General features: G+C 38.0%; 2 protein-coding genes and 2 long non-coding RNA genes across 4 annotated transcripts; 3 read left to right on the top strand and 1 right to left on the bottom strand.

Annotated features, from left to right (window-relative positions):
- The first annotated feature begins 19,828 nt into the window (after positions 1-19,828).
- On the top strand, positions 19,829-22,096 carry LOC145121651 (uncharacterized). The gene has a single exon (XM_079057366.1). The coding sequence runs from the start codon at positions 19,829-19,831 to the stop codon at positions 22,094-22,096; it is 2,268 nt and encodes a 755-aa protein (XP_078913492.1).
- Positions 22,097-40,766: 18,670 nt separating this feature from the next.
- LOC145122811 (uncharacterized) lies at positions 40,767-42,338 on the bottom strand. The gene is made up of 3 exons (XR_013714747.1): positions 42,058-42,338; positions 41,859-41,952; positions 40,767-41,761 (listed from the first exon to the last, which is right to left on the bottom strand). It is a non-coding gene; the product is annotated as an uncharacterized LOC145122811 (long non-coding RNA).
- Positions 42,339-44,803: 2,465 nt separating this feature from the next.
- LOC145120619 (uncharacterized) lies at positions 44,804-46,676 on the top strand. The gene is made up of 2 exons (XR_013714265.1): positions 44,804-45,912; positions 46,161-46,676. It is a non-coding gene; the product is annotated as an uncharacterized LOC145120619 (long non-coding RNA).
- A 20,418-nt stretch (positions 46,677-67,094) lies between these two features.
- Positions 67,095-68,774, top strand: LOC145121650 (uncharacterized). Its single transcript, XM_079057365.1, has one exon. It carries the CDS (start codon positions 67,095-67,097, stop codon positions 68,772-68,774), a length of 1,680 nt encoding a protein of 559 aa, XP_078913491.1.
- The last annotated feature ends 3,315 nt before the right edge of the window (positions 68,775-72,089 follow it).

Raw genomic sequence — 72,089 nt, 5'->3', positions numbered from 1 at the left:
ATTGCGTGTTTTGCCACGAAGTTATCATGGACCCTCGAAGAGAAGTAGAAGAAATGGTTTTCGAGATTGGGGGTTGCGAGCTGTCTTTTGAGAAGAAAGACATCTGTCTTCGCAATGACTTCCACTATTGTGACTATTTTCTTGCCCCCGTTTCCGGCGTCGCCTTCTATTATCGTGTATTTCCTATAGTTCCGAGGAATGTCTCCATGAAATTAGACAATGTTGTTGATTTGTTTAAACGTTCGCTTAATGAGTTATCGGACGAGGATGCGGTATCTATATGTCTTCTATATTTGTTAAAGAAGGTTTTAAATGGGCGGCCACTCGTTAGCATGTGACAAAGGAGTATTTCGCTTTGTTATCCAACCTTGATGAATTCAACATGTATCATGTGGTTGATTGATAATTAACTTATCATTACTAATATTTTTTACAAATTTAATTGTGATATTTTTTTATGTTATAGATATCCATAGCGGAAGATAATTTGGGATCAATTGTACCCTCAACTATTAACTGTATTCAACAAGGTTGAGAACCTTATACATCTAGTCGAAGAAAACCCTAAAAAACCTCAAAAAATGGCGTACACTCTAAACAGATTTTTATACACTTTTAAGGTAAAATACATGATTACAAATTTAATATTTTTCAGTTGGATCGTATTCTAATTCACGATTCCTTCACATATGGATTTTTTAGAGTTTTCCTATGAGCAATTTGTTTGCTATCCGGCAAACGAATGTGATCTCTTGGGCTTTTGGATGGTCGAAAATGAATAAGATGTATGTGGACCAATGCAAACCCATTTCTAATCATCAACATCATATGATTACTTATATAATTTATAATTTTATTCTATATTTATAATTTATTCTTATTTATACTTTTATAATTTTGTTAACAGAATAATAGACTTATACAAAATTTGGAGTCGACAGAAGATTAGAATCGTGCGGAATGGTGGACTTTTAGCTCAGCGTGGATTGATCGCCCTAATTTAGTGTAACGCAGGCAAATTTGGGCAAAAAATTTAAGATATAATAAGTAATAATTATACATCATATGCTTTACGAGCGATAAATAGATGTTTTTAATAGCAAGTTATTTTGGATAAATTGTCTTGATGAGAGTGGTAGTAGGCATGATGACGATTCTATGGGTATATAAAACACTTAAATCTGACTTTATACGAATAAGTTAGTATCCCTTGGAGTTTCGCGTTCAACCATATGCTACAATGTGCGTCGTAAATAGTGAATGATAGATTGCTTGTTAGCCTAAGTAATCTAAACGAAATTCGTATTAATCATAAAAGGGAGAGCATACGTATAGAGACTGTGTAAATGTGACTATATATGAGGAAGTTATGAATTTTCAAATTTTTAGTACAGCAGTGTGCGTTACAGAAATCGAAATATGAACGGTTGATTGTAAGCCAAAATAATATAAACAATAGTTGAAGATCTCATAAACATGATTCCAATCGATATAAAGACAGCCAACAACGAAATTAGTATGAAAGACTTATGATTTTTATACACACTTTAACAGTCTAAACCTATAAAAATATAACTTTAAAAATAAATTTAGAATTATCTGAAGGAGACTAAATAAAAGTTATAGTACTTGTCGATAGCTACACGTGGATATAAAAAACATCGAAAATAGAGTTCGTATGAGAAAGATACGGTTTTTAGAAAAATAATTAAAAATTCGAGAGTGTACATGCATGGATATAAAAAACACGTGGATATAAAAAAAACAAAAGAATTAAGACGCAACACATATATTAGTAAAAAAAATTGACTGTTCTGGAATGCTTGTCCAAAATCCTACTCTGGTTGTAACATCCCAAAATTCAAGACCAATAATTTCGTTTTAATTAAGTTATTATATTAAACCAACAGTATAAAACATTCATATTAATATCTCATGTCAAACCAAAGTGTCAATAATCAAAACATATTATCATAAAACCATATCAGAGTGTAATCCCAAAGATCTCATGTGCGGAAAACATGGTGTGATGCGCTGCGATCAAGCCGACTCCTTTCCTTTGAAAACGAGTACCTGAAACCAAAACTATAAACCGTAAGCACGAAGCTTAGTGAGTTCCCCCATCATACCACATACCACATAATGCCTATCCCTCGGTAGCTTTCAACCGGTATCTGTCTGACATAACTGGGAGCTGGGCTCCCCTTCGGTATCTTTCAACCGGTAACCGGGAACTAACCTCCCCTTCGGTATCTTTCAACCGGTAACCGGGAGCTAACCTCCCTTTCGGTATCTTTCAACCGGTAACCGGGAGCTAACCTCCCCTTCGGTAACTTTCAACCGGTATTCGGGAACTAACCTCCCCCTTCGGTATCTTTCAACCGGTAAACGGGACTATTTCACCCCTACCACTATCACATAATAACATATCATAAGCGTACTGATCACATTATAACATATCATGCATGAGTTCTGTCGACCCCTTCGGTATCTTTCAACCGGTAACTGCCTTCGGTATCTTTCAATCTGTAACCGGGGATTATTTTACCCCTACCACTATCACATAATAACATATCATAATCATACTGCTAGGCATGCATGGGTACTATCTACCCCTTCGGTATCTTTCAACCGGTAACTAGGGGCTATATCACCCTTACCACTACTAACACATATGTCATAGTATCCTAGCACATAAAGCATATTAGATAACAACACACCAGATAATTATTACAAAGACAATCATCTAACAAACAACTCCTACTAGTGGGCCGGCATTGTGGCCGTAGACCCACTCCTACTGGAAGGTAACTCACCTCACACTGCTGAAGTCCCGTAGACTCAACCCCACATTGCTGAAGTCCTATAGACTCAACCCCACACTGCTGAAGTCCCGCAGACTCAACCCCAGCTGCTGGATGACAGATTCCCGAACTGTCAACACCAAAATAACACCCAATTAATAATTGGGTTCCAATACATAACCATAAGTCCATGCTTGGGGGTAAAAGGCTACTCTACCCTGAACTTGGCTTGATTCAAGCCCGAGGCTCAATCCAAAGGCCCAAAAGTCCAACTATGGCTCAAAGCCCAACATATGGCCCAATTTTCCAAATTTGGCCCAAGTCTTTACATCGTCCTATTCTAAGGCCCAACATTATATAGTCATTAAGGCCCAAACTATGGCCCATCTATGGCCCAATTTTCCAAATTGGGCCCAATCCCTTACATGGGCCTTACCCTAGGCCCATTAAATTATTTTAGCCCATTTGCTTGTTCTTGGATGGCCCATTATTATCCCAATCATCAAAGCCCAATAGAAAGGCCCAACTTAAGGCACAATTGAAATTAGGGTTTCACATAAAATGATGATTAGGGTTAAGTGTCCCTACTTAACCCATTAAGGACTTAATCCATTAAGTCCCACATGGCCATAGGTTAATTGCAAATGGTTATTAATTAATATTTTAATTTAATAAACGATTCTAATGCGGGTCCCGATTGATCCAAAGCCCATATACCAAAATTAGGGTTTTCTATACCCTAATTAGGGTTTCCAACCCATTCATAGCCCAATAGGCCCAAAACCAAGTCCTTAAGCCCATTAGGGTTTCCTAGGCCCATTAGGGTTTCAAGAACCCCAAACGAATCAAACTCACAAGGGAAGCACACCGCCACCCGACACGGTGGCCGGGGGCGGCAGCCACCACCCTACGGTGGTGGTTTGATATTTCTATTATTATTTTGGCACCATTACAATGTACAACTCGATAATACACACACATACACACGCTAATAATAACACACACGCACACACACAACCACCCTTGTGGTGGCCGGTGGTGGTAAGTGGTGGCAGCCAAGCTATAACCGGCGGCAACCACCATGGTTGGCTGCCATGGTGGTCCTCTTGCTTTCCGGCGACACAACATCCCTAAACACACACACACAAAAGGCATTAAGCCGAGTACATTCATTTGTGAAGCCTACAGCCAACCGAGGCTGCCACACGTCGGAGGACTTGACAGAGTGAACCATGCTTTCCCAAAGTCGATCACACAGCCACCATGGCAGAGTGAGACATTCATTTGTGAAGCCTACAGCCGGAAACGGTAGTGCTAGCGGCAACAACAACGTTTGCGGTGGTGCTGACGAAGACAGCCACCATGGCCGGCCGCCATGGTGGTTCTTCACAACCCCTACACAACAGGACCTTCCCCCCTAAAGCGAAACCACCACGCGAGCCAAAAACAGTACCGTCATTCATCGGTGGCGACATAAACCACAACCCACGCGGCAGCCTCAAGACGGCAGGCAGCTGCTGGAGAGCACTAGCGTCACAGCGAGGTCACATGGCGGCGACGTCTTCAACAAAACATGATGGAACAGATACAACAGGTGCTTCGGTTCTCTTCGGTGTTATCCGACTCCATCGACGGCAACCATGGTGGCGTAGCAGCGGTGCCGAAAATAATGGGAGTGAGGGTGGCGGCTGGGAGGATCCGGAGGCATAAGGTGGCGGCGGGTGTTATTGCATAGGGTTAGGGTTTGGACTGGGGGGTGACGTGTTATATACCCCGAACCCCCGTGAACTTATTTCCATAATAACATATTCAGTCCCTCATTCCCTCTTCTACTTCAAAATAAATCCATAAATTACCCTTTTAACCCCAGCCATCTAAAATCTCTTCAAATGCAGTCCACATTTTACCAAGTAGCCCCTCCCTATACAATTATTTTCAAACGAAGTCCAGAATTTACTCCTTAGCCCCTACTTCCATAAATCTTTTCATAATAAGTCCCAATACATATCAAACAGCCCCTTAGACCCAAAATCTCTTCAAATGAAGTCCCAGAAGTTACCATTTAGTCCCTGCTTTCAATAATACTTACCAAAACCAATCCGGAACATACACTTTTAACCCTCAACTTCTAAATTATGCCAATTAACTCCTCGAAATCAACACCCTGCTTATATAATTATTGATTTTAGGGCTAGTATACATTCGTCAATTTATTTATTTATTTATTAAATAAACAGGGTGTTACACTGGTATCTCGACGTTCGCTCCCGAATGAACTATTCTAGACAAAGTGATTATTTTACAAAAAAAATGGGTTATTTTTTCAAGGACTTCATTTATATGGGTTAGATTACTTAATTTCTCTTCTTTTTTTTTTAAAAAAAATAATATTCCAAATATGACCTTAATTAAATCTATTTTTTTTCTTTTAGATATATGCATGTAAGTGTCCATTTATGACATTTTACATTTATAATTTAGTTACAAGCTACTTTTTAGCGGACACTATTATTTATAAGATAGTTTATCAGCTATCAGCTAGTTTTTTTTAGCAAAAAACTAATCTCCCATACAAGGCCTCAATCATATGCTTAACAATTAAGGCTTCAATTTTAGCAAAGCATTTCTGGTGTATAAATACATAGGTTAAACCTTGCAGATTTGGTTTCTTATAATTCCTAGGGAGATGATTTGTACATAATAATTTTTCTCTATACACAACAATTGGTGCTTTAAAATGTTGTACTGTACAACTCTATAATGCATAAATTGTTGTATATGACAAAAAACTGTTGTTTACGAATCACTTTCCTATAAAAACATTCAAGTTACGTTTGGATTTGTAGTATTGTTGTGGCACTTGAAATTATTTAAGGTACCGATGAAAGATGCTTAGTTTCTATTTATTAGGTTAATTTAAACGACTAGCATAATATGACATATTAGCATATGTTATATACATAATATCCATTCAATTATCAAAACCGCTCGACATTCACTGAAAGGAGATATATTACATACAATTAAGCATGTTTTTAACCATTTTTCCCAAATTTAAATGTTCGGATTTTTTTGCTCTACTGATTTTTTGACGATTGGTAAGTCATATTTTACTTTACTTTGTGAAATTCCTAATTTTCCTAACAACCCGTTTCATAATTTTTTGTATATTCTTCTAAATACGCAACATACAAATTTGTTGGGTAATTCAACAAAACAAGTTAAAAACTTCAGAAAAATGATATACAAACTTTGTTAAAACAAGCGAAATAAAACTTCAAAAAAATTGCAACAAAAAATTGTAAAATCGAAACAAAATATTTAACATCATGCATATAATCTGGCTTACATCTACGTGTAAACGAGAGAGAGAGAGAGAGAGAGAGAGAGGATTTTGTTAACTTCTAACAAGAATTACAATCACTAACATTGGTTGCACCTCACTTGAGCTCTCAAAAGAAAAGAATATGGTTGGCTTACAAACTACTCCAAATGATGTGCTATTAACCTCACAATAATTGCTCTCTTGAAATTTTTACGCAATGAATAATGACTAGGATGTTTTGCTACTTATAGGCAAGCATTGGAAACCCTAATTATGATGGTCCAGACCCATACATAATTATCCCATGAAAGGGATGACGTAATTTTCAACCAATCACGAGATGCCATGCATGTGTTTCTAGAACCTTCAATGTTGATAGATATGCATGACCACTTGTCATTAACTTAGGAGTGCCACCAAGCAGGACATTGACCACCCATAGGGGCATACTTGGCTACCAGGGCTCCATCATGCTCTAAAGGGGTGTACCCTACTTCATTATGGAACATCATGACGACTAGCATGTATCTTGATGCCTTTAGTGCATCTTCCTCATGCCTGAATACTTTGCTCACCTGGAGCACACTTTAAACTCATAGAGTAACTTTGGAGGCTAAAAGCACATTTTGATCACTATTAGCACATCTTCTTGTCAAGAGCACATTTGGATGCCAGGAGCATATTTAGATCACCAAGAATAGCTTTCCTCATCAAGAGCACGTTTGGAAGCCAATAACACCTTTTCATCACCAAGAGCACCTTTGCTCACCAAGAAGACCTTTTAATCACCAAGAGAAAATTGGCACACCAAGAGCACCTTTGGACTGAAAGAATACTTTTACTCACGAAGAGCACGTTCACTTAAGTCTTTACGCTCCAATAGTGCCGGTATGGGGTTTAAACATTGGTCTATGTATTATACAAATTTAACATATATGTTTATCATTTATTTGTGTTAGATCATTTTTTGAAACGACAACTCTAATCTATTCCTAAACTACTCATAAATCCACATATGATCTAGAAGAGACATGAACACTCAACCTAAAGGAGCGAAGACAAACATCTGATATCGTTGGGCTAGAAGTCATTTGATTTTCGTATTCTATCATTTATATATGATACTATCTAACCACTTTAAATTTGGTCGGTATTCCAAGCACTCTATGTGCGAGTTAGCCACACAGTGGATCTGTTCGTCATCATTATAGTTAGTCCCATAATGAATAGCCCTCAAGTATCTAGACGATGATTCAATACAAGAATAACCCCCTTTCCCAACAACTGTTTTTGTCCCTATACTGACAACATGTCGTCGGAATAGCCTATACTAATCACACGTTATCGGTAAAATGTCGTCGGTACTTATGTACCGCTAAAATTGGAAAAAGTCGACGGGATAGATACCCCTTAAAAGATGACAAGTCATCTGTAAAGGGTCCGTGGGGACTGATTTTCGAAAAAAAAGATTTATTATTTACCTTTAGTGACGACATTGTTGGATTAGGTGTCTAAGCCCATAACTATAATTGGTATGTACTTGACCCGATAGTAGCATGGTCCATTTTGGGTTGCATTCACCAGAACAATTTGATTGGATGGATATTTGAGAAAGAGGTTATTTGTGATTTATTAGTATATTATGAGTATAATATATTAATTGAGAAATTATATTATTTAATTAGTATTGATGAAGAATTAATTTGGAATTAATTTAGTTATCAAAAGAGACTCATTTAATTAACAGGGACTGATTATGTAAATCAACGATACATATGGTTTGGGCTAATGATCCATGATTGATTTGTGATGGACTAAGCTTATGACATAGTCCATGACGTGTTATTCCAAATCAATTGTTGGATCATAAGCCTAAGTGTAAGAATTAGGGTTTACAAGCGACTCTTGGAATTCTACACTATATATGTAACCTCTAAGCCCCTAAAATCGGACCAAGAGTATTCTAAGAGGATATAACCGATTTTTGGTGCTCCAAGCTCTCTCTCATTGTCATCCAATTGTTGGTGGTGTTTTGTGAAACATTTGAGGCATCACACTTGAGGTGCTAAGCTCTTGAAAGGCCAACTTCTACAAGTTATAACAAGAGGTAATCATCTAACTAGTTTTTATGATTCAAATATCAAATTTGTATGCTAGTTAGGCTTCATGCTTTGGAAAAAGAATATTGCATGTATAACTAGAGAAAATTTAGATCCAAATCATTAGGGTTGTATCTGCACCATAAGGATGTTATCGTGCTCAAAACCCTTCAGTGGTATCAGAGCCTTGGGTGTTTTCTATTATATTGATGCATTGGTTAAACTTTCAAAGCTGAAAAAGTCTCATTTATGGCCTCTGACTGATGGACTCGACGAGTCCTATTATTTGACTCGAGGAGTTCACTCACAGACTGGCAACTCGACGAGTCCAGTTCATGCACTCGACGAGTAGGATCTTCTTCTTGCAGATCTTCGAGAAACATTAATCGGTTCACTAACAATGTTGTATAAACAAGGTTCACTAACATTCGAGTAGGATCTTCTGCTTGCAGATCTTCATGACGAGTAGCAACAATTATTCAAATCTAATTCTAACCCACTAACGAGTAGGATCTTCTGCTTGCAGATTTTCGAGAAACATTAATCGGCCGCCTAAACTCTTATAAATTCTCAATCTTAGTTACTTTAGGAAAAATGTGAGAATGGTGCTATTCCACGAAATTGCACTTTGCACTTTGCCAAGTCGTTAGTGGAGCGCATGTGGTTAACCGTTACATTAACTAGGACTAACAAGGGTGGAAAAGGGTAGCTTGATGTTTGTCATAGATCAATGGAGCGTGTGTGGTTAACCGACACATTGATTAGGTGAGAAATGACATCGAGAGTAGCAAGCACATTTGCATGGTTATTCACACCTTGTTTGTGATCCTCGTTATCCCAGTCATAAACTTGAAGGGCATAATCGTGATTTAAACATGCCATTGAAAAGTTTAATGAATCTCAAAAAAATCTAGGAATTTCAATTCATTTAAAACTTAATACTCTTTTTCGTTTTTCATGGTGGAAATTGGTAAATTGTGATTTACCTACCTTCAAATATTTTGCAATTGGATTACGACATCCCACTTCCAAATTGTGAAATATTGTGTTGGGTCCTAGCCTTAATATTTCATTTGGGTGTTATGTTAAGGATTATTATCTAATCTAAACTTTATCCTTCTTTTCAGATGTCTTCCAACACCGCTTCTGGCTCAAACCCTTCTAGCTCTTTCACCCTCATGAACTTGTGTGGGAGGGTCATTTTCGATGGATCGAATTTCAATGATTGGATTCGGAACATTCGGATGGTCACTCGTTACGAGGACAAAGAATATGCCCTCAATAAAGAGCTTAAGGAGGTGGATGAAGCAACTGCTACTCCTGAAGAGGTTGCTGAATATAGGGCTCATGAGAAGGACACGACAAAGGTGGCATGCGTCATGCTTGCCACTATGACAACTGAACTTCAAAAGTCCTATGAGGAATACTATCCTTTCGAGATGCACCAAGACTTGATGGAAAGGTACCATCAAAGTGCTCGACAATAAAGGTATAAAATCATCTCCTCCATGATAACAAAAAAAATGAAGGATGGAGAGTCGATCACGACCCACTTGCAAAAGATGCAAAGGTTTGTGGACCGCTTGCTGAAGTGAATGTCAATTTTGATGAAGAGTTGGCTATCGACATTATCCTACACTCTTTACCTTCTTGTTATGATCAGTTCCGTATGACTTATCTTATGAACAAGGATGAAGTCACCCTTAGCAAGCTTCAAGGCCTTCTCAGAGCTGCTGAAAGTAGTTTGAAAGGAAAATCAGTTGTATCTACTCCTACTGTTGTTGCCCCTATTCTGGAAATTGGACATGGGAAAGGGAAGAAGAGGAAGGCTCCTTATAAGAGCCACAAGGGAAATTCCCATAATGGATCCTATTCTAGTGGGACCAAAGGTGGTTTTGCTGCTCCCTCTTCCAGTCCAAAAGAAGTAGAGTGCTTCTACTGTCATGAAAAGGGGCATTGGAAGCGAAGCTGCCCAAATACTTGCAGGACATCAAGGATGGGAAGATAAAGCCCACCCATGCAGGTATTTACACTATTATGTCTAATAACTCATCACATGCTAACTCTTAGGTCCTTGATACAGGATGTGGTTTTCACATTTGTTCTGATTTGCAGGGACTAAAAAGAAGTAGGGGTGTGGAGCACGGGAAGATGAACTTGATCATGGGGAATAGGAAAGTGTCGCCTGTCACCAAGATTGGAGTTTTTTTTATTGCTTAGTAGTGGGTTAGAATTAGATTTGAATAATTGTTGCTACTCGTCAGATATGGCGATAAACATTATTTCTTTTCATGGTTTGTATAAACAAGGTTTTAGATTTTCATTTAATAATGAAATTGGTTCTATAAATGCTTTTTATAATGGTATCTTTTATTTTGAAGCATTGCCTTGTAATGGTATATATGAAACTGTGATGGTTGTAGACAACTTAGGAAATAATGTATTGCATATTGATTCGTCCAATGGTTTGGACAAGGCATGCTTGTGGAATTGTCGTCTTGGACATGTCAACAAGAAGCGCATAGCCCAACTCCAAAAGGATGGAGTGTTGGAGTCATTTGACTTAAAGTCAGATGACACATGCGAATCTTGTTTGCTTGGAAAGATAACCAAGTCACCTTTCACTGGTACTTGTGAAAGAAGTAAGGGTTTGTTGGATCTCATACACACCGATGTATGTGGGCCCTTCAGATCCACCACAAGGGATGCTAACCGCTTCTATGTGACTTTTACCGATGATTATAGCATATGTGGGTATATCTACTTAATCAAGCATAAGTCAAAAACTTTTAAATAGTTCAAAGAGTTTAAACAAGATGAGGGAGAATTGTAACGCCTGGTTCCTGGTATGCATTTTAACTTAATTATTTATTCATTTTGGAAGGGCTACTCGACGAGTTGGTGGCCCTAACTCGTCGAGTAGAAGGCAGTGTATGCGCGTGTTTTAAGTGAACTACTCGACGAGTTGGGAGTCTCGACTCAACGAGTAGGACAGCCTGGATGAAACCCTAATCTTTAGGGCTTGCACCCTATTTAAGCATCATATCTGGCCTCCACCTCAGCCACTATCACCTCCAAACCCTGATATCGAAACCGTAATCAACCTTGAGTGATCTTGAGCTATTTTCTTGCCATTTTTGTGATTTAAAGCTAGAAGAAGGAAGAAAGGACTTGGAGTTGCAGAAGGAAGGTTGAAGATCCAGAGCTTAGGACTCATTTCTGTCTTGATAGAGGTATAAAGCTTATACCTTGGCTTCTATTCACTTAGATCTTCTTTTGAGCATGCATATTGTCACTTTTGGGCTATTTCCAAGGTCATTTCTGAGATTTGAACTCTTGGTGATGTATGGACTTCAGATCTGGGCACTCTTGAGCTTTAGAAGCTCAAAGTTGCCACCTTTACTTCAGCCATGGCCCTATTCCATGACTTAGACCTCCATTTTAGCTTGTGGTGGGTGTTTTAGCTTTATAACACCATGCATGCACGTAAAGTTAGCAACTTTATGTGTAATGCTAGTCTAAGGAGTCCAAATCTTTGAGTTGGAAGCATTGGATTTGATTAGAATTGGTTGTATGGTTTTGGCTTATGGGGGACTCGACGATTTGTTCTTGTGACTCGGTGAGTCGGGTCGTGGACCCCTAACCCCTTTTCTGGTTTTGAGTGAACCCGTTGAGTCTAGGAGATGACTCAGCGAGTTGAGCATGATTAGGACTCAGAAATTGAAGAACTCGACGAGTCCAAGGAGGGACTCGACGAGTTTAAGTCGTTTTGTCCCGATTCTGTACAAGGTAGAATTCGACGAGTCTGTGAAGGGACTCGACGAGTTGACTAAGTTATCACAAGACTGGATAGCATAGAACTCGACGAGTTAGGAGATAACTCGACGAGTTGGGGTTGACTCGGGGTTGACCTTGACTTTGACTTTGACTAGGATGTTGACTTTGACCAAGGGTGAAATGGGTATTTTACCCTGAGAAGGTTTATCAGATTTTGACTAAGTATTATTGGGGCATTGATAGTCGGGGAGTCGTTTGAGTAGCTATCGGATATTCCTCACCGCGAGATTTTGCAGACAGCTTTGCAAGGTGAGTTTCTCTCCAGTAGGAACGGGTCTAAGGCCATAATGCCGGTCCGTTTAGATGTTCGTAGTTCCGGGCTACGGTCCGATACCGGGGCGGTCCCAAGAAGGGTGTATGTATGCTTGATGTCTTTGTGATTCATGCATGTTATGTGTTATGTGTTCCGGGCTTAGGTCCGATGTCGGGGTAAGCCCGATGCATGTTAGCTTGTATGTTATGTGTTATGTGTTCCGGGCTTTGGTCCGATGTCGGGGTAAGCCCGATGTATGTTATATGCTTATGTTATGTGATTATGATCTATGTTATGTTGTGTATATGCCGGGGTAAGCCCGATGTCGGGGCAATCCTGATGCCGGGGTGAGACCGATGCCAGACGTGGTTTGATGTCGGGGTGAGCCCGATGCTGGGCAGGAGTCTGATGTCGGGTTCGTCCCGATGCAGCTGGGCGGTGTCCCTAAGTTTATGTTACATGTTATATGTTATATGTATGGTATGTGGTAGTTTAGGGGAGCTTACTAAGCTTCGTTCTTACAGTTTTCAGTTTGGTTTCAGGTACTTCAGCTAGCATGGTACACACCACAGTTTTCTAGCCTAAGAGATTTAATCTGATATTTGATATCAGATTTTGATATGTTGACATATATTACAATATTATGAGATACATGGTTTATGATTTTATATGATGATGATAATATTTATGGTTTTATTACCGATTTAAAAACGAAATTTTTGGACGGTATTTTTGGGATGTTTCACCTGGCTTGGAAAGTGTTTCGCTATGAAGGACCTCGGGGAAGCTACTTACATTCTAGGGATAAAGATATTGAGAAACAGGAGTAAAATTCTAATAGGACTTAGTCAAAGTACCTACTTGGACAAGGTGTTGAAACGTTTTAGCATGGAGAATTCCAATAAAGGTGAATTGTCCATCCTGAGCAATACCAAACTGAGTAAGACTCAGAGTCCGAGTACCGATGCCGAGATAGAAGAGATGATCCGAGTACCATATGCTTCCGTAGTTGGCTCGATCATGTATGCTATGACATGTACTCGCCCTGATGTGGCCTTTGCTTTGAGCATGGTCAGCAGATATCAGGGGAATCCTGGTAGAGCTCACTGGACTGCAGTAAAGAACATTCTTAAGTACCTACGGAGGACTAAGGACTGGGTGCTTACCCTCAGTGGGAGTGATGACTTGAGAGTGATAAGGTATAGTGACGCCAGTTTTCAGACCGACAGAGATAATTTCCGCTCTCATTCGGGCTGGGTATTTACCCTAAATGGAGGAGCAGTAACTTGGAAAAGTTCCAAACAGGAGACTGTAGCTGATTCAACGTGCGAATCAGAGTACATAGCAGCAAGTACAGCGTCGAAGGAGTCGATATGGCTAAAGAATTTCATCGGAGACCTTGGAGTTGTACCAGCTATAAAGAAGCCTATGGAGATTTTCTGTGATAACGAGAGTGAGGTCGCCTTAACCAAGGAACCAAGGGATCATGGCAGATCCATGCACATCGACATAAAATATCACTTCATAAGACATTAGATAGAAGGACATCTCATAGTAAAGATGGTCTCATCAGAGGAGAACCCAGCAGATCCCCTTACGAAGGGACTGAGTAGGGTTAAGCACTTACAGCATGCTAGGAGTATTAGGATGAAGGACAATATTAGTTTTAGTGATTAGATAGCTATTTAGAAACTTGTAATAGATAAAATGTAATTGACATTTGATGATTAAATAAAAGGAGTTTTATTTATGAGTAAAGTTACTATCTTGTGTCAATTGTTTACTATTGTTTCATTTTGCATGTTTTGGCTTCCAGAATAATAAGATTATTCAAACCATCCACAGTCGATCATACTTTGGAAGTAGGTATTGAGACAAGACTGTCATGAATTGGCTTGTAGATTGTATAAAGTGTTTAGACATAGCAAACGTTTGCTACAACATTCATGAGTGCTCCTAAAATAAGATTTGAGTATTGGATTAAACCCACGCTCACATGAATCACTTCATGGAATTTATCACGAGTGATTGTGAGACGATAATATCGTATAGTCTTCAAAACAAGATATATGAGTTGTTGATTACGAGTTGGTTGTGCATTGATAATACGAAAACGCATCAGTAACTTGATGTTATAAAACGTACGATTGTGTATAATTTAACAAGTAATTAGTACAAGCATATAAGTCGAAGTTTATATGTTCCGTTTATCCTAAGAGGATTAAAAGAGATATCTTGGGCCCCTCGATGATTTTGTTTTGACATATGTGTCGGGCCCGTTCAGGACTCAATTGATGTGTTCAATTAAGTTCTATGTCAAACAAATCAGAAATCAGGAAACAAACTGCTGGACAATAAATATGACTATGTTCCATGTATTTGTCCACACGATATCTTGAAGAACAGAGGATTATATGATCCCTTATCTAAAGGACGCGTTAGAATTCGACAACGGCTTTTGAGAGCTACGATTGCTAATCGGATTTTGAAGTTGCATTGACAGTTATAGTTATTAGACTTATCCAAGTAGGAGACTGTTGGATTAGGTGTCTAAGCCCATAACTATAATTGGTATGTACTTAACCCGATAGTAGCATGGTCCATTTTAGGTTGCACTCACCAGAACAATTTGATAGGATGGATATTTAAGAAAGTGGTTATTTGTGATTTATTAATATATTATGACTATAATATATTAATTGAGAAATCATATTATTTAATTAGTATTGATCAAGAATTAATTTGGAATTAATTTAGTGATCAAAAGAGACTGATTAAATTAACGGGGACTGATTATGTAAATCAATGATACATATGGTTTAGGCTAATGATCCATGATTGATTTGTGATGGACTAAGCTTATGAGATAGTCCATGAAGTGTTAGTCCAAATCAATTGTTGGATCATAAGCCTAAGTGTAAGAATTAGGGTTTACAAGTGACTCTTGAAATTCTACACTATATATGTAACCTCTAAGCCCCTAAAATCGGACCAAGAGTATTCTAAGAGGATATAGCCGATTTTTGGTGCTCCAAGCTCTCTCTTATTGTCATCCAATTGTTGGTGGTGTTTTGTGAAACATTTGAGGCATCACACTTGAGGTGCTAAGCTCTTGAAAGGCCAACTTCTACAAGCTACAACAAGAGGTAATCATCTAACTAGTTTTTATGATTCAAATATCAAATTTGTATGCTAGTTAGGCTTCATGCTTTGGAAAAAGAATATTGCATGTATAACTAGAGAAAACTTAGATCCAAAGCATTAAGGTTTTATGTGCACCATAGGGATGTCATAGTGCTCAAAACCCTTCAAACATATCGTCGGGACATGTGTAATCTTTAGCAACGACATGTCGTCGGGTACAGGTACCACATATACCGACAACTTATCGGTGGGAAAAGTAAATAACAATTTCTCCATCCATGAGCTATAATAAGGACATTTAGTCCGTATAGGTCAAACTCATTTTTTCAGTTATAACCTATACCAACGACATGTTATCGGTATAGCCATTGTATGTTCTTGCTTTTTAACAAATCCATATAATTTGAAACATAAACATACATTCAATAACTATTACCAGCATTCAACACACATTGTTAAAATTCAAGTCTAGTACATACCAAAAAGAGATACAACCAAAATTATAACAAATATTCAACAAACATTGTTCAAAACGATTAAACAAAATATTAACATTAATCATCATCACCTTCCTCGGTCTCCTCGTTTTGTACGGGTTTAGAAGTATTTATTGCAAACATATTGGAATTGAAATGAAATTAGGGAATTGTTGGTGGTTGGTAGTTTGGATAGAGGTCGCTAATGAGTTAATATAACCTTGTTGCATTTCTTGCAAGTATTAGCTAAATTGTTTGGGATGATGGAAAATATTGAGCATTCTTCATATTTTGAGGTTGGTATTGGTATGATGTGGGAGGGGTTGCATTTGGGAATCAAGCCTCGCTTCTATGTTTTCTTCCAAATCCACGTGTATATCCGTGTCTCTCCCCGAGGGCACGTGTGAGACAATGAACCTCAATTACGGGTTCCTCATCAACCTCTTCTTGCATTTTGCTTAACTCGTATTGGATCCTTTCCTAAAATAAAGAAAACAATAAACATACATTGAATGTAATAAACAACTAACTTATATATATATATATATATATATATATATATATATATACACACGTTCAAATGTCAATTGACATCTATTGTGCGGACCTATGGACAGTGTCATTCTGTGAGAATAACAAAGAAAATATGTTGTTTGATAATGAGAATACGTTCAATCTTACATAACTATTGTCATTATCATGCATTCTCACTAATTAAATCGTCTATAAGGTTATTATAGACTTTTTTTTTATTATTCTCATTCTGTCAGAATGTTGTCAGAATGTTAGTGAGTCGTATTCTGTAAGAATGAAAATGAGTGAAAAACGATGTGTCAGAACAAAAATGATTAAGAATTAGTGAGAATGCATGAAAATGACAATAGTTGTGTGAGGTTGAACGTATTCACATTACTGAACAACCTATTTTCTTAGTAATTCTCATAGAATAACAATATACACACGTCCGCACAATAGTTGTTCATCCACATTATAACCTAGCCATATATATATATATATATATATATATATATATATATATATATATATATATATATATATATATATATATATATATATATATATATATATATATAATAATAATAACATATTTAAGCATCTCATTAATTTTGTTTATTACAATTATACAATATATCTAAACACAAAAATAAAACAAATTATACCCAAAATCAGTAAAGTAGGATGTAGAAGCATATCATTTGCCTTTTTTCAGAAATATATAGAAAAACAAGAAAGGCCACCTAAATTCAGAAAACCGCAACAACTTCAAGTGAAAGGGGTTGCAACAACTTCGTAGTCGGCGTCTCTCTCTCTCTCTCTCTCTCTCTCTCTCTCTCTCTTGGTAGGCACTAGAAAATATTACCAAAAATAAGAAAAAAACATGAGAAATATCGGAAGAGAAGAAGAGAGAATATGGAACTTGAAGCTTACCTTCAATGTAGGTTGCGACTTCCAAAAGGACGGTGTTGGTTGGTGAAGCAAGATTGTCGATCGAGAGAGAGATGGACGTCCTCCGGTGGTGACTGAACCGGAAAAATGAAAACCATATCAGAAAAAAAAGTGAATTAATTTAGAAAAAAAAAAGAAGACAATAGGAACCAGACATTTTACCTTAAGCACCAAAATGAACTTTGGAAGCCGACAGTGCCCATGTGGTGGTGACGGCCGGTAGTCACCGAAAAAAAACCCAAATAAAAAAAATGAGAACTTATAAACAAATAAGAGAAGAAGGACCAAGAAATGTACCTGGTCGTCGGTGGTGGACTTTGTCACTACAAGAAAAAAAGGAATTAGCCGAGACAAAAATCGCCGGTAAAGGTTAGAAATGTCGTCGGTAAAGACAATAGCGGCGACTTGTTGTCGGTAAAAAGTCGCATGTACTACTGTATCGCTATTGCTCAAACTATCACCGGTAAAGATATTTGTCTCCGTTAATGCTCTTGTCGCCAGTAATACCCGCCATCGCTGCTAATAACCTTGTCACCGCTGTCATCGGAAATAGTGTCGCCAGTAATAACAATTTTCAATTTTTATTAATTTTTTTTAAATCAACAATTTTGAGTGCAAAAAATACGATAAGTAACGAAATTAAAATTCAGAAAAAGAATTACATAACGACATCCGATTAGGTATCAAATAGTGTTATAATTTCATACCAAAATAAACAACCAAAGTGTTATAAATCCAACAAGTACCAAAGTGCCACAAAAAAATTTCAAAACTAAATTTTGCAGTTAATCACAAATACAAATGGAAAGCAACATTAAAATAGAAAGAAAATGAGAAATGAGGAAGGAAAACACGAACCTTGGAGGAGATCGATAGCAAAAGCGCCAAAAATTTTGTGACAGTAAAAATCGCCGGAAAACACGAACCTTGGGGAGTTTCCGGCGGCGTAAAGGCGTCGTCGGTATCTCTTATAGCGACGAAAGTAATTCGTTGTGAGAAATCGTTGTGATCATCCAACGAGTCGTCGTAGAGTAGATGGAAAATTGGGACACAAATTAATGAGAGCTGAAAACAGAAATACGAGTCGTATGCTATCTACATCGACCAATAGCGGCGACAATCAATAGCGAAACCTTTAGCGGCCACACTAACAATTAAACTGTGGCGACTTACATGGAGGGAACTTATGCTGCGTTTTTTTTCAACCTTTAGCGACGATATTGAGTTTGTGCGAAAACGAGACCCTAGCCATTGGATTAGATACTTGATTGAGCGGTTGGGGTTTACAAGAAGGGGATAACATGGATTCGGTCCACAAGGCATTACCGGCGACGCCTTAAGCGGCGATAAAGGCCTTTTGAGTAGACGCTAAAAATCCTTGTCGACGCTAAAAGTCCCTGTCGACGCTAAAGGTGTCGCCGGTAATGCCTTTATTTCTTGTAGTGTGAGGCGGAAACGGAGGTCGTCAATTTCTAACGGAAATCGCCGATTGGGATAAGAGAGCAAAAAACGACGGTGCGGCGAACAGTGTTGCACCAATGAACAAGATGAAGATATAACGCTATAGCCACAACAAGTCGTCTCTATAGCCCAAACAATAACGACATCGTTTCGATTATTTAAACCAAATCAGGAAAAAAAAATTAATCAGCCTATCCAGATGATACGTTGTCGGTATAGATTGATTTTTTAGCGACGACTTATTTCATCGGTATAGGTATCTTCGGATACGGTTATATTCTTGAAGTGTTTCTGCTATCCCTGTTATAAAAGTCTTTTAATCAGGCTTATGACGTATAACATAAGCAAAAAGTCATACTTTTCTAGCCCATGTTGGGGTGTCTAGATGTTACTCATTGTATTTTTCTTGCAGTTTGATTATATTTTAGATAGGAAACAACTGCTATGAAACAAAGAATTTGGCAAAAATATGAATGTTGAGTCTCCAACCCATGACAATTTTGTTCAACTTTCAAGAGTTTCATGGACTACTAGACGGCCGGTTTAATAACTTCATATATTCATTTTTCTTTAAGTAGTGGACGGATGCATCATGAGCCGGCTTCTTTGATATTCACAGGTATTAATTATATCTGATTTCTTTTTATTGATTTAAATGTGACAAGGACCTAATCCTACCAGTAACAAACGAAATCCATCCTTGTCATTGATTAAATACTGTATGTGGACGGCTTAAGAACCACACAACATTATCATTGAACAATATCGTCTCTTCTTTTTTTTTTTACTTCCTTACTTTAAAACCTTGGATATTTCTGGCCACTCCTTGTATACGATTTGTAAACAACTAATTTTTTGTCTTTCTGGAGACAATTCTGCAATGTGCATATTTGAGGCATTTCCTACACCCACCTCTAGTTAACCTCAGATCATCATTTTCTATCCCGAAGAAGAATAGAACTATGGGTCCCGACCTAAGTGGATATCTCCATCTTTTGGAACAACTGAAATCTTACAATAATGTTCCAACTGAGTTGATATATTCCTTGCAGTCTTACACCACTTTAGTATACGGGTCAGATCTGCAAAACAGGTTCAGCGAACCTATGCCATGGATTGGGATATATATCGCCTTAGCATCTCTGTTTTGCGTCATTGCAATGGTGGCTGATTTATTACATGGTTTAAGGAACAGAAAGCTATGGTTTCCTTGCAAATATTTCACATTGAATGCTGCTTCTCTCTCTGTAATAGCTATTGCAATGAAGCTACCTGTGGATTTAAATAATTCAATGCCAGGTGATGTGGACCAGGCTGCAAAGGTTGGAAGCATGGGATTTATGTGCACCATGATGTCTCATTTATTGCCTGCTCTAGCAACCTTGGACAGCAAGGAACTTGTCTCAAACATCATAGCTCTCGGTGTTCTGGTAATCACCTTAGTTGTGAATGTTTGCATTCAAATAGAAACGGGTGTTGTTTCCAGTACTGATGTTCGGTACGTGTTAGGTGATGATTATTATTCAAACTCTGTAGGTTATTACACTAAGCCAATAGCAATCATTTATGTTGCTATGTTACTGATGTTGCTGCTAATGCATGCATGTTCAGCTTTAGCGATTCTAAAGTCCAAACAGATACTAGAAATGAAATACCAAGCAGCTCATGGAACAGCTATGAAGGACCAAGAACCAGGAAGATTAATTGTTGATAAGATAAAGCAGCATGTGAGCAATTACTGGATCATGGCATCAACAGGCAATCCCCAGTTCTTCACAGCTTGCTCTGCTACAAGTTGTGCTTCAGGGGTAATATCTGCTATAAGCACTGTCCTCCATGTTATTGTTATACTTTTCAATGTTGGATCGCTAGGGGACTTTAGGTCAGATTACAAGTGGTCAGCGTTGGTGATTCTAATAACACAGTTTATCGGGTCAGTGGTGGGTACTATGGCTCCACTTTCTAGATGTTTTGCAGCCTTAAGCTTTAAGTTGTCCATAAAATGGATTTGGAACAATATGAACGTCTTTAAAGTGGAGAGCTACTGGACTCAGACGTTATATGATTTGAAAGAGAGTACAATGCCATTCCTATCTTGTAGCCGCAAATTCAAGATTTTTGTGGAAAATACGAAAGTCATCGTCCTCAGCTTTTGTATAGGATTTCAGAAGACAGTAGTGGTAGCATGCAAGATGATAGGCCTCATCCCAATTTTCATAGTTATCTGTATCTTTAATTGTTCTTGCTGTTGGAAGTGGTTGAAGTCAATGTTTGATGCATTCGGTATCGTGTTAATAAAAGAGCCTGAGCAACACGAAACAAATAAAATTCTTAGCCATTATGTTTTGCAACTTCAAGAGGATGCAGAGCTTGCTGAAAGAACGCTGAAAAGGATTTCATACTCTTTCGAACGCATTATAAAGAAGGCAGAGAAACAACAACCCTACAATCTTATGAAACTTCTAGAGGGATATAAAGGTTTTGGAAGAGCTGAAAAGTTTGATAGCCATCATGTTCTATCTTTGCTTCTAGAAGAGTCTCCCAATTGCTGGAGCCTACCGTTGGTAACCCTGACAACCATGGCCATCTCTCTTCCTAACATAACAAAAGACAGAGTTGATTGTCTGCTAAGTGGTATGAGTGAAGCTATGGTATATGTCACAATTGTGGAAGCAAGCCTCAATGCTACTGACGACCATGTGATCTTTCAAAAGGCGGCTCAAACTTTGTGGTTAGAAGTTGAGATCTACCAGAAATGGTTAGGAAACAAGCTGCGGAAACTAGTTCCTCTAGTGAATACAGCCGAACAGATTCTTCTGTGGTTGAGGGGTACAGCTAAGAACATGCTCACTCGGGTGGAAAGTAGGGATACTAAAGGCCAAAATGACAGTTCCAAATTCTGGTCTATTTCTGCGAGTTCAATGTATCGTATCACAGAAATGATCCTTCATTCCAACCATTCTAACATTGATAAGGTTAGCCAAGAGGAACTATTTGAGCAATTATCATCAATGATTGCGGACATATTGGTTGCTTGTCTCACGAACTTACCGCAAGTCATAGCAATGAAATGCCACTCGAGTGAAATCGAGAAAAGGGAGGTAAGCGTCTATGCTGCAGCCCAACTTCTAGGTGAGACTATGCAAATAATCAACACCATTCAAGATAGTGAACTTCCAAGCTTGAATCCAGACAACTTACTGTTTATTGTTGACAAGTTGGGTGCCTAGTTAAAGCATCCCTTTACATAAAAACAATTTTTTTCGTGTAACCAAGTAAGTTGATAAAGACATAATTTATTCTCCTATGTAAGAATATCATCTCATGTTTTATTTGCTTCCTTCTGAGATTTCCATAAATATTTATTCTAACTAGAAGGAATTCGGTTGCACCGTTGGCACTGGTTTGAATAATGTTAGGAAACAAAAAGTTGGAAATAATTTTTTGATAATGGCATTAAAAGTTATATAAATAGAATTTGTTTACGTCGCAATTATCCATTACATTCCATGATAGAATGAAAAAGAAAAAGAAAAACATTTACTCAGTAAACAATGAAAAATTAACAAAATATGAAGAACAGAATGGTCCATTCCATTCAATCAAAATAAACAATTTCATTCCTTCCTTGATTTCATCATAAAGATGGTGTACTTATGCATGTATCATGGTCTCTTATATACAAAAGGTCACCACTACACTGCACTCATAGCTTTCTTGCAAAGGGAAAAGCATAGAAATAGAGGTCAAGATCATTATTTCACTTTAAAGTAGCACAAAGGAATGGTTGACAGCAAATGGAAAAGATTTCAATTCCATTTATTTGTTGTTTTTTTATTTAGTTTGGAAATCTATAAAAAGAATTTAAGTGAAAATTATGGTAAATGACCAAAACACCCTTTAGTGATTGGACCAAAAAAGAAGATGAAGTTAACAACACAGTAAACAAATCAATATAGAATCTTGCTATGAAAAGCAAAATAGCAAAAAGTTTCGGTTTCGGACTAAATCCAGTAGAAAGCATATACCACAGGGACTATCTTTTTTGTAAATTATTCAATAAACAATGAACTTATATAAAAAGATAAAGAGTACAGGCGTCCTGAAAGCGTAAATGTACAGAGTATACTTTCCACCATTGATTTTACTGCGTTCTTTCATTCTTGAAACTAAAGTTTGACCCATTGTCAATAAAGGGCTTGAAAATCTTAAAGCTACATAATTTGCCAAACATGGAATGCGTCGAACATCAGGAGGTGCATGGAATGATAATCGGATTGCAAATGGTAAAATCTTTATAAACGTGAGGCTCATTTAACACATTAAAATATGATTAGATGATAAATAATAACTTAATTAAAAAAAACTTACTTTTCTTCTAGAAGGCTTGGAAGAACTGTGTCCATGTAGTACCGAACATGTAACACCGTAAATTTTCAAACCAAAAATTTCATTTTAAACACAATAAACTCATATCACAATTTCTCAAAAACCACAATTATCCCAAGTGTCATCAAAATCCACAAAATAAAATCACTATCCCAAAATCATAAAAATACTCTCGCTCCAATGTGTACTATCAAGTCGGCGTCTTCCCGTGATCCTGAGAAATACCTGAAACACATAACACATAACACTATAAGCACGAAGTTTAGTGAGTTTTCCAAAATACCACACATATCTCATTACCCTCCGGTCAATGTGTCTCAGTCGGACCCTCTGGTCCCACAACTCAGCTGGACCCTCCGGTCCCTCAACTCGGCAGCTCAATATAATACACAACATATATATCACAAAGACAATAAGCAGGATATCTCAATACACAGTATATGCACATAAGACCCTTCGGTCACACATAGATTACCACTCAAGGTAAGTATAGTGAGAAGACTCACCTCGTAAGCAAGCAAGTAATAACGTCGTACACGAATCTCGAACTAGCCTCCGCCTAACACATAGGATAAATATCTATAATTAATACTCTATCTACTACTCCAAATAAACTAAAGGTTATTCTTTGTCTCTCTAACTCTTGAAGCGAGTAAAAGACCATTTTATCCCTCAATTGTCTCCATTTCTCATGTTTGACCAAACCCTAAAGTCAACAGAAGTCAAACTCGAGTCAACAGTCAATGTTGACTCAACTCGTCGAGTGCACTTATGCAACTTGTCGAGTCCTCTTGACTCCTCGGATCTCTCATGAAAGTCCAGCTCAGCTCGTCGAGTTGACCTCCAACTCGCCGAGTTATCGCATGCTCAGCTCATCGGGACAAACCCTAACTGACTCGTCGAGTCAATTCATAGACTCGGCGAGTCCCTTCAATCTGATTTCTCATTCAGACATTTTAAAGCAGATCTATCACTCCAAACACTAGATCTAGCATCCCAGGACTCGATTGTTACGTAAAGCTTCGATCTTTACGTTCATGCATGGTACTTTTGCTCCAAAATACCAATACATGTTCTCACAAAGTGTTAAGCATAATAACCCTCATATGGATGAATAAAGTTGAGACCTTTCGACTTTAGGGACCTCACAAGGTCTAGATCTGAGGTCTAAACCTCATGATAATTTAGTATGCTTGAAGTCCCAATTAAAAGGTGGTAGAAACCCTAATCTTCCATAACCATGAGATCTAACCAAATAAATGAGAAAGGTGCATGCTTTTTACCTTCCACTTGAAGCTTTGGACGAATTGGTCCTGGATCCCACAGTTCCTCCTTGTTCCTTGCTGGACAAACTCCTCTTCTCCTCAAAAGATGCACTAAAATTCCTCAAGATTAGCTTTGAGACTCTCTTAGCTCACTACACTCGTTTAGGGTTTCACACAGGGAGGCTGGGCAACTGGTGAGGCGCAAATGAGAACATAAGTTCTCTTAAATAGGCCCTAAACCCGGGGATTTAGGGTTTCATCTCACAGCGCCAACTCGGCGAGTCGGCTCTCTGACTCGTCGAGTTAGTCACTTAACCCCTGTGACCAATCACCACTCTACTCGATGAGTTGAGGCACCAACTCGCCGAGTTACTCAATAAAACCCAAAAATAAATATCTAAATAATATAACTGGGAGTCTGGATGTTACAGAACAGGTGCCCAAACCTTTATTTTGAAGTTGAAAACATTGGTTAAATTCCAGTCAAACCTTTCCATTAGGTATCCAGGTACTGTGTTAACTATTCGTACGTCGTTTTCCAATATTTTAATGAAAGTTTTTCTTCATCATATATGTCACTAAACTTACTGCAATACAACAAAAAACACATAAATACTTTCAAATATATGTATATATAACAATAAGCAATTATAGTAATTAGTAAAAGAGCAGGTTTACAAACCTGGGATCTCTCCAAATGCTATGGAAATGAAAATTTGGAATGACAGGTGTCGCGTTAAGGTAACATGCCACAACAACTGCATTGCAAATCTAGAGACATAGAATTTTGTGGGTGAAAAAACTCATTAAATTTTGTCAAACGCCATAGACTTTCATCGATGCCATTAAGATAATCCTCCATCCGATCGACCCATTGATCACAATACTCGGGAATCAGCATCGGAATCTTCGTTGCAGATCCAAGAAAATTCGCATAATTCATCATCATGTTCACATTGAGGTTAGCCATTTGATTTTATTCAATAAAAAGAGAAATTTCTAGAAGAAAATTGATATGATTAACAAATCAATTGATAGAAACAATAGCATAATCAATTAATCACTTATTGATTAAGTGAAGAATTGTGTTTTCAAATAGCGGAATATTGAATCGGAATGAGCGATTCAAAAAAATGAAAAATGCTACGCAAATTCTTCAATAAAAGAAGTGAATACCGCTCCGATACCAATTAAAGAGTGTATGAAATAATGTTTGAATCAATCGAATATAAGAAAGCAATAAAGAACACGGAGATCTAAATAAGATCTGCTTAGCTCCGGTTACGTCTGGAATAAGTATAAAGGTTTTGCATACAAAGAGTACTCTAAGAGTGTTCGTTAATCTAGACCTAAGCACCTACCATATTTATAGGGTACCTTAAAGACACAAAAAATAAAAGGACTGAACATACAATGCAAAACCAGTAAATGCCTTATAAATAGATATGATACTGAAAGCACTTAACTTTGGCTATTTACAGACGCGAAACCTAAAGACATAGCTTTCAACTACTCAATAAAAATTTCAACTCTACATATACATTCCTTACAACTCGAGGACTCTAGAACTTGTACAACACTCCAAGTTATTGACATATGGACAGGGAAACGCCTAACAGCGACACCTGACTCTCAGAAGTTCCCAACATTGTGTAGTAGTATAGAATCCCTGTAAATTACTATACTATTTAGAGTAATGTAACACAACACAAACCAAAACGAGAATTTTTCGTGATTAAGCAATATACAATATCTGAATTATTTTATAAGTATTAAAATAATCAGTCGTTTTAGAATTATTCTTTTGAACAACATGTTAATGGTTAAAAGTAAGTATCCCCAAGTTAGTAAAATTCGCATATACTCGGATTAGAACATGGTACCTTAAATTTAAGAGGCATATGAAAGATCTAGTATGCTCAAGAATCATATTAAAGCGATATTGCTAATTCACATATGATACTAATAGGTCACACTAACAACAACTTGATACAATTGATTATCTGTTAGAAATTGGTTTTAATAAATATTCAACAATCTCTTATAATTAAATTGGAAATTATTTATTTCTAGGAAATAATAATTTTCATTAGCAAGTAACATTATATATAATTCATATGGTATGAATTAATAAGTCATGCACAACATTTGGACTATATAAATTCTTTTTTCTTTTACCAAAAAGTTAAAGTTTATATTTTATAAACTTGGTTTATAAAATATAAAAGGTTTTTGTTTTCGTTTGCCTTTATAATTTCTAAAATTGGCTAGATAAAAGAGAGTATGGGCTTTTCATTTGTTTAATGAAAAGAACACTCCTCTAAAAAGTCAAACATGAACAATATGATTAAAATAAGGAGTGATTGTCTTTCGATTAATTTATTCAAAAGAAGGGCATGGCTTGAAGCATGGTGAACACATAGGCTTTAGGGGCATGGGTTCTTAAGGTGTTAAGAACTTATGGACCAAAGATTTTCTATATAAAGTGAGGCTTTCATATCTCTTTCACCACTCATGCAAAAGATTGTAAATATGTATGTATGTGTGTTTCTCTCAAGTTTTAGTTGAAGACTTGGAGATCACACTCTTTCTTATGCTCTCTTTATGTTCTTAGTTTGATAAGAGCATAAAGCTTAAGAGTTTAAGGAGTTTTACACAAAAGAACTAGCATTCTACATCAAGTTGGTTCATTGTGGGTGTCTCTAAAGTTCTACATTCTCCATCAACTTCCAAGTCTCCCCTTAAGGATTCAAAGTATACAAAGGTTGTTAACCCTTTGTAACATCCAGATTTTTAGGGACATTATTGTGTATGTTAATCTTGAGATTGAAGGAGCGACTCGACGAGTTGAGGGACCAACTCGCCGAGTCGAGTCGAGTTGCTCGCGTGGATTTAATGAGTGGACTCGACGAGTTAGAGGAGTGACTCGCTGAGTTGGTGTTGGGCAAAGAAACCCTAAGTCTCCGGGTTTGTGACCTATTTAAGGGGCTTCAAGCCCTCATTTCCGCCTCCATTCACCCTTGAGAGCCTGAGAGAAATCTTTAAACCGTTCTAACCTTTGTGAAGAAAGTGTGTGATCATTTTGGGCAATCTTGGTGCATTTCTATGAAGAAGGATGAAGAGCTTCTTGATGGGGAACAAAGGAAGGCAGTGGATCTGTGGTATTGAGTGTTTCAACTACTAAGAGAAGGTACAAAGTCCTCATCTTGTTCATTCCTTGTACTAGATCTCATTTTGGGAGTTTTAGGGCTTTGCTTCCATCCTTTTGAATCTATGAGTTGAATGAGACATGGATTGAGGTTGGAAACCTCAGATCTGGACCTCCTAAGGTCCTTAGAGTCTAGGTGTCCCAGCTTTAGTCGTTCAAATGAGGGTTGATGAGCTAAATCCTTCATGAAAGGCATGTATTAGCATTTTGGAGCAATAACCTCATGTATGAACGTAAAGATCGAAGCTTTACGTGATTATTGAGCCTTAGGATGATAGATCTAGTGTTTGGAGTGATAGATCTGATTGAAATCGTCTGAATGAACATTTGGTCTGAATGACCTCGCCGAGTCAATGAGCCGACTCGACGAGTTGGTTAGGGTTTGTCCCGAAGAACTGAATCATGCGATAGCTCGACGAGTTGGGGGTTAACTCGACGAGCTGAGCTGGACTGTCACGAGACTTCTGAGGAAAATAAGTGGACTCGACGAGTCGTAAGGGTGCACTCGGCGAGTCGGGTCAAACATGGACTGTTGACTCGAGTTTGACTTCTGTTGACTTTTGGGCTTTGGTCAACATAAGTGGTAGAGACCATGGAGGGGTAAAATGGTCTTTTATCCACTTCAAAGAGTTAAAGAGAGGAAGAATAGCCTTCGGTCATTAGAGTTGTGATTAGAGTATCACTTAGAGATATTCATCCCTTGTGTTAGGCGGACGCTAGTTCGAGATTCGGGAGCGATGTCTTTACTTGTTGCTTGTCAGGTGATTCTTCTCACTATACGTTACCTAGAGTGGTATTTATATGTGACTGGAAGGTCTTATGTGCTTACTTGAGTTATGCATCTTGTTTATGTGATATTATGCTATGAGTTATTTAGACCGGGCCGAAAGGTCCAACGATATATGAGGCCGGAAGGCTCAACCAGACCGGACCAGAGGGTCCAACGAGCCTTACCGGACCTAAGGGTCCAACGAGCTGCCAGACCGGAAGGTCATCCTGGGTAGTACCGGAAGGTCTACCAGAGTTGTGGAGCCGGAAGGTCCACTGAGACACATCGGGTCGGAGGGTCCATTATAGTTATAGCATCGAGTGGCTAATATGTGTATATGGTATTTTGGGGAATTCACTAAGCTTCGTGCTTACCGTGTTATGTGTTATGTGTTTCAGGTTTCCTAAGGATCGCGGGACGGCACCGGCTTGGTTGTACACACCAGTGAAAGAGTTACATTTTTGAGGATCCTGGATTTTAACCGAGTAATTATGGAGTTTGAGCTGTAAACTTAATAAATGAGATTCTTGTGAAATACATTATGGGAATTATGTAATTTTAAATCAAAAATTTGTTTTGAAAATTCACTTCGTTACAAGTTGGTATCAGAGCCTTGGTTTGAGGGATTCGGATACACCTTCGGGTATGTCTGGACTCAAACCGAGGATTTGAGAAAAGTTTTCAAAAGAAACGATTTTTCTGGAAACGAGTATATATTACAAGAGAAAGCGGAAAAGAAAAGTGTGTACAATCAGCCAGCTCCCGAACGGTGATTTCCCAAAAATACCCTTACTTTTGTATTATGAGATATGTTATGAGATATTATGCATGTTAGAGATAGGCTAGGTATTTCATATTTTAGGACTAGAGTGGCCTGATTTGTGATGCCTTAGCCTAGGAGTCGCTGTTATTTATGATGTGCTTTCGAGTATATGTTGAGTAAGAGTATCCAGCAAGAATCCTTTTAGAGAGGGATTTGAGTAGAGGAGTAATCTAGGAGAGATACCTAGATGAGCATTCGTGGAGCCTATTGAGAGAGTAGTTAGATACCCGCGAGGGGTAGAGTTGCTGAGTTCGGTGATAGCTTTTGAGTATGAGTAGAGCAAGTGGAGTTATCACTTGTAGTGGTTCTGTGTGATGGTATAGACTATTTGATGCCCAAATGCTGCTTGCTTCGTGCTTTGTGGGACTCCTGATGATGGGAGTCAACTACCAAGTGAATATGACGATATTCGGGAGGTAGGTGATTGGCGTCATAAGGAGTTCTTCAGCAGCTGAAGGCATAGAAGGGTGAGGACCTAGGAAGAGCCTAGGGGTGACCATGGTCCGATGAGTGTGCTGACAGAGTAGAGCATTTCGCTGGGGAGCGAGTACGTGTGTCGGGATTAGTGTTCGAGAAGGTTGAGCAGCTACTTAGGAACTTCGGGATGGTCCGTGTAGAAAGTATGGGTAGATGTGGCAGGTAGTATGGGCCCGTACTACTGAAAGCAGAGGACCCATACTCGATGCAGAGAGTATTCTGGAGGTTCGAAGTAGCAGATCGAGAGGTGATATCATGGTTCGAGTACCATGATTCGTAGCGGATTGAGAAGGGAGAATATGGTTCGAGTACCATGGTTCATAGCATATTGAGAAGAGAGAACATGGTTCGAGCGCCATGATCAGTGGCATATTAAGAGAAGATAACATGGTTCGGGTACCATGGTTTATAGTAGATCGAGAGGTGATGTCATGGTTTGAGTACCATGATTTGTAGCAGCTCGAGAGGTGATGTCATGGTTCGAGTACCATGATTCGTAGCAGATTGAAAGAAGAGGACATGGTTCGAGTACCATGGCACGTGGCGGTTAGTGCTTCTGGTTTTACCGGTTATTCCGTGGTGATTGACTAGACTGAGATCAGATGAGAAAGAGTATGGGGCTAGAGGCCCATGACGAACGAGTTTTAGTGGAGCATCCCTTGAGAAGGAAATCGAGTTAGCTCCGAGGGATTGTTGGTGAGATGCCAGTTGGATTTGCAAGACTTAGGGATGAGTAGGGAAGGTGCGTTATGGGAAAATACGGTCTGGGCTGAGCGACCGGCCGATAGTGGAGATGTCACTTTCTGTGACCTGAGTGGTGCTATTTCAGTGTTCTGTGGGAAGCAGGAGAGATATGGAGTTTCTGGTTTAGAGTTGAAGGTAAACCCTGTGGGGTAGCAAACGTGGTGACCTTTTCACCAAAATATTTTGGCAATATGTTGCCTGTGAGGTATCCTTATACCAAGAGAGAGTCATTAGTGGGACTAAGACGGACGAGAGCAAAGAAGTGCCTTGTTGAGGTGAAGGTACTTGTATTAGTAGTTTCCGGTGGTTAAAAAGGAGTATATCGGGGCAGTGGCCCTCGTGGTCTACAGGGTGTATCGACAATGAGAATGAGGTCGGTGCTTTTATGATCATTTCCGTTTTGGGAGGCGGATCGATGAGCTAGAGTCGAAGTGCGTGATAGGGCACTATTTCCGGATTTGAGATAGATTGGATTCGGAACAGTGGGGTTTCCGATGGTGTGTCAGTCTGAGGCTTCAAGGTGGCTAGATACAGTCATGAGTGGAGGATTCCAAGATTTTGTCAGGAACGGGATATTGGAGATTGTTTGGTTTCCTTTGGGAAGGCCCTGGGATGATTGTGAAATACGTTTAAGAGTCAAATGTGACATGACTGGTGAGACAATCTACTGAGTAGACTATAGATGTGCCAATTAATGATTGTTCGAACCCTGAGTGGGGGAGAACTAGTTCTCCAGTTAGGGGATCAGTGATCCATTCATGTGCGGTCAGAGGAATGGTTATGGGAATCTGCGGTGCGGACGCATGAGTCGAGGATGAGGCGAGGTTCCAGACGGGAAGATGTAAGAGTTTGTGTTTAAGAAAGGATGAGTGGATCCACGGTAGGTGGCTGTGGATTGGGAAAAAATTCATCGTGACCTGTGATTTTCGGAATTAGCATATGTCGAGTTCTAGTGGATTGCGGATGCAATAGCTGTGATTTGCAAGTGAAGGTATAGATTGTGATCTATACCCCTGGAAGGGCAGCAGTTGATTTGTCGATCAATTTTAGGGTCGATATGAGTAGTTCCGTATGGGTAGTGACCAGTAGAGGGGGAGCTTCGGGTTTTCGTCAACATGTTCAGAGCCATTGACTATGCCTCTGTGTTTCAAATTTGGAGATGGAATTCTCTGAGGTTCTAGTGGTGCGAGAGTAAGATCGGTTGAGAGACTCTGAAAGAGCAATGCAGTATCCAAGTACGGTGTCGTGAGTATGAGATCAGTGGTTTGGGCAAAACATCATGAGATTCTGTGTTGGTGTACCGGGGTATCCGGGTATGATGTCCTTATTTCCAGATTATTTTGAGTTCTGAGTTGAGAGCTGGCAAGTGGTGTAGCAAGTATCTATGATTCCGGTGGGAGCACTTCGGCTAATTGTATTCGAGAATGTGGATTGCAGCAGGGAAAGGTGTTTTGTTATGGCGGATGTCGTCAGAAATAGCAATGCATAATTTGGGTAAGTGTGTACACCTATCTATGGTTGGTCCGCAGGGCATGAGTTAATGATCGCAGTGTGGCGTCGACCTGAGGATGAGTTTGTGAAGTGATAAGAGCAAGTGCGATAAGACTACGGGGAGCCGTAGCACTCACTATTCAGTGGGAGGTTGTAGTGATGCTATGGGGAGCCGTAGTACTCACTATTCAGTGAGAGGTTGTGGTGATGCTACGGGGAGCCGTAGTACTTACTATTCAGTGAGAGGGTGTGGTGATGCTACGGGGAGCCATAGTACTCACTATTCAGTGAGAGGTTGTTGTGATGCTGCGGGGAGCTGTGGTACTCACTATTCAGTGAGAGGTCGTTGTGATACTGCGGGGAGCCGTAGTACCCACTAGTCAGCGAGAGAATGTTGTGATGAAGTACTCTCTGATCAGAGCATGACGCAAAAGAGTTTTAGGCTTGGGTAGCCCTGATAATCGAGTTTGTGGGAGCCTGGTGGTCGAACCAGGGGCGAGACTGGGGTCTCCATATTTGTCGGGAGTCGTTATATTCTGAATTGAGTAGTGGTTGTCGCAACCAAAGGGAAGTGGATCAGTGAGGAACGCATGGGTTGCGGGTCATGAGTCATATGTTGAGTGGTTCAATGGGACGAGTGGTTCCAAATCTGGGTCAGATCAAACTCTCGAGTTTGAGTTTGGCTCTGGTAGCGCGTCGGGTAGGCGAGACGAGATTCCAGATCAGAGATGAGTTCCATGTTGAAGGGTATTGGTTGTCATCTGGTGTCTTAGACCTGAGTGGGTCAATTCGTTGGTATGGGAAAACCGCAAAACGCATGGAACTAATGAGTAGTAGACGGCAGAGGTCGAGGGTGAGACGAATTCCGTATTCGCTTGAGGTAAAGCAAACTTTGTGACTTGTGTATCACACTGGGCCGAGATAGTTGTATTTATAAGGAAGTCAGTGAGACGTTTTGGTACATACAATGGGTAACCTTTGGAGGTTCAACTGCTGGGTCGGGGATGACCTGGTACTCAGTCTTGAAAGGGATATTGAGAATGGAGCTGAGGTGTATGTTTGTCAGATGTCGGAGGACGCTTTTGAACAAGCATGATCATCTTTCGTGCCTGAGGTCAGGGTATTGAGGGTTCGTTGTTCAGAAGGGTTGTGATCGCAGTACAGTGGATGGGTCCTCGGTGTGATGTGATCCTTTTATTCCTTGGTATATGATCTTGATTGTTTATCATGTCTGGGACGAGTGATCAGTGGCCAGTTTTGGGCATGGACTTGTTTTTATCGGTCCCCACTAGAGAAGCAGAGGGGCGGTGAGTTATCGGGGATTGTTATTCGAGGAGCGAATAACGTGGTGATATCTTGAGAGGGCGGTCTGGCTGTGTGTCAAGCTACTAGAGTTTCCAGATTCTTGAGAGTCAGAAGGGGTAGCGTAGTGGCAGATGGGTCTGTCCTTTTCCAGGGAGGAGTTCCTGTTTGGATTCAGGTGTCCAGAGAGGAACATAGTTGTGGGGTATGAGATCCTTTCGATGGTACTGTTCGGTTATTCGATTAGATCTATTTGTTGTTGAGGAGCGATTTCGAGGGAGAAATCTAATTCAAGTGGGGGAGAATGGTAACATCCGGATTTTCAGGGACATTATTATGTATGTTAATCTTGAGATTGAAGGAGTGACTCGACGAGTTGAGGGACCAACTCGCCGAGTCGAGTCGAGTTGCTCGCGTGGATTTAATGAGTGGACTCGACGAGTCAGAGAAGGGACTCGCCGAGTTGGTGCTGGGCAGAGAAACCCTAAGTCTCCGGGTTTGTGACCTATTTAAGGGGCTTCAGGCCCTCATTTCCGCCTCCATTCACCCTTGAGAGCCTGAGAGAAACCCTTAAACCGTTCTAACCTTTGTGAAGAGAGTGTGTGATCATTTTGGGCAATCTTGGTGCATTTCTATAAAGAAGGATGAAGAGCTTCTTGATGGGGAACAAAGGAAGGCAGTGGATCTATGGTATTGAGTTTTTTAGCTACTAAGAGAAGGTACAAAGTCCTCATCTTGTTCATTCCTTGTACTAGATCTCATTTTGGGATTTTTAGGGCTTTGCTTCCATCCTTTTGAATCTATGAGTTGAATGAGACATGGATTGAGGTTGGAAACCTCAGATCTGGACCTCCTAAGGTCCTTAGAGTCTAGGTGTCCCAGCTTTAGTCGTTCAAATGAGGGTTGATGAGCTAAATCCTTCATGAAAGGCATGTATTAGCATTTTGGAGCAATAACCTCATGTATGAACGTAAAGATCGAAGCTTTACGTGATTATTGAGCCTTGGGATGATAGATCTAGTGTTTGGAGTGATAGATCTGATTGAAATCGTCTGAATGAACATTTGGTCTGAATGAACTCGCCGAGTCAATGAGCCGACTCGACGAGTTGGTTAGGGTTTGTCCCGAAGAACTGAATCATGCAATAGCTCGACGAGTTGGGGGTCAACTCGACGAGCTGAGCTGGACTGTCACGAGACTTCTGAGGAAAATAAGTGGACTCGATGAGTCGCAAGGGTGCACTTGGCGAGTCGAGTCAAACATGGACTGTTGACTCGATTTTGACTTCTGTTGACTTTGGGGCTTTGGTCAACATGAGTGGTAGAGACCATGGAGGGGTAAAATGGTCTTTTATCCACTTCAAAGAGTTAAAGAGAGGAAGAATAGCCTTCGGTCATTAGAGTTGTGATTAGAGTATCACTTAGAGATATTCATCCCTTGTGTTAGGCGGAGGTTAGTTCGAGATTCGGGAGCGTGGTCTTTACTTGCTGCTTGTCAGGTGAGTCTTCTCACTATACGTTACCTAGAGTGGTATTTATGTGTGGCCGGAAGGTCTTATGTGCTTACTTGAGTTATGTATCTTGTCTATGTGATATTATGCTATGAGTTATTTTGACCGGGCCGAAAGGTCTAACGATATATGAGGCCGGAAGGCTCAACTAGACCGGATCAGAGGGTCCAACGAGCTAGACTGGACCTAAGGGTCCAACGAGCTGCCAGACCGGAAGGTCATCCTGGGTAGTACCGGAAGGTCTACCAGAGTTGTGGAGCCGGAAGGTCCACTGAGACACATCGGGCCGGAGGGTCCATTAGAGTTATAGCCTCGAGTGGCTAATATGTGCATGTGGTATTTTGGGGAATTCACTAAGCTTCGTGCTTACCGTGTTATATGTTATGTGTTTCAGGTATCCTTAGGATCGCAGGACGGCACCGGCTTGGTTGTACACACCAGTGAAAGAGTTACATTGTTGAGGATCCTGGATTTTAACCGAGTAATTATGGAGTTTGAGCTGTAAACTTAATAAATGAGATTCTTGTGAAATACATTATGGGAATTATGTAATTTTAAATGAAAATTTTGTTTTGAAAATTCATGTCGTTACACCCTTCTTCCTCTTTGATGCTTGTTTTCTTTCCAAACTTTGCAAGAATATCGTTTGTGGGTATAAACTTGGTTTATGTTATTCACTTTATCAAGTCTTCTGTTGCCTAAATCTTATGTTTTTGAAACTAATTTTTGAATAAAAATCCAACAATTGGTATTAGAGTCACCTTGCAAGTTTGGTTATATTTTTTTATTTTTGGAAATCTTAGTTTTTGGAGAATATGGATAACTTTGTTTTATATAAAAACAAGTTCATACATATTTTCTATCACAACTTTATAATTGTTATTTTATGTGACAAAAGTTTTCATACATCTTTTGTCATTTAAAGTTGTCTTAGAAAAACAAAGGTTGTTTAATGTGTACGTTGATATGTATGATGTGCATAAACTAGCCAACGACCATTGTGTTTGTTGTGTTGGTTGTTTATAAAAATGGTTGTAATAAATTATTTATTCATATGGTATGTAATAAATTAAATAGATTACTTTTCTTAGTTTATTTTTGTAAGTAATAGATTAGTTTTTAGAATTAATTTATTTGTACAAAAATGTAACAATAAATGACGTTGGAGCCATTTTTGAAGACCAAAGAGCAATTTCCGTGATTAAGAAATGTGCTCAAAGTTAGTGATAGTTTCTGAGAAGTGTCACTAATGTTGTTTCTTAAGGGATGTTGGAATTTTATCGACAGTTGTTGAAATATTGTTTTCAATAATTTTTTCCAATCCTTTGCAAGCAATCAGTGTTTTCTCAAGTGGGAGCTTCTACAACAACATTACAAGAAGATTTTTGGTCCCTTAAAATCTCCATTTAGGAATGCACTTGACATTTTTTGTATTGGATTATAAAAATGTCATTAGTTGGCTATGTTTATGGACATATAATTTTATGCATGTTGTGTTGTTTATTTTATGCAATTATTATGTGTGGTTGATAAATTAGTTTTTCACATGCTAAAATAATTTTGGACAAAATAAACATCACATGGAGTTTGGTTTTCAAAATTTATAATGTGGACATAAGAAGTAACAAGTTATTGGTTTAAAATAAAATCCGTTTTTTTTTTAACGGCAGTTTGACTGGTTACATGTTAGTGTTAATACTTCAATTCTTGTTAGCACCAAGGATCGAACCGTGGCATCCTCATTCTCCCATACTAAGAGGCTAAGCATGTACATAAAAACGTTAATAACGTCAAATTTTAAAATACTCAAATATAAGTTTTAAAACGATGATTTATATATATGTATACATACATACACACACACACACACACACACACACACACACATATATATATATATATATATATATATATATATATATATATATATAATGAAAGGATGTTTTATAAAAGATATAAAAGGTTCAAATGCACTCAAAATTAATACCGGTTATTAAAATTGAATCACATTAAATTATATAAAAACTAGCTTTTTATATAGAACCTTTAAAAGCGATTTTCTTTTAAAAATTGGTACCATGGTTTATTATCTGCATGTAATAACCATGATATCATATGTTTTTAAAACTAGAATTATAAAACATATAAAAGACCCTTTTAAAAACCCTCAAATCTATACAATCATTTTTAAAGTGCACTCGCACATCTCTTGTATGCACTAGTGGGATAAAGGATACCTAACCGCTTAGTGTTATCTCTTGATGGCCGGTGTGTCTTCACGATTTTTATAACCAAGTTATAGGCCGATTACACAAGTTTTTTAAAATTGGATGATTTGATTAAAAATCTTTTTTGATAAATGATACCTAAGCAAGAGAGTTCGAGACATAAATGTGATCAAACATGTTTAATTAAATTTGTTATTAGCGATCTCATAAATCTAGGAATTATATAGTAAGATATAATTGATAATCAATTATCTATCGGGTTGAATTCAAATGGATGGGACAAATAATACCTAACCATTTTTTTTTCAACTTGGATCCTAGACTTTGATAATTAATGTTTTTGGAAACTAAAAGGGTATTAATTGTTAAAGAGTTTAAATATTGAAAATACTAAATGATTTTTGTTAAAATTTTGTAGTTAAATAACCCATTATCATTACCATGAATTGTCATTTCTCCTTTAATGACTTAATGAAACAATAACATTCACTAGATACAACTTCAATGAATGATTTCATGTCTTAAGGGACAATCTCGCGAGAGATATGAAATTGTATACACTTAAAGGTCCTAGTCCTAAACTATTTTCTTTGAGCAATAAGCCTAAACATCATACCTAGTAAAGGCATCACTATGATGCTAAAGATGTTTCTAACATCAAACTAGGAATAGTTCAAGGCACAAAAGAGTCACCTTGTGTGATCTAAGAGGCTCATGTTTTATGGACTAAACACCTTTAAGCCCAAGAAATCCAATAAGGCCCACATAGATGGATCTTGTTTCTTTTGTGGAGAAACTGGACACTGGAAGAGGATCTGCTCCTCTTATCTAAAAGAAAGTCTGGAAGAGACTAGTATTTCTGGTATCTACTAGATAGAACTCATATTTTTCATATAACACTTAGGTATTTGGCACTTAAATATTAATCTAATATTTACAAATGGCTTACAGATAGCTACAGAAGAGTAACTAGCTTAACACAATCAAGTTGGAACTACACTCGCGGAGTCTAGTTTCTTATGCTTGGAACATAATGTACATGTAATATAAAACAATGTTTGTTTTGGAACAATGTATGTTTTAATTTAGCTTGCCTAAATATATGTCTCACTTAATTTATGAATGACTGACTATTTACTTAAATCGTTTTTCGTAACGATCACCATCATATTCGGAAATGATTAAAATTCATTTTATGAGACTAGATCTGTTAATAAGAATTATAAATTAAATATAAATATTTTATAAATAACAAGTTCTATATGCAAAAAACTTTTCACTTAAACTTGTTTTAAATCAAACTCATCTTTGGCATTGTTATCTTTATTATATAAATGACATTCACATATTCCAACTTCAAGAAAGTGATTCTTGAAGGCAAATAATGTAGTTTATTTGACATATGAAAATCTTATTTATATATAAAAGATTCCTAATGATATTTTCACTAAGTAGTAGAGAAAATAATTATTAAGAAACTATACACTATGCTGTATGACTTCCTTTCTAATGAATGTCTAAGATTTATCATAAGATACCAAATCCACTTTATTAACAACTATCGTAGTTATAAATTATATTTTACATGGTAAAACATAATTGTGAAATCTTTGTTTAAGTTTTCAAATATAAAGTTGAAGTACAAACCGGTAAGAACTATCTAAGGCCTTAATGATATTAAAGGATGAATTAAATCCTACTTGGTATGATTTGCTTTCTAATCAGTATAAATGTCCTCCTTTTATTTCCTTGGGATAACACCTAAAACAATATCATTTGTACCTTAAGTACAAACACCAACTAACCAGTAGATATAACATTTTGTTCATAAGATTTTGTATGGAAGGGCTCCATCCCTATCTTATTAAAATTTTTAATAGATTTAAAGCTTATGTGGGACTAAAGCTTTTGAACCCAAAATAAACTAGATACATATTTGTATAATACTCTAAACATGGCTTAGATTATTATATACAAACCCACCAAGAATAAGTTCTCTTATTCCCTTGATAATTGAGTTAGTAGAAAGCAAGCTTCTAATGACAAAGCTAGTGGGAGGCACATGGAACTTGAAGCAGCTCAAGAAACATAACATGATGTAGTTATAGTTGGCACTAGATTTAACAAGGATTGTTAAACCTAAATAATAGTTATTCACAAACACAAATTTTTCGCATTAGTGATATGAATCATCTATAACTTGAGAAATGTGGAATCTCTCATTGATGAGCTTTTATTGATGGTTTCTAGTAAATCCATCAAATACCAAGATGCTATGTCAAATCTCGAATCTGATTAATAACTTAGAATCATGAACATGAGATGTAATCCATGTATGATAATCAAGTATGGTCTTGATTAAACTTCCTCTCTATAGCAAGGCTAGAAGGACTAAGTGAATCTTCTAGAAAGAATACATTACATGGATAACCATACACATTTAAAGCAAGACTTGTTATAAAAAGATTTTCTCATACTCATGTCATTGACTATGGTCCTTATCATACTCATGACATTGACTATGATCAAACCTTTTTCACAAGTAGCTTTGATTAGATCAACAAGGATATTGTTTACTATGCAAAAGGCTTATGTATTCAAGATGGGATTTGTTCCTCTTATGTGTTGAGAGTTAGACATCTAAGGCGTCTTACCAAAAGTTGAACACCAAATGAGATTGATTGCGATCCGTATATCATGTTCAACATGATGTCTGTGACAAAGGGATAACTGATAAACTTATCTTATACACCAATTGTAGCTTTGAACTTTTTGGGAATTGGGCGTTGATAGAATGTCACAAAGTGGTATTTTGATGGGGGAAGTGAAATGTTGTTAGACGTTCACCACTGTCTATATCAGTCTAATATGAATCTTGCGCAAGTGGCAGATTGAAAGATCTAGTATGCTCAAGAATCATATTAAAGTGATATTGCAACTTAACATATGATACTAATGGGTCACATTAACAACAACTTGATACAATTGATTATCTATTAGAAATTAGTTTTAATAAATATTCAATAAACTCTTATAATTAAATTGGAAATTATTTATTTTTAGGAAATAATAATTTTCATTAGCAAATAACATTATATATAATTCATATGGTATGAATTAATAAGTCATGCACAACATTTTGGACTAGATAAATTCTTTTGTCTTTTACCAAAAAGTTAAAGTTCATATTTTATAAACTTGGTTTATAAAATATAAAAGGTTTTTTTCTTCTTTTGCCTTTATAATTTCGAATATTGGCTAGATAAAAGAGAGTATGAGCTTTTCATTTGTTTAATGAAAAAGAACACTTCTCTAAAAAGACAAGCATCGACAATATGATTAAAATAAAAAGTGATGGTCTTTTGATTAATTTATTCAAAATAAAATGCATGACTTGAAGCATGGGGAACACATAGGCTTTAGGGGCATGGGTTCTTAAAGTGTTAAGAACTTATGGACCAAAGATTTTCTATATAAAGTGATGCTTTCATATCTCTTTCACCACTCATGCAAAAAATCGTAACTGTGTATGTATGTGTGTTTCTCTCTAGTTATAGTTGAATACTTGAAGATTACACTCTTGCTTATGCTATCTTTATGTTCTTATTTTGATAAGAACATAGACTTTAAGTGTCTTAAGAGTTTTATACAAAAGAACTAGCATTCTACATCAAGTTGAGTCATTGTTGGTGTCTCTAAAGTTCTACATTCTCCATCAACTTCCAAGCCTCCCCTTGAGGATTCAAAGTTTACAAAGGTTGTTAAACACTTCTTCCTCTTTGGTGCTTGTTTTCTTTCCAAACTTTGCAAAAAGATCTTGGTGGGTATAAACTTGGTTTATGTTTATTCAAATTTTAAAGTCTTCCGTTGCTAAATCTTATGTTGTTGAAACTAATGTATGTATAAAAACCCAACAACAAAGCCTCTAGCAAGTGGGCTAGTCCCACATTAGTGCGATTGAATTATTTGAGAGGTTCATTTCAATCTGTCGCTCATATTAATAACAGCTCCCTATACAATTTTGTGTTTAAAAATATACATGCACAAAAAGACAAGTCTTTGACCGGACTAAAAAAACTGAGATCAACCCTGTCTAAACAAGATTGGTCCTAAAAAACACTAGACCAACAATAAACCAGTCGGAGACCGTCCATGACTCATCTGAAAAGAAACAACATCGTTCTGAGACCGGTCTCAAAAAAGACTCGACCATTTCGAGACCAACACAAAACCAAAACCTGACCATTTCGAGATCAATACAAAACTGTTCTAAGAGCGGCCCACGACTGGTCTAAATAAAGGCCTCACTAGTACAAAAGTCATTTAATAGTGCAACTAAAATGATTTATTGGTGCATATATTGAACCGCACCAACAAATATAGCATCAAAAAATACACTTATTTAATAGTGTGGTTAGAAAACCGCACCAAAAAAATACTTAGAACCGCCCCAAAAAAAACAAATGGGTTTAAAAAAAGAAGATGACAACCGCACCAATATATGCTAGAACCGCACCTAAAAAACGGCTTTTCTTTTTTATTTCGTTTTCTCCACCTTTATATCTTCCTCTGCAAAAATTTGTGTTCTCTTTTGAGCTTCATATAGCTCATATATCTTTGTAAGGATATCATAATTCTTAGACACTACAAGCTTCCGCTTCTTTGTCCAATCCTTTCATGCTTCCACGGCTGCATAGTGAAACAATGGTTTGCCATGGCTTATCTAGCTTATAAATTTAAAATGCTTCACCAAAAAAACTAAAAGCTTTTTAAAAGTTCAACTTACATGGTTTGTAGTTAACATGCTAGAACCCGCAGGTTTATGATCAACATCAATATTCTTTGTAATTGTTAGCCACTGGCAGCATAACTTCTAAAAACTGAGGCAACAAACACACAAGAAAACGGTATCATGATATTTTCAATGACATTTGAGCAAATCAGGCAACAAATAACACTTATTGATGCAAATTCTATTTCAATACCCAGATGGACGTTAAGCTGTAAATTGCAATTTAATTGTGGCCTTGACATCGATGATGGAGGTGGTGGTAGTCAGAATCGGTGATGATAGGGATGGGGTGATAGGACTCAACGATGGTGGTGACTGCAGAAGGAATTGACGATGTAGGGTTAGTGAGGCCAAATGAAATTAGGTTAAAAAAATTTAGTAGAGGAGAAAAGCATCGCGCGGGGATGAAAATTTGCAAGGAGCATCGCCCGGGAACTAAAGTGTTAGGAGGGAACTCAATAATTAATGGTGCGGTCAAATCTAAACGCATCAATAAATGTTTTTTAATACATTTATATAGAAACCGCACCAACAAATCTATTATCAGCCGCACCAACAAATCTATTATCAGGTGCGGTTTTCTTATTTTTTATGTGATAGATATCTAATAATGCGGTTTCTAGAAGGGACCGCACCAAAAAATAAAAAGGGATCGCACTATTAAATGACTTATGTATTATTGCCGGTAGCCAAAATTTATAAACATATCATTTTTGTGTTGATTAAACAATTTTTAATCAGACATTATTTTTTTTTCCTTTTATTAAACGTAAGTGTATAATTTTAATAAACTTTAATCTATAATTTTTGTGTTAGTCATATATTTGTTAATGTAAAAACTCGAAACCGAAAAAAAACCCAGAACAAGAACCACAAAAGGTACGAGACCAGACCCAAAAAGACCGAGACCCAAAAAAACTAGACCGAAAGGACCGGTACCAAAAAAACTGGACCGTTCTGACACCGAACCTAAAAAGACCGGACCATTTCTACACCGACACAAGACCAGTCCCGGACCGCCAATGTGCATCTTTGTTTAAAAGTCAATGCTCCGTCATGTGCTTAACATCTTTGATACATGTTCATTGCTGGAATTCCATCATGTGGTTAACTTCTTTGATGCATGTTCATTGTTGGAATTCCATCATGTGGTTAACTTCTTTGATGCATATGTTCATTGTTGGACGTTTCATAATGTGGTAAACTTCTTTGATGCATGTTCTCCATCATGTGGTTAACTGCTTTGATGCATGTTCATTGTTGGAATTCCATCATGTGGTTAACTTCTTTGATGCATGTTCATTGTTGAAATTCGTATTAAGGAATGTGCGGGTTCAGTGATTTATCTTCACGTTTTCACTTACGTTTTATAGTTTTTATATATACATGCAGATTAATAAGAATTTGAATGTTTTTGATAAATATTTATATATACATTATTTACATAAAAGAAGTATTCGATAAAATCCAATTTATTTGAAAATTCAAAAGAATCGAGCTCGTTAATATGAATTTTATGCAATAAAATTAAGAATAAATTGATTAAATTTGACCATTTTATAAATAAAAGTTAATATCGACTATTAAGTCTGGTTGATAAAGTATCACCTTAATAGAACTTGTTTTTTGATTGTTATAGTTGCACATGTTTTTTTATATGTTATAGTTGCACATATATTTTGACGCATTTGTTTTCCTTTAAAATATCGAATATGTTTCCTTTTAAACTCCCATTATGTTTTAATTTTATCTTTTTGTTTTCTAATGAAAATGCTATTTAAATATTAATTGATTCTTATACAACAATTTTTTTCCATACATAATAATTTATGCATTATAAAATTGTACAGTAAATAAGTCAAATTTCTCTTTCACCGCATAGTTTGACAACAGAATTTTTTAGTATTTTCCGGTAATAAAGATGGAAGTTTCATTTTTAGAGCAACTAAAACTCACTAGGTCCGAGTTAATGTGGGGTTGGTGTGTTAAGAATATTATAGACATTGTAAATATGTTGTTTGTACCGGACTGAAATACTTAATAAGTTGAAAGAGTAGATGTTAAGAAGGTGGAAAGAAAAAAAAAATATGAAAACTAGGAGTAATAATTTGGGAGTCCAATGGGCAAAATTTACATTAAGTTTAGAGGAGTAAAGTGGTAGTGGGTGTGAATGTATAGTATGATACATATTAATAAAAAAGTGAAAATAAATCTCCACTCACACAAGCTAACTAGTGTTGTAAACGTTACAAAACAATTCAATTCAAAATTTCTTTTAGATTACGTGAATAAAATAAACACGTAATTCATCTGTAATTATCGATTTGAATGTTTGGACCCGAATTTGCGTCATAGTTTCGGTGTAATATCGTTTCAATCCATTTGTTTAAATATGTTGAAATCCCTTTCCAAAAACATATTTATTTACATGTGGGGTTCATGTCAAATTTGATGTTGTATCAAAAATTATATCCCTAAAATAGACAAGTAAAAGTAAAACTAATAAAAAAAGACTTACCTCTGAGCATTTGGCATCAAGTTTCTTCAAGTGCTAATATATTCACATAGCTCTCTCTCTCTCTCAAAGACATTCCTGAGAGGAAAGCGGTGTGGGACAGATGGTGGAGGTGCTATAAACCGGGGAAGATGAAACCGGTTTAAGGTTAATTGACGCAATAATAATAATAATTATTATGAATAATATACAAAATAAGTGGGAAATAATTATTATGAATAATATACAAAATAAGGGGTAAAAAGTAAATCCAACAGAAAAGGATAACACGGGGATCAAAATACCAACAAAATTTGTTTTTGGATCTTATCCACAACAACCATTATAGAATAAGGACCAAATTTGTAATTTAATATTTTCTTTAACTCGTTTATATATATCATTCCAAGGAGACTTTTCCCTCAGATTTAACTCTTTCCGAAGACAATCTTTCTCTTTGCATCTTCTTACACCTGAATTGAAGTTTATCCCACCACCATTTCCTTTCCCTTCGAATACAGCCAGTTAAGGAGTCTTAAAACTTTATACCCCAATATTACAACACAATGTCAATACCTTATATCACCTGTGGATTTCGCTATACCAGTCACATCAGCAAAACAGGTTCAGTGAACATTGCTGTGGACTGGGGTCTATATCGCACTAGCATCTCTGTGCTGCGTCCTTTCAATAGTGGCTGATTATTACATGGTTTTTTGAACAGAAAGCTATGGTTTCTGTGTAAATATTTCTTTCTAATGCTGCTTCTCTCACTGTGATAGGTGTTGCAATAAAGTACCATGGATCTGACTACTCTAATGTCAGGTTATGTATACCACGCTGCAAGCTTGGAAGCCTGACCTTTATGTGCACCATGGTGGTTAATCTATTGCCTTCTCCATCAACCATGGACAATAAAGAACTTGTCTCAAACATCATAGATATAATTATGATAAGTTCTTTGTTGTCCATGTCGTTGATAGAGCAGGCAAAAAATTAGACACCATGTCGCACATAAAGTTTATACTTCCAAGTTTTGTAGCTTGGTCGACATAATTACCTGGCATTGGATTATTCAAATCCACTGGTAGCTTCATTGCGACAGCTATTACAGAAAGAGAAGTAGCATATGTTCAGTGAATATTTACATGGAAACCATAATTTTTTGATCCTGAAACCATGTAGTAAATCTGCCATCATTGCAATGATGCAAAACAGAGATGCTAAGGCAATATATATACATCCCAATCCATGGCATGGGTTCACTGAACCTGTTTTGCAGATCTGACCCGTATACTAACAAGGTTGAACGCCATCTGGTAACTGTTGAAGCTCATATATTACATACGACCATATCAAGCCTTTCTTTTTTTTTTTTCTTTTTTTTTTGTTACTGTTATAGAAAACACGGTTTAAAACAGGAATAGCGGAATCATCTTCTAGATACTAGGTGTCTGTATCAGGGACCGACCTAAACGATGAGAAACGATGAGGAACAGATTTACCATGTGGCCAACTCGCACATGGAGTGCTGGAGCATGGGCCAAATTTAAAGTTGGTTAAGTAACATATTATTTAAATATGGTGCATAAATAAAACATATCAATTTTGTTGTAATTTTTATTTATTTATTCATATAAAATATAATATAATAGTTAATAGTTAATAGTCATTCTTTTAATTTATTAGTTTTTGTATGTAATATATTAATGTTGAACTAATTTATTTTGTGTAAAATATAACTATGTTGAAGATAGTGACCATTTTGAAAAAGCTCTTGGTGCTCTCGGTTTTGGTGGCAGGAGACAACCACCTCATGGTTTTCATGGGGTTTCTAGCACAATATGGAGTCTTGAAGCCTTTACATGTAATGATTGTTTTGGCAATTGGGAGCTTGAATACATCATTTTGAAGATTTGATGATTTGTCCCTTAGGAATGGAGTTCACAATTCTTACTTGGAGACCTAGGTTAACCCAATTTCAAATCGGTCCAAGAAAAATATGGACCAGAAAGGTGGAACGATAAGTACGTGTACAAGCATCTGGAACGAAGAAAACAATGTGAATTAGGGCGTTATTAGGGAACAAAAGCAACTCCTAGTGAATCTCTATTATGATGTCTCGTAAATCTCGACATCAACGCATCTATAACATCGTTTCTCCTTCTCGCATACACAATTGTGAGATCGGTATTCTTGTTTCTCACTTTCCAATTGTTCAAATGATTTCCTTATCGTACTTATCGAGTTGCGGTCTATCGTGATCTACTTCTCACTGAATAATTATCGAAATATTACAATCTTGCTAACTCCTTCTATGTTGTCGTGTTGAACTGCTGATTTCACCACTCTTATGTGTTTAACTGATGATTTTGTCTTTCTATTTGTGTTCAACTCTGATTTCTAGAATTATTAGAAGATACCAGATAAGGTTTGATCAACATCAAATCTTTTTATTTTAATTTCTAATTCTTATTTATGCTTTTTCGTTTCTGATTTTTTTGTTATTTCTTTTTCTTTCTAATTTTTGTTTGTCAATGCTTATAATTTCTCATTCTTTGTTTGTTTTAGAATCCGATTTTTTAAGTCGGATTCTTATATATTTTTCCCTCCCCTTTGTGTGGAATTCTGATTTCTATGATTATACCATATAAGATTTTTTGAATTTCTCATTGCTTTTTCCCTCCCCTTTGTCAAAGATTTCTGAAGTGATTATATATTTTTCCCTCCCCTTTGTCAAAGATTTAAATTTCTCATTGCTTTTTGTTTTGGAATCAGATTTTTTGAAGTCGGATTCTTCAAGTTAGACTGAAACAGTGAAACTTAAATTTCCATGTCTTAGATTTTTCAATGAATTAGTTAATATGTTTGTACATATTTGAATCATTGTTTGTAAAACTTTTCTTAAGGTCATCAATGTCAAATTCAAGGTTAAATGGTTTGGAACTATTATGCATAAAGAAAGATATGTTAAATATAACTGATCTTAATATTGTTATCAATGATTTTGCTTTTAAAAAAACTAGAAGTAATTTTTTTTAAATTAGTTGTTTTTTTGTAAATGATGTGGTTATATTTATGTTTTTGATAATATTATTAATGATTTTAGTAAATTAGTATATTTTCTCTAATATTTATTACATTTGGGATTTTTAGGGGCCCTTTTTTCTTCTCGCCCCGTGCCCAAAATATGTTTGGATCGAACCGTGCTTGAACATAATGTAAATCATCTAAATGGAGTTCGGTTTTTGCAAAATCTTGTATATTGTCAGGAATTTGCATATATTAAGAACGAATCGATTAATCCAAATTTAATATGTTGTGATGTGTTTCCTTGTTTATGTATGTTGTATGTGCTAGAGGTGTCGATAACCTACCGTGGAACAATTATTTAGGATGTATTGTGTAAGATCCTAAATTTTCAACCAAAATTTTAATTTTTATATAAGAGTAATCATTCGAATCTAATTCACAAAAAGTATAGTAAGACAAGTAATGGTTCAATTATGTCAAACCATGATAAAAAAAAACCTAAGTAATAATAAAGATAGTAAAAATCAAATAAGCAGAGAAGACTCCAAAACATATCCATGGATGTGATGCAATCAAACCGTGACCTTCCCTTCGCTTCCTGGACATCTTGAAAACATTTAAATTTAAAAGAGTAAACACAAAGCTTAGTGAGTTCCCCAAGTATTACATAAGCATGTGAATGATATGATCCGACTATAGTCTTATACTCACTTCCGTTGCTACAGTCCAACCACAGTCTTTCTTGCTATGATTCAATCATAGTCTTTCATGCAACTCATATGGTCCAGCCGTAGGATTTCATACAAGTGATATGGTCCACGATAGTATTTCATACGATTTCTATAGTCCAACCATAGTATTTCATACAAAAGTAACACGAACCACCTATAGTCCAACATAGATCCAACCTTAGTCTATAGGTCAAACCCACTAATTTTGACAAAAAGTTAAACTGCCAAAAATGGCAAGGTCAAAGTTTATGGTAGGCACACCATTATTTAGACTAGGCACTCCGCTCTCATTACACGACAAAACAGCCGTGAAACCCTAATAAGCGTGTCATGCACCATAATAGGTATGTCATACCTAGTTGCTTAATAGCCCGTTTCTATTAAGTCCTTAATCCCTTAAGTTAGAGGCTCCAATTCTCATATCTGGACCTCCTTAGATACTTGATGGATAATGTTTCCAACTTTATCCATCTCCATGCCTAAAACTTTTCAAAACTCCAAACCTAACTCTAAAATGGACTAAGTCTCATGTATAACACCAAGGAGATTCATGCAATTCCATTTTTCCATCATTAAACAAGTCCCAAAGTCATAATATCGAAATATGATATTATGGACTTTTCCAAACTCCAAGAACATCATAAAAATGGACCAAAGGGACTAAAACTGCATACAAACAAGATCTTAAGGAAACAAACACCAAGGTTGGCACTTCATTCTCACAATGGTCCGAAAACAATATAAGAATGTTGGATATATATATATATATATATATATATATATATATATATATATATATATATATAAGTTGGACCCAAGCTCCTGTAACGACGTAAATTTTCAAACAATTTTTCATTTTTTAAACAACATGATTATCATTTAAACATTCTCAAATCTCATGTTCAACAATTGTCATCAAATAAAACATATCCCAAGATCACAAATAAAATCCTCGGTCTGTGTGTACAGATCATGCTGGCGCCTTCCCGCGATCGTCACTAGTACCTGAAACACATAACACATAACACTGTAAGCATAAATGCTTAGTGAGTTCCCCAAAATACCACATATAACACATATTAGCCACTCGAGGCTATAACTCTGTGGGCCCACTGGCCCTAACTCTGTGGACCTTCTGGTCCTAACTCTGTGGACCTTCCGGTCCTAACTCTGTAAACTCTGGAATACACACAGCATAAATCACATAGAAATAATGCAGTGCAACACATCACATACATATCATACAAGATACGCTGTCACATAACTCTACTTACCACTCAAGGTAAAGTATAGTGAGAAGACTCACCTGACAAGCAGCAAGTAAATAACCTCGCACCCGAAACTCGAACTAGCCTCCGCGTAGCACAAAAGATGAATATCTCTAATCAATACTCTTTACACGACCCTAATAAATGAGGGCTATTCTTCTCTCTCTAACTCTTGAATTGGGTAAAAGACCATTTTACCCCTCCATGGTCTCCATTACTCATGTTGACCAAACCCCAGAGTCAACAGAAGTCAAACTCGAGTCAACAGTCCATGTCTGACCCGACTCGTCGAGTGCACTCATGCAACTCGTCGAGTCCACTCACATCCTCAGAAGTCTCGTGAAGGTCCAGCTCAGCTCGTTGAGTTGACCCCCAACTCGTCGAGCTATCGCATGCTCAAGCTCATCGGGACAAACCCTCACTGACTCGTCGAGTCAACTCATGGACTCGACGAGTCCCCTCGGTCTGATTCCTCATTCAGACGCCCAAAGTCAGATCTCTCATTCCAAACCCTAGATCTAGCCCTTTAAGACACCAGAGACACATAAAGTCTCGACCTTTACGTTCATGCATGGCATAAATGCCTCAAAATGCCAAAACAAGCCCTTCTTAAGGTGTTAATGTTGGATTAGTGTCTAAGGCTATAACTATATTTGGTAAATACTTGACCCGGTTATGCATGGTCCTTTTGGGTTGCCTTCACCATAGCAACTTGACAGGATGATTTGTTAAGAGAGTAGAAATATTATTAATATATTATGAGAATAATATATTGAGGAAATAATAATATTATTTGATTAATATAAGTCATATATTAATTGAGAATTAATTTGGTGACTTAAAGAGGTTAATTGAATAAAGGGGCATAAACTGTCAAATGTGTGATAGTTGTATTTTGGGCTATGTATCCTTATGGATATTAGGGTGAACGAAATTTAGGGGCTTGGGAACCTTAATTTCGTCCAAGCCTTGTATCTAGAAGGATCTTGGATTGCTTAGGGCCTAAGTCATTCAATTAGGGTTAAAGGAGAAACCCTAATAGCTCATAGTATAAATAGGACCCTTGGGATGGAGAAATGGACACTCTTGCAAGCCAAGGAACCCTAGGGCCGATTTCTATCCCTCCTCCCTCTCTCTCAAGATCATCTTCTTGCTATTTGGTGTTTGTAAGCCATTAGAAGAGTGACAATTGTGACTCTAAGCTCCAAGAAGAAGAAGTATCAAGCAAGTAATTCAAGGTATTCTTTCAGATCTGATTTCATATGATTAGATTCAATATATTACATTAGATCTAGTGTTGCAAGTCTTGGATTCAATGCATGTTCAATTAGAGAAACCTAGATCCAAGCAATTAGGGTTTGCATGTGCACATAGGAAAGTTCTTATGGCTCAAACCCATCAGTGGTATCAGAGCTTTGATTGATTTCTATTGAATTGATGCATTGGTTGATTGCTTGTTGCTTACAAAATTCGATTTTTGTGATTCTGAATGCTGTACTCGGCGAGTTCCACTGTGGACTCGGCGAGTAGCTCCAACTCGGCGAGTCCATAGAGGAACTCGGCGAGTTCAAGCGTCAGAGTGAGGTAGTTTCGGGATTTCTTGCTGTATTTCTTGAGGATACTTGCCTTAACTGTTTTGGGTCATTAAAATCCGATTTGAATCATATATATGAGTATATTCTTGACCAAAATAAAAGATAATTGCCAATTAGTTGAATAATAATTTCCTTATATGATTTTGATTGATTATTTGAATTGAATTGGTAAATTGTCATGCAAGTAATGTTAAGTAAGATCAAATTGAGATAATCTAATTTGTTGATTTATATTATTTGCTATTTGATCCTTATGTTTTGAAAAGTTCAAAACTTGTCCTCAAGTTTTGAAATTTATATTTTGTGATTAAATGTTTAATTTGAATAATTTAAATTTCAAATCCCTAGAATTTTACAAGTTTAAAATTCAACCCTATACTATTATATTATTACAACCTTAATATATATATATGTATAATTTAAAATGCTAGTCTTACCGTTAGTAGGCCTCATTCACGAAGCCAGTCTATAAGGTGGATATAAGGTTGCTGCCTATAAAATGGCGCTTAATGGGTGTACATTCACACCCACCGCTTGCTTGACTGGTGGAGGGTCGTTAGCCGAACGGGTAGGATAGGGCAAACCTCCTCTCATTAATAAGTATAATGAATCTATATAAAGTAACTAAACATGTTTTATAAAATTCCCAATCTTAGTTACTTTAGGAAAAGTGAATTGATGCAATCCCATGAAATTACACTTTGTACCCTTGCTAAGACATTAATGGAGCGCGTGTGGTTAACCGGCACATTAATTGGGTTCTAAGCAAAGGTGGCAAAGGGTGACTCATTGTTTGTTATAGTTCAATGGAGCGTGTGTGGTTAACCAGCACATTGAATAGGTAACTGTAACAGTGGGGGCACCTTGTACATTTGCATGGTTATTCACACCCACTTTGTGATCCTCGGCATCCCAGTCACAAACGAGAGGGGCATATCGAGATTTAAACATGTCATTGAAAGGTTCAATGAATCTCAATGAAATCTAGGAATTCTCAATACATTTAAAACTTAAAGCTTATGTTTTTCATGGTGAAGAATTAGTTAATCGTCATTCACTTACCTCCAAATTATTTGCATATTGGATTACGGCATCCCTTTTCTAATGTGTAAATAACGTTGTTGGGTCCTAGCCCTAATTTTTCATTTTGGGTGTTAATTAGGGACTTAATCTAATCAAACTTTGTTCTTTCTATTTGTAGATGTCTAACGCAAACAACACAGCTGCTAGCTCATTTCCTCTAATGAGCCTTTGTCAAAAAGTGACATTCGATGGAACGAACTTTAGCGAATGGATAAGATACATTCGCACAATCGCGCGTTACGAGGACAAAGAGTATGTTCTCGATGAGAAGCTCGAAAAGATCAATCCAAAAACTGCTACTCCTGAAGAAATGGCTGTCTTTGAGAACCATGAGCGTGATGCAACGAAGGTCCATTGCATCATGATAGCCACAATGAACTCAGAATTCCAAAAGTCCTATGAGGACATGTATCCTTATGAGATGCATCTAGACTTGATGGAGAGGTATCACCAAAGCGCGAGGCAAGAGCGCTATGAAATCATAACGAATATGATTACTGCTAAAATGGGAAGTGGAGAGTCTCTTACTGTGCACTTGCAAAAGATGCAAAGGTATGTTGATCGTCTTCGCAAGTTGAATGTCAACTTTGGGGAAGATTTGGCTATCGACATTGTTCTTCACTCCTTGCCCTCATGCTACAACCAATTTAGGATGACCTACCACATGAACAAGGAAGAGGTCACCCTAAGCAAACTCCAAGGGCTCCTGAGGACTGCTGAGAGCAACCTCAAGGACAAGTCTGTTGCACCAACTCCCAATCCACCCGTTGCTCCTGTTTTGGCTATTGGACAGGGAAGGGGCAAGAAGAGGAAGGCTTTTTCAAAGAACCACCACAAAGGAAAGTCCCAAAATGGTTCCTCCTCTAGTGGGTCCAAGGTTGATCCTGCTAAGCCCAACCCAAACCCAAAGGAGGCAGAGTGCCACCATTGCCACAAAATAGGGCATTGTAAGAGAAGCTGCCCGGAATATCTGCAAGCCATCAAGGATGGGAAGATCAAGCCATCTTTTGCAGGTATTTACACAATTAAATCTAATGATTCATCTCATGCTATTTCTTGGGTTCTTGATACAGGGTGTGGTTACCACATTTGTTCTGATTTGCAGGGACTAGGAAGAAATAGGGATGTGGAGCTTGGAAGAATAAATCTGATCATGGGAAACAGAAGAACGTCGCCTGTCACCAAGATTGGAGTGTATTCTTTAGAGCTTAGGAATGGTTTGAATTTAGAATTAAATAATTGTTGCTACTCGCCAGATATGGCAAGAAACATCATTTCTTTTCATGGTTTATTTAGACAAGGATTTAGATATTCGTTTAATAATGAGAATGGTTCGATTTATGCTTATCTAAATGGTGTTTTATATTTTGAAGCAATGCCTTGTAATGGAATTTATGAAACTGTTATGGTTATAGATAACCTAGGAAATGATGTGTTGTGTATGGATTCTTCCAATGGTATGGATAAAGCATCCTTGTGGCATTGTCGTCTTGGACATGTCAACAAGAAGCGCATAGCCCAACTCCAAAAGGATGGAGTGTTGGAGTCGTTCAACCTTAGGGAAGATGACACGTGCGAATCTTGTTTACTTGGAAAGATGACCAAGTCACCCTTCACTGGCACTTGTGCGAGGGGTGAGGGTTTATTGGATCTCATACATACAGATGTATGTGGACCCTTTAGATCCACCACAAGGGATGCAAATCGCTTCTATGTGACTTTCACAGATGATTATAGCAGATATGGATATATCTACTTAATCAAGCACAAGTCAAAAACCTTTGAAAAGTTCAAAGAGTTTAAACAAGAAGTGGAGAATCAATTGGGCAGGAATATCAAGATGCTTCGATCTGATCGAGGTGGAGAGTACCTAAGTCTTGAATTCCACGACTACCTCAAGGAATGTGGAATAGTTTCACAATTGACGCCACCTAGGACACCACAATTGAATGGTGTAGCTGAGAGGCGTAATCGAACCTTGCTAGACATGGTTCGTTCCATGATGAGTCGTGCTTCACTACCTATCTCATTCTGGGGGTATGCCTTAGATACTGCCGCCCATAACCTTAATTTAGTACCCACAAAGAAGGTTGCCAAAACACCTCACGAGATGTGGACAGGGAAAGCTCCCTCATTGGCACATATCAAGGTTTGGGGCTGTGAAGTTTTCGTAAGACGAGAAACTCACGACAAGCTCGAACCTCGTAGTGAGCGATGTATATTCATCGGCTACCCACAGAAATCCTTTGGATATCTCTTCTATAGGCCGAGTGACAATGTTGTCTTCGTTGCGAGGAGAGGGGTTTTCCGAGAGCGAGAACTCATAAGCCAAGGAGACAGTGGGAGGCAAGTCGATCTTGAAGAGATTCAAGAATCTAGCGATGAAGGAACCTCTAACACTGGCGCTCAACCCGAGGAGGAAACTCCGGTTGAACCAATTGACGAGTCCTTACCTCTTAGACGTTCCGAAAGAGTTAGAGTTCATCCCCAGTTTTATGGTTTTCATATTACTACCGAAGGGGACACGTATATTAGTGATGGTACACTAATAAATCTAGATGAACCTAATAGCTATAAGGAAGCCATGGCAGGCCCAGAGTCTGTAAAATGGAAAGAGGCGATGGACAGCGAGATTCAGTCCATGTATGACAACCAAGTTTGGAATTTGGTTGACAATGTACCAGGTCGTAAGACGGTCGGGTGCAAGTGGATCTTCAAGAAGAAGACCGGCGTGGATGGGAACGTGCACACTTATAAGGCGCGATTGGTTGCGAAGGGTTTCACTCAGACTCCTGGAGTTGACTACGACGAAACCTTCTCACCAGTTGCGAAGATAAAGTCTATTAGGGTGATGCTAGCCATTGCTGCATTTCATGACTATGAAATATGGCAAATGGATGTAAAAACCGCTTTTCTTAATGGGAAGTTGGCTGAGGATGTTTACATGGCTCAGCCAGAGGGTTTTGTCGATCCAAAGCATCCCAATAGAGTGTGTAAGCTTGAGAAGTCCATTTATGGGCTTAAGCAAGCATCTCGCAGATGGAATCTTTGCTTCAATGAGAAAGTCAAAGAGTTTGGATTTGTACGAAGTGAAGATGAATCATGTGTATATATCAAGGCCAGTGGGAGTATAGTTAGCTTTCTCGTTTTGTATGTCGATGACATACTGCTCATAGGAAACAACGTCCCGACTCTGCAGGAGGTTAAGTCCTGGCTCGGGAAGTGTTTCGCTATGAAGGACCTCGGAGAGGCTTCCTATATTTTAGGAATAAGGATAGTGTGAGAACGAAGTAAGAGACTAATAGGACTTAGTCAGAATACTTACTAGGATAAGGTACTAAAACGTTTTAGTATGGAAAACTCGAAAAAGGGAGAACTACCGATACAGAGTAATGCCAAATTGAGTAAGACTCAAAGCCCGAGTACAGAAGCCGAGATAGCTGAGATGAGCCGAATACCCTATGCTTCCGCAGTTGGCTCAATCATGTACGCTATGACTTGTACTCGCCCTGATGTGGCCTTTGCTTTGAGCATGGTCAGTAGATATCAAGGGAACCCGGGCAGAGCTCATTGGATTGCGGTCAAGAATATACTTAAGTACCTTCGGAGGACCAAGGAATGGTTTTTAGTCCTTGGAGGGAGTGATGACTTAAAGGTGCGAGGGTATAGTGATGCCAGTTTTCAGACCGACAGGGACAACTACCGTTCGCATTCGGGCTGGGTCTTTACCCTTAATGGGGGAGCGGTGACTTGGAAAAGTTCCAAGCAAGAAACAGTAGCTGATTCAACGTGCGAATCAGAGTACATTGCAGCGAGCGAAGCGTTAAAGGAGGCTATGTGGTTGAAGAACTTCATTGGTGATCTTGGAGTTGTGCCTACCATAAAGGAGCCTATGGAAATTTTCTGTGATAATGAAGGAGCGGTTGCCTTGACCAAGGAACTGAGGGATCATGGTAGATCTCGACATATCGACAGAAAATATCATTTTATTAGACATCGAGTAGAAGAAGGACACCTCGTGGTAAAGAGGGTATCGTCAGAGGATAACCCAGCAGATCCGCTTACGAAGGGAATTAGCAGGGTTAAGCATTTGCAGCACGCTAGGAGCATTGGGCTAAAGGACGATATTAGTTTAGATTAGATAGTTTGGAAACGTGTAATAGATAAATGTAGTTGACATTTGATGATTAAATAAAGGAGTATTATTTATAAGTAAAGCTACTGTCTTATGTTAATTGTTTAACTATTGTTTCATTTTGCATGTTTTGACTTCCTGAGTAATTAATTATTTGATAATAATCGAATTATTCGAATAGTCCACAGTCGTTCATATGTTGGAAGTAGGTATGAATGAAGACTGTCATGAATTGGTGTGTAGATTGTCTAAAGCGTATTAGACATTGCAAAGGTTTGCTGCAACGTTCATGAGTGCTTATGAACGTGATTTGAGCATTGGAATAAACCCGCACTTGTTGGAATCACTTCATGGAATTTATCACGAGTGATCACAAGATGGTAATATCATATAGTCTTAAAACCTAGATATATGGTTTATTGTTTGCTAATTGGTTGTGCATTGATAATGCGCAAACGCATCAGTAACTTGATGTTATAAAACGTATTGTTGTGTGTAATTTGATTAGTGGATAATAAATGCATATAAGTCGAAGTTTATCTGTTCCTTTTATCCTAAGAGGGTAAAAGCGGTATCAGGGCCCCTCGATGATTTGATTTGACTTATGTGTCGGGCCCGGTCAGAACTAAATTGATGTGTTCGATTAAGTTCTATGTCAAATGAATATGAGATCGAGAAACAAATTGCAGGACAATAAGTATGACCATGTTCCATGTAAATGTCCGCACGATATCTAGAACAGAGGATTATACGATCCCTTATCTAAAGGACAGGATACTGATAAGATCAGAGTTGACAGCGTCTTTGAGAGCTACGATTGCTAATCGGATTATATTTGCATATATAGTTACTAGACTTATCCAAGTGGGAGACTGTTGGATTAGTGTCTAAGGCTGTAACTATATTTGGTAAATACTTGACCCGGTTATGCATGGTCCTTTTGGGTTGCCTTCACCATAGCAACTTGACAGGATGATTTGTTAAGAGAGTAGAAATATTATTAATATATTATGAGAATAATATATTGAGGAAATAATAATATTATTTGATTAATATAAGTCATATATTAATTGAGAATTAATTTGGTGACTTAAAGAGGTTAATTGAATAAAGGGGCATAAACTGTCAAATGTGTGATAGTTGTATTTTGGGCTATGTATCCTTATGGATATTAGGGTGAACGAAATTTAGGGGCTTGGGAACCTTAATTTCGTCCAAGCCTTGTATCTAGAAGGATCTTGGATTGCTTAGGGCCTAAGTCATTCAATTAGGGTTAAAGGAGAAACCCTAATAGCTCATAGTATAAATAGGACCCTTGGGATGGAGAAATGGACACTCTTGCAAGCCAAGGAACCCTAGGGCCGATTTCTATCCCTCCTCCCTCTCTCTCAAGATCATCTTCTTGCTATTTTGTGTTTGTAAGCCATTAGAGGAGTGACAATTGTGACTCTAAGCTCCAAGAAGAAGAAGTATCAAGCAAGTAATTCAAGGTATTCTTTCAGATCTGATTTCATATGATTAGATTCAATATATTACATTAGATCTAGTGTTGCAAGTCTTGGATTCAATGCATGTTCAATTAGAGAAACCTAGATCCAAGCAATTAGGGTTTGCATGTGCACATAGGAAAGTTCTTATGGCTCAAACCCATCAGTTAAGCACAACAACCCTCATTTGGATGAATAAAGTTGGGACCTTTGGACTCTAGGGACCTCACAAGATCCAGATCTGAGGACTAGGCTTCTAGCTAATCCATTTTACTCAAAGTCCCAAACCAAAGGTGGTAAAAGCCCTAGAACTCCAAACACATGAGATCTAACCAAAATAATGAGAAAGGTGTAGACTTTTACCTTCCTCAGAAGCTCTGGACGATCTATCACTGGATCCAACTTTCCCCCTCTTGATCCTTGCTTGATCTCCTTCTCTTCTTCTCAAATGATGCACTAAAAATCCCAAGATAGCTTCTCTCTCACTTTCTAGCTCAAATGACCTTTAGGGTTTGCTTCCAGGGAAAGGGTGGCCGCAAATGAGGCTATCAGTGCCTTTAAATAGGTCCCAAACCCCGGAAATTAGGGTTTCTCTAATCAGCGCCTACTCGGCGAGTCCCTCCTCGGACTCGTCGAGTCCACTCATTAAGTCCATGGGAAAAACCCGGCCCGACTCGGCGAGTTGGACCCTCAACTCGTCGAGTCTCTTCTTTAATCACAAGATCAAATTACACGATAATATCCCTGAAAATCCGGATGTTACAATTCTCCCCCACTTGAATTAGATTTCGCCCTCGAAATCGCTCCTCCACAACATATAGATCTAATCCAATAACCAAACAGCACCAACGAAAGGGTCTCATACCACACAACTATCTTCCTCTCTGGACACCTGAATCCAAACAGGAACTCCTCCCTAGAAAAGGACAGACCCATCTGCCACTACGCTACCCCTTCTGACTCTCCAGAATCTGGAACTCTAGTAGCTTGACACACAGCCAGACCGCCCTCTCCAGATGTCACCACGTTATACGCTCCTCGAATAACAAACCCCGATAGCTCACTGCCCCTCTGATTCTCTAGTGGGGACCGATAAAACAAGTCCATGCCCAAAACTGGCTACCGATCACTCGTCCCAGACATGATAAACAATCCAGATCATATACCAAGGAATGGAAGGATCACATCACACCAGGGACTCATCCACTGTACTGTAATCACAACCCCTCTGAACAACGAAACCTCAACACCCTGTCCTCCGACACGTACAATGACCATGCTTGTTCAGAAGCGTCCTCCGACATCTGACAAGCATAAACCTCAGCTCCCTTCTCAATATCCCTTTCAAGACTGAGCGCCAGGTTATCTCCCGACCCAGCAATTGAACCTCCAAAGGTTACCCATTGCGTGTACTAACACGCCTCACTGACTTCCTTATCAATGCAACTATCTCGGCTCTGTGTGACACACGAGTCACGAAGTTCGCTTCACCTCAAGCGAGTACGGAATTCGACTCGCTCTCGACTTCTGCCGTCTACTACTCATTAGTTCCATGTGTTTTGCGGTTTTCTCATACCAACGAATCGACCCACTCCGGTCTAAGACACCAGATGGAACAATACCCCCTTCCAAATGAAGTGCATCTCTGAATCTGGAATCTCATTCCGTCTACTCAATACACCACTAGAATCGAACTCAACTCAAGAGCTTGATCCGGCACAGAATTGGAACCACTCGTCCCAACGAACCACTCAACTCATGACTCATGACCCGCAACTCATGCGTTTCGCACTTATCCACTTCCCTTGGTTGCGACAACCATTACTCAATTTCAGAATATAACGACTCCCAACAAATATGGAGACCCCAGTCTCGCCCCTGGTTCGACCACCAGGCTCCCACAAAATCAAATATTAGGGCTACCCAAGCCCCAAAACTCTTTTGCGCCACGCTCTGATTAGAGAGCACTTCGTCACAACATTCTCTTGCTGACTAGTGGGTACCACGGCTCCCCGCAGTATCACAACGACCTCTCACTGAACAGTGAGTACTACAGCTCCCCGCAGCATCACCACAACCCCTCATTGAATAGTGAGTACTACGTCTCCCCGTAGCATCACCGCAACCTCTCACTGAATAGTGAGTACTACGGCTCCCCGTAGCATCACCGCAACCTCTCACTGAATAGTGAGTACTACGGCTCCCCGTAGCATCACCGCAACCTCTCACTTAATAGTGAGTTCTACGGCTCCCCGCAGTATCACAACACCCTATCGCTGACTGGCAATTACTGCGGCTTCCCGCAGTATCACCGCACTCTCTCGCACTAACTCATGGATGCTACAGCTCTCTATAGTCTTACCGTGTTTTCTCTTACCACTCCACGATCTCATCCTCAAGTCAACGCCATCCTGCGTTCACTCACTCATGCTCCGCGGCCAAGCGTAGATAGGTACACACACCCATCCCGACTATGCATCACTACTTCGGACGACCACCGCCGTGACAAAACTTCTTTTTCTCGCTGCTATTCACATTCTCAGATAATCCCGTTTGGTGTCAATTAGCTGAAGGGCCCCCACCGGGACCATAGACACTTATACACCACTCGACATCTCATAACTCAAGTCTCGAAATAATTCGAAACTTATAACATTAAACTCGGATACCTTGGAATACTCCATCTCCCAAACTGAAACATGGAGAAATCGCCAACGGCTCATAACACGAAAATGACCCTCCGAAACTCTTTCCTCTATTGCTCAAAACCAAGCGAGATTATTCATGCCGTCCCGGAAATTGGCTGCCTGGTCATCTCTTACCCTTTCCAAAGAACATAGAATAGTCCATTCATTGAACCAAAATCTCCCAACTACCGAAGTATCCCTATGAACCAACCACCTCGAAAAATTCTTATCTGCCACAAGGTCTCTGACCAACAGCCACCTGCCGTGCAGACACTCATCCTTTCTAGAACGCGGACAACATGCATTAACTCCCTCTGCAACTCACCTAGACCACCGATAACCCTGGTCTCGGGAATCCGCACCGCATGTCTCTATATCCAGTTCTCTAACCAATCTTGAACAAACCTCTTATCTCCTCAAAAAGTACCCGGTTCTCCCCCACTCAGGGTTCGAACCATCACCAATTGGTTCACCAACAATCTATCCCACAGACTGTTTTTACCAGTAACATCGCACCTACTCTTGGAAGGTGATACACTATGCTCGATGATCTCCCCGATGGAGATCAAACAACTCCAAATACCCCGAATCTCAGATGGAATCCTCAGAAACTTCTCATCATGACCGCCTCTAGTCATTCAGAATCTCGCACCATCCCACTACCGGACATCTCAACTGTCCAGTAGTAACCCTGACTCTCTGTCTGAAAATAATGAACTAACATACTCCTCATCCTCGACTCCTCAACTGACGTCCCATCACGTGAATTATCATAAGAGCAGAGACCTCATTTCTATACTCGATACCCATCATAGACACTAAGAGCCACCGCTCCGATATACTCCTTTTGACCGTCCGTTGCTACAGCTAACACATGCCCTACTTGGCTCAAATAGGGTGTATCCTGGTCCTTGACCGTCTCAGTTCCCGCTGACAACCTGCTCCTGCTATATCCTTACCTCGCGGCAGACATACTGCCCCAGATACTCCGATGAAAGATCGTAACCAAAGCCACCCCACAGGGCTCATCCCCAACCTCGGAAACCGAATATCTCAATACCTCTCCTGCTTCCCACTGGAACAGAAATAGCACCGCTCAGGTCATAGAAAATGACATTTCCACTATTGGCCGGTCGCTCAGCCCAGACCGTATTCTCCCTAACGTACCATCCCTACTCATCCCTGAGTCTTGCGACTCCAACTAGCATCTCACCAACCATTCCTCGGAGCTAACTCGATTTCCCTTTCAAGGGATGCTCCACTAAAATTCGTTCATCATGGCCCACTGGCCCCATACTCTTTCACATCTGATCTCAGACTGACCAATCACAACAGAATAACTGGCAGAGCCAGTAACACTAACTGCCACGGGTCATGGTACTCGAACCATGTGGCCACCTCTCGATCTGCTATGAATCATGGTACCCGAACCATGTTTTCTCTTCTCAATCTGCTATGGATCATGGTACTCGAACCATGACATCACCTCTCGATCTGCTACAAATCATCGTACTCGAACCATGAAATCACCTCTCGATCTGGTACAAATCATGGTACTCGAACCATGAAATCACCTCTCGATCTGCTACTTAAAATATCCGGAATGTTCCCTGTATCGAGTATGGGTCCTCTGCTTTCAGTAGTACGGGCCCATACTACCTGCCATATCTACCCATACTTTCTGCACGGACCATCCCCGAGTTCCTAAGTAGCTGCTCAACCTTCTCGATCACCAATCCTGTCACGTGTGTTCGCTCCTCTGCGAAATGCTCTACTCTGTCAGCGTACTCATCTGACTACGGTCACCCTTTCCTAGGCTCTTCCTAGGTTCTCACACTTCTCCGCCATAAGCTGCTGAAGAACTCCTTATGATGCCAGCCATCTACCTCCTGAATATCGTCATATTCACTTAGTAGGTGACTCCCATCATCAAGGATTCCACAAAGCACGAAGCAAGCAGCATTCGGGCATCGAATAATCTCTACTAACATGTAAAATCACTCTAGGTTATTACCCACTTGCTCTCCTCATACTCAAAGGATATCACCGAACTCAAGCAACTTTACCCCACGCGGGCATCTGACTACTCTCTCAGTAGACTCCTCAAATGCTCATCTAGGTATCTCGCCTAGATTACTCCTCTACTCAGATCCCTCTCTAAAAGGATTCCTGCTGGATACTCATACTCGAAGGCACATCACATATAACATCAACTCCTAGGCTAAGGCATCACAAATCAGGCCACTCTAGTCCTAAAATATGAAATACCTAGCCTATCTCTAGCATGTATAGTATATCACATAATATCTCATAACACATAATGTAAGGGTATTTTGGGAAATCACCGTTCGGGCGCTGGCTGACTGTACACACTGCTCTGTTCTGCTCGTCTCAAAACCTTTTACTCTTTTTAGAAAAATTGTTTTATTGCGAAAAATTCCTTAAATCCTCAGTTTGAGTTCAGATACGCCCGAAGGTGCATCCGAATCCCTCAAACCAAGGCTCTAATACCAACTTGTAACGACGTAAATTTTCAAACAATTTTTCATTTTTTAAACAACATGATTATCATTTAAACATTCTCAAATCTCATGTTCAACAATTGTCATCAAATAAAACATATCCCAAGATCACAAATAAAATCCTCGGTCTGTGTGTACGGATCATGTTGGCGCCTTCCTGCGATCGTCACTAGTACCTGTAACACATAACACATAACACTGTAAGCATAAATGCTTAGTGAGTTCCCCAAAATACCACATATAACACATATTAGCCACTCGAGGCTATAACTCTGTGGGCCCACTGGCCCTAACTCTGTGGACCCTCTGGTCCTAACACTGTGGACCTTCCGGTCCTAACTCTGTAAACTCTGGAATACACACAGCATAAATCACATAGAAATAATGCAGTGCAACACATCACATACATAGCATACAAGATACTCTGTCACATAACTCTACTTACCACTCAAGGTAAAGTATAGTGAGAAGACTCACCTGACAAGCAGCAAGTAAATAACCTCGCACCCGAAACTCGAACTAGCCTCCGCCTAGCACAAAAGATGAATATCTCTAATCAATACTCTTTACACGACCCTAATAAATGAGGGCTATTCTTCTCTCTCTAACTCTTGAATTGGGTAAAAGACCATTTTACCCCTCCATGGTCTCCATTACTCATGTTGACCAAACCCCAGAGTCAACAGAAGTCAAACTCGAGTCAACAGTCCATGTCTGACCCAACTCGTCGAGTGCACTCATGCAACTCGTCGAGTCCACTCACATCCTCAGAAGTCTCGTGAAGGTCCAGCTCAGCTCGTCGAGTTGACCCCCAACTCGTCGAGCTATCGCATGCTCAAGCTCATCGGGACAAACCCTCACTGACTCGTCGAGTCAACTCATGGACTCGATGAGTCCCCTCGGTCTGATTCCTTATTCAGACGCCCAAAGTCAGATCTCTCATTCCAAACCCTAGATCTAGCCCTTTAAGACACCAGAGACACATAAAGTCTCGACCTTTACGTTCATGCATGGCATAAATGCCTCAAAATGCCAAAACAAGCCCTTCTTAAGGTGTTAAGCACAACAACCCTCATTTGGATGAATAAAGTTGGGACCTTTGGACTCTAGGGACCTCACAAGGTCCAGATCTGAGGACTAGGCTTCTAGCTAATCCATTTTACTCAAATTCCCAAACCAAAGGTGGTAAAAGCCCTAGAACTCCAAACACATGAGATCTAACCAAAATAATGAGAAAGGTGCAGACTTTTACCTTCCTCAGAAGCTCTGGACGATCTATCACTGGATCCAACTTTCCCCCTCTTGATCCTTGCTTGATCTCCTTCTCTTCTTCTCAAATGATGCACTAAAATTCCCAAGATAGCTTCTCTCTCACTTTCTAGCTCAAATGACCTTTAGGGTTTGCTTCCAGGGAAAGGGTGGCCGCAAATGAGGCTATAAGTGCCTTTAAATAGGTCCCAAACCCCGCAAAATTAGGGTTTCTCTAATCAGCGCCTACTCGGCGAGTCCCTCCTCGGACTCGTCGAGTCCACTCATTAAGTCCATGGGAAAAACCCGGCTCGACTCGGCGAGTTGGACCCTCAACTCGTCGAGTCTCTTCTTTAATCACAAAATCAAACTACACGATAATATCCCTGAAAATCCAGATGTTACACTTCCTTTCTCTAAGAGAGACTTCCTCTACCTTAAATCTTCATAAGAATAAGATATAAACACTCAAAACTCATAATAAAAGTGAAAGATGGAGACTAAGGTTTCAAGAGAAGGTTTTCTGATGATGGAAGCTGATAGAATCACAAATCCTATGGGTTTGTGTCATTAAACAGGGCCCAAATCCTAATGCCTAGAGATTGGCTCATCAGCTCAGGCGTGCCGCACATAACTTAAGGTAGTACTCCATGCCTGACACATTCTAAGTGTACCACGCCTAATCATGGACGCATCACGCCCCATCACAATACTCTAAAATTAAAATACTTAAAATAAGTAGAATACATATCGGTAGATTACGATGAAAGCTTCATGCTAATGTAAAGACAATGGATTGATTGTGATATGTATTGATTATGCATTCTATGTTTTTGGAAATTGATTTGTCTATGATGTTAGGACATTTCAATTCGATTTATGAGATATGCTTTAATATGGTGTTTGATAATTTATGCATGACTATATAGTGAAGAATAGTAATGAATGATGTATGGACCTTGTATGCAATTAATAATGAATTAAAAATGTGGGGAATACGTTTAACGGTGCAAGGGTAGTAATCTAAACTTAGGCGTGTATCATCTCTAGATATAGCGATCGCCTAATAGGTTGAAAGATAACACATAGGAAAAGACCTTATGCCAAAGCGAAGTCAAGTGGTTTTCTAGACGACCATTTCGATACATGGTCCTTTGATGTGGGGATTGAAGTGATGTTATCTTTGTGACGAATCCAATTCAAAAATCACATTTGAGTGGGGTATTAGCAAAGGAAAATACCAATTGCAACACTCTCGAACGACAACACATTGTACGTGTACATCCAACGTCGGAGTAGCGAATGCATCATATTAGGGCGATGTTATGAGTGTGAGTCGCTCCTCACTTAGTGTATTGGGTTGAGCCGGTCACATTAGTAGTGAATGGGGTAATTCCTTGTCAGTTAGCGAGGAGAAAAGACCTATAATAACAATGATTAACGATGTAAGCGAAGAATAAGAGACAGTTATTATAATGTTGATTAAAGTGATGAACAATGCTTGTAAAGTAATTATAACGATGAACAAAGTGAAGAATAATATATCCAATATAGTATAGTGATGATTTATGTTTATATGTGATGAAATGCAATGTGGGAAGTAGAAAACATGTTATGTGATAATAATTTGAATGATTGGTTCATTATGGGATATGTATGTTTTCATTTTTACATTGTACTTATGATTAGTTCACGTAGTAGTAGCTGACACTTGCTCGTTGTTTGTTGCGTTTTCCATGCATTCGTTCAGGTGATTTAGAAGATTGTTGGTTAGGTTGGGATACTTGGTTAGTTATGTCTTTGTTGTTTTACTTTTTAGTAGGTGTTGAGAAAAGTAAAGGTTTTACTATCAAACTTAAACATTAATTTCTAAAGGATTCAGGGTAAGTATTGTATTTTATATATTTGTGTGGGTGTGTTTTGAAAAGTATGCAGGTTATGTTGGGTTTATACGCGGGTTATCATACGGGTTATGGATGTATCCATGGTGTTAGTGACCCGAGTATATATCTGGTAGCTGGAGACTGTTTGTCTCATTCACATCAAGATATTTTCACAGAGTTCTTTTTCTCTCGTTCTTTTATCATCAGTTTAGGGTTTGTTCATGTTCAAGAATTAGATCTAGATTAACAGATTCGTTTGTTCATATGAGAGTGAGAGATTTATGTAGTAAGGTTTGAGTTGTAACTTGTTTGATGTATAAACCATCTGTTTCATAGTGAATGAAATGATGAAGTTGGGAAATCGTTGAGTTGTTTAGATTTTTTAGATGGTATCAGAGCTATAGGCTTCGTTCTTCTTCTTATAACACTCAACGAGTTCGTTCATCAATCGATCGTCAGGTATCTTCTGACTCTTTTACGTTTTATGTTTTGAATCTGTTTGTTGTTGATAGATCTAAGTGTTTCTTTAAACTCTTATATTGTTTAGTCATAAACTGTTGATCATTCGATTGTTTTTGGTTTTATTCTTGATCGAATCGATCTTGTTCTTTGTTACGTTATTTCTAGATCCTGGTACTGTGAAGCTTGTTTGTGTGATTGCAGGTATCTACTGTGGGGCTTCTTGTGGTCTATGACTTTTGTATCTCCTGTGGATCGTCATCGAGTGGAAAAACCTGATCGATTTGTGGATCGTCATCGATTGAAAAAACCTAATCGATTAATCTTCTTGTCTGAAATAACTCTAGTAGGGAACGGATAAGGAGAGTCGATTCCTTCTTCTGTTATCTTCAACACTGTGGGAAGTTTCTTGTTCCTTTCTTCCTTTTTTGATATCTGTTCTGGGAGATCCTGGTGTCTTGTGTACACCAATTACTTTTCTTGTTTCGTTTTTACTTGATTAGTTCCTTCTGTACTGATTGTCTTGGGCCCCAACATACGTGGTCACCATCTGGACTTAATATCAGTACATAAGTGAGTTCTTGTTTTCTTTCTGTGTATTGTATATGGCTGGTGATTCTACTGATCCACCTGGTGGAAGTGGAAAGGATGATCAAATCAATTTTGATGATCCTCTTTACATCCATCCATCTGATAATGTTGTTACATCAATTATTACAACAAAATTAACTGGAAATGAAAATTTTAGACTATGGAGAAGTTCTATTTCTAGAGCTCTTAAGGCCAGGAATAAACTTGGTTTTGTATATGGAACTTTTAAGAAAAGTAAGGTTGATGATTCCAAACAGTCTAAATGGGATATGGCAAATGCTGTTGTTTGTTCTTGGCTCTTGTCTTCCATTTCTGATTCCATTTATCAAAGTCAAGCTTATTCTGAGGTTGCAAAAGAAATTTGGGAAAATCTTTTTGAAACCTATAATAAATCTGATGGGTCAGTTGTGTTTAACATTCACCAACAGATTAATTCTCTTAAACAAAATTGTGTTTCTCTGTCAGATTACTTCAATAAGCTTGATTCTTTGTGGAAAAAATTTGATGGTCTTACTAGCTTAACTGAGTGTACTTGTGATGCTTCTGTTAAACTTAAAGATCATTCTAATCTCATGAAACTTATACAGTTTTTATCTGGTCTAGATGACTCTTACAATCAAGTCAAAAGTCACATTTTATTAATGGACCCTTTACCTAATGTGAAAACTGCTTTCTCTATTGTGTCAAGAGAAGAATCTCTTCAAAGAAATGGATCCTTGTCTTCTTTTCAGTCATCTCAATCTGTGACAAAGACTCAGTCCACTGCTTTTAATAGCAGATTTAATAACAGATCTAATGCTAAAAATAAGGGTCAAATTGTTCAGTGTAAGAATTGTGGTATTAAAGAACATACTATAGAGAAGTGTTATAAGTTGATTGGATATCCCAAGGACTTTAAACCAAGAAATGAAAATAGTAATCAGAATAATTTTGTGAAAAATTTTTCTGCTAATTCTTCTACTACTTCTTCTGGAAATGGAAGTACTTCTAATTTTCCTGATTCTAATGGGGATTCTGAGTTTCATCAACTCACTAAGGATCAATATGTCAAGTTTTTACAACTAATTGGTGAGAGACATATCAGTGAAGAGTCATCTGTCAGTGCTAATATGGCAGGTACTTGTTTATTTCAAGCATGTAATGCTTCTGTCAGTTCTGTTAATTCACCTAAATTGATTGTTAACTCAGGAGCTAATCAACATATGATTGCTTCTGAGTCACTTCTTCATGATACCTTGGATGTGTCTAAATTAGATTTAGTAGTTAGTCATCCTAATGGTACATCTGCTAAAATTGAGAAAATTGGTAATCTGAATTTGTCTAATTCTTTAACCCTGTTTGATGTATTTGTTGTTCCTGATTTCAATGTGAATTTACTGTCTGTTCATAAGGTTTGCAAAGATAGTAATTGTGAAGTTGTGTTTAATGAACATAGTTGTAAAATTCAGGGTTTACAGTCAAAGGTGATGGTGGGGAATGGTAGAGAGTCTGGGGGTCTCTATTACATAAATAGTGTACCTTCAGGTATTTCTTCTAGTCTCTCTAAGTCCTCTTCTGTTTGTTGTGTGTCCAAACTGACTTGGCACCATAGGCTTGGTCACCCTTCTGATCAAGCTTTGGGTGCTTTAAAAACCAAACTTAGAATTGGTAATGAAAGTCTTCCTCCATGTGATGTTTGTCATAAAGCTAAATAAACTAGAGAACCTTTTCCTGTTAGTCAACACTCTACTTCTAAACTTGGTGAGTTGATTCATCTAGATGTTTGGGGTCCCTATAGGGTGACAACTGTTGAAGGATTCAGATATTTTTTAACCATTGTGGATGATTATACTAAGGCTACTTGGGTCTATCTGTTGAGGTCTAAAGATGAAGTTTATGATTGTATTGTTGTTTTCTTTAATATCCTTCTTAATCAATTTTGTGTTAAAATTAAAACTGTTAGGTCAGATAATGGGACTGAATTTTTAAATAATAGGATGAAATTTTTAATTGAGTCAAAAGGAATTTTGCATCAAACTTCTTGTGTTCATAATCCACAACAAAATGGGGTTGTGGAGAGAAAACACAGACACATTTTAAATGTTGCTAGGTCCCTTATGTTTCAGTCTGCTATTCCACTTAAATATTGGGGAGATGCAGTTTTAACCTCTGTTTTTTTAATCAATAGAACTCCTACTTCTGTTTTGAATGGTTCTTCTCCTTATGAACTTGTTTATAATAGTGTTCCAGTTTTTGATAAACTTAGAGTATTTGGTTGTTTATGTTTTGCCACTAAATTGAATAATTCAGACAAATTTTCTGAAAGAGCTGATAAGTGTATTTTTCTTGGATATTCTTCTGATAAAAAGGGTTACAAAGTTCTTAATCTTGACTCAAATCTTGTTTTTGTTTCCAGGGATGTAAAGTTCTATGAGTCTGTGTTCCCTTTCAAGCTTAAATCTTCATCTTTGACTGATAGATCTATTATTCCTATGAATCCAAATGATTTGTTTTCCTATGATGAGTCATTAAATTCTAGTTCTATTCTTGATAACACTAGGGTAGAAAACCTGGATAGCAACCATCAGTTGGATGGTGCTAATGCAGACCATGACTTGGATGAGACATGTCCCTCTGATGTCAGCAACCAGACTGGTGGGGCATATGTGCCTCCCACTGGTGAGATGTTTCCAGGTTCTTCTACTTTTACTGAGGAAAATGTTTTAAATAATTCTGATCCTTCTGATAGTTTGTCAACTAGGGAAACTAGATCTGGACGTAGTATTCACATGCTAGTTAGATTTAGTGACTATGTTATTGAAGGAAAACATAAATATGGTATAGAAAGATTTGTTAACTATTCAGCTCTTGATAATGATACTTTTTGTTTTGTTTCAAGTCTGAATAAAACTGTTGAACCAAAGAGTTATAGTGAGGCAGTCCTTGATCCAAATTGGATTAAGGCCATGAATGAGGAAATGGAGGCCCTTTATAGAAATAACACTTGGGAAATTACTAATCTTCCCAAAGATAGAAAAGCTATTGGATGTCGATGGATATATAAGATTAAATATATGTCTAATGGTGATATAGAAAGATATAAAGCGAGACTTGTTGCTAAAGGATATAATCAAAGGGAAGGAATAGATTATGAAGAGACTTTCTCACTTGTGGCCAAAATTGTAACATTTAGAGTGGTTCTCTCTTTGACTGTTCATAATTCTTGGCCTCTTTTTCAACTTGATATTAATAATGCTTTTTTGTATGGAAACTTATCTGAAATTGTTTTTATGAATCAACCTGAAGGGTATCATTCAAAGGGTGATACTAGAGTGTGTAAACTATTGAAATCTCTCTATGGACTTAAGCAGGCCCCTAGAAAATGGAATGAGAAGTTGTGCTCTTCTCTTTCCAGTTTTGGATTCAAACAAAGTATGAATGATTATTCCTTGTTTGTTAGAAGTTTTCAAGATTCTTTTGTGGTTCTTCTTGTTTATGTAGATGACATTATTTTAACTGGAAACAATGAAATTGAGTTAAATAATGTTAAAAATTTTCTTAAATCACAGTTTTTAATAAAGGATCTTGGTGATTTAAAGTATTTTCTTGGTATTGAAGTTTTAAGAACTGTTAATGGTATCTATCTTAATCAAAGAAAATATTGTATGGAGTTACTTCATGAATTTGGTATGCTTGCATGCAAACCTGTTAAAACTCCTTTAGAATCCAATCTTGTTATTCAAAGAGAATCAGATCTCGATAAATCAGATTATTTGGCTGATATAACTGAGTATCAAAAGCTTATTGGAAAGTTGATTTATCTAACTATTACAAGGCCTGATATTTCATATGATGTTCAGCTGTTAAGTCAGTATATGCACAGGCCCTACAAGTCTCATGTTAATATTGCTTTCAGGTTATTGAGGTATTTAAAAAAGGGTCCAGGTATGGGTATTCATTTAATTAAGTCAAATTCTTTTGATTTAGTTGGTTTTGTTGATGCTGACTGGGCTAAATGTTTGTTTAGTCGTAGGTCAGTAACAGGTTATCTTGTGTATATAGGAGGGTCACTTGTCTCTTGGAAGAGCAAGAAACAGAGTACTGTTTCTCGCTCCTCCACAGAGTCTGAATACAGGGCTCTTGGTAGCATAACCTGTGAAGTTATATGGATTTTAAAATTGCTTTTTGATTTGAATATAAAACCAAAATTACCTGTAAATATTTTTTGTGATAATGAGTCAGCAATTAAGCTTGCTTTGAATCTTGTCTTTCATGAAAGAACAAAACACTTTGAAATTGACCTACATTTTGTAAGAGAAAAAATTGAAAATTGAGTGTTAAAAATTAATAAAATTTTATCTTCTGAACAAAATGCAGATATTTTGACTAAGTCTCTTGGTAGTAGTCAACATGAATATATTGTGAATAGACTTAATATGGTTAATGTTTTTAAAAGTAATTAAAATGGTTTTCTGAAATTAATGTTTAGTTTGTGGGGGCATGTTGAGAAAAGTAAAGGTTTTAATATCAAACTTAAACATTAATTTCTAAAGGATTCAGGGTAAGTATTGTATTTTATATATTTGTGTGGGTGTGTTTTGAAAAGTATGCAGGCTATGTCGGGTTTATACGCGGGTTATCATACGGGTTCTGGATGTATCCATGGTGTTAGTGACCCGAGTATATATCTGGTAGCTGGAGACTGTTTGTCTCATTCACATCAAGATATTTTCACAGAGTTCTTTTTCTCTCGTTCTTTTATCATCAGTTTAGGGTTTATTCATGTTCAAGAATTAGATCTAGATTAACAGATTCTTGTTCATATGAGAGTGAGAGATTTATGTAGTAAGGTTTGAGTTGTAACTTGTTTGATGTATAAACCATATGTTTCATAGTGAATGAAATGATGAAGTTGGGAAATCGTTGAGTTGTTTAGATTTTTTAGAGTAGGTGATATCATCTTGAACATGTTTCGGATATTACTCTATTTTCATTTAGTTTTCGTAAAACTTAAACTGTTTTGATGGGTG

The sequence above is a fragment of the Lactuca virosa genome, chromosome 6 (assembly GCF_052849685.1).
Source record: "Lactuca virosa cultivar CGN04683 chromosome 6, Lactuca_virosa_CGN04683_v6, whole genome shotgun sequence".
In the NCBI taxonomy this organism is placed as follows: Eukaryota; Viridiplantae; Streptophyta; class Magnoliopsida; order Asterales; family Asteraceae; genus Lactuca; species Lactuca virosa.
Note: the sequence above shows the minus strand (reverse complement) of the source record. Positions and strands in the feature narration are given on the sequence as shown.

What these genes read in the sequence shown, in the direction of transcription:
- LOC145121651 (XM_079057366.1), top strand. Translation starts at nt 19,829, where the DNA reads ATGGGTCCCGACCTAAGTGGATATCTCCATCTTTTGGAACAACTGAAA.
- LOC145121650 (XM_079057365.1), top strand. Translation starts at nt 67,095, where the DNA reads ATGGCTGGTGATTCTACTGATCCACCTGGTGGAAGTGGAAAGGATGAT.